A 66,049-nucleotide genomic window follows, 5' to 3' on the forward strand; every position below is an offset into this window, starting at 1 on the left:
CATAGGTATTCCCCTGTACTAAGCACAATTCAGCAGGAACAGCCCCCTAAGTTTGCTCATAGCCTGTACAGAGAGATACCATAAAACTATGGCAGCATAGGGATTCCCCTCTACTAAGCACAATTCAGCAGTAACAGACCCCTAAGTTTGCTCATAGCCTGTACAGAGAGATTCCCCTGTACTAAGCACAATTCAGCAGGAACAGCCCCCTAAGTTTGCTCATAGCCTGTACAGAGAGATACCATAAAACTATGGCAGCATAGGGATTCCCCTGTACTAAGCCCAATTCAGCAGGAACAGCCCCCCTAAGTTTGCTCATAGCCTGTACAGAGAGATACCATAAAACTATGGCAGCATAGGGATTCCCCTGTACTAAGCACAATTCTGCAGGAACAGCCCCATAAGTTAAACTTCTTGCTTAAATTCAATATCCTTTAGATATGAATTATAACTGAATAGCAGAAATGTCAGTGCAACATGCCCTCTTAATTCCCTATCCCCTAGAGTTTCTATGAAGGAGCAATAAGTGATCATATAACAAATAAAGATGGTAGTTGGGGAAAAAACATGATTTCCCTGTCTCTTATCTCGGATGTTATAAAGTGCTACCAGATGCGCATATTTGTACAACATGACATTCCCCATTAAGTCTTTTCTATATATAATCACAGGCTTTCGAATCCCTTCAACTCTTGGAAACAGAGAAATCTCAAAGCCAATCTCGGCCTTCACCCCATGTGCAGGGCTTTCCCCTCTGTGCCTTGATCTGAAACATCTTATACATTTGCTCCCAATTACATCCCCTGTGTCTCAACCCTCAGCCTTACGTAGGCAGGAGAGAATTTTTGTTTTAGGACATTTCTTTTGGAACAGGGGTGCTTTAATTATAAAGAATTGTCTGAGCTCTAAAACTTTGTAACCACTGTAATAACTGCTGTAAATATGTTTATTTTCATGTTAACCCTGTAATGTACAACTACAGACATCATTACTATACCTGCTATCCCACAGCCCCAGTCCCTTCCCAGAGGCTATTATCCCCCCACTGCTACTATAGGCACTATCTCTCCCTACTATACCTGCTATCCCACAGCCACAGTCCCTTCCCAGAGGCTATTATCCCCCCACTGCTACTATAGGCACCATCTCTCCCTACTATACCTTCTATCCCACAGCCCCAGCCCCAGTCCATTCCCAGAGGCTATTATCCCCCCACTGCTACTATAGGCACCATCTCTCCCTACTATACCTGCTATCCCACAGCCCCAGTCCCTTCCCAGAGGCTATTATCCCCCCACTGCTACTATAGGCAGCATCTCTCCCTACTATACCTGCTATCCCACAGCCCCAGTCCCTTCCCAGAGGCTATTATCCCCCCACTGCTACTATAGGCACCATCTCTCCCTACTATACCTGCTATCCCACAGCCACAGTCCCTTCCCAGAGGCTATTATCCCCCCACTGCTACTATAGGCACCATCTCTCCCTACTATACCTGCTATCCCACAGCCACAGTCCCTTCCCAGAGGCTATTTTCCCACTGCTACTATAGGCACCATCTCTCCCTACTATACCTGCTATCCCACAGCCACAGTCCCTTCCCAGAGGCTATTATCTCCCCACTGTTACTATAGGCACCATCTCTCCCTACTATACCTGCTATCCCACAGCCCCAGTCCCTTCCCAGAGGCTATTATCCCCCCACTGCTACTATAGGCACCATCTCTCCCTACTATACCTGCTATCCCACAGCCCCAGTCCCTTCCCAGAGGCTATTATCCCCCCACTGCTACTATAGGCGCCATGAAAAAAATGCATTGGTTTTATAGTTTTTTGCCCATGTAAATGCAGTATTTGTTTAACCCCCTACTGCCCTCTGTACATTGTTTCAGTAGCCTGGGCCAGCTGTGCTATATTTTGAAGTTTTTAGAATATCTAGTTAAAAGGATTTCATTTCAGTCCAATCAGTTTGCAATCAGAGCAGCTCTGGCATATTGCATTTATTATAAGTGTCCCTAATTTCTCAGTGGATCCAATAACCTCATTGCCGATTACACTATTGGCTCGTAGGGTGTTGTGGGCAGCAAACCCGCCGCATTCTTTCGGGGATGGTTTACCAAGCGCTGAGGAGGAATTGCACAGGCAGCAGTTATGAACCCAGTACTGTGTAACAGTTTATAATGATCTCTATTTATTTCTGAGAAAAAACCTTGGGGACTTCTACCCCCCCCATCCCCACAGGTTCCACTTCTAATTCCCCCCCCCCCCTTTGAATGCTCCAATTTCAATACCGTATAGTGCACAATTAAAATAATTTGTCTGCGTGTGTGTTTATACATAGCTGCAAATAGTGATTTCACTTGCTCGCAGCCCCTCGCCGGCCCACCCCACTGCCCCCCCCCCCTTGTTCTAAATGATCTGCTAACACAAATAATCACATAGTGTAGGACCAAGGTTCTCTGGCGCCAGTGAGCAGAGCGGGGAGACGTGTGTGAGGAACTGAGACTAGCAGGTGGTCAGCCATGACTGACCCAAGCAGGATATCCAAAGCTCAATGCATAAAACATGGATACTCTCCGAGGAAACTCACATTGCACAGAGGATCGTGGGAAGTTTTTAATGATTTGCTCGGGGTGGGGGGAGACCCCCAGATATGTTTAGATTATTGCTTTAAACACCCAGCGCACTGCTTTTCGGTGGGTTTCAGCTGGATGAGGGTCAGGCAGCTGAGAAACATCTGGTTGCAAATCTTACACAGAAGTTGAAGCCAAGGGGCTAGGGGATTCTTCTTTTTTTTCCCAATTTCAAAGATCCCACAGAGAGATGCAGTATAGCGAGGGTCTTATCTCCATCTGTCAACGTTCCAGCTCTCTAGAGCCCGCCGCCACTTCTCCATGGAACAGCCATTTGTGCTGAGATTGAAAGTGTAAAGATGAAATCCCGTCCCCATTTTTTCCTAAATATCATATTTCATTATTTTGACCCTTTCTACATTGCGTTGGGTAGTTCATAAATAGTTATAGTTATCTAGCTAGAATCTCAGCCATAAAGCAGGGCAGGCCTGCTGCTTACAATGGGTATCAGATAGGATCTGTGCCACTGTGACAGAATGCTCTGTTATACAGATAGCTAGAATCTCAGCCATAAAGCAGGGCAGGACTGCTGCTTACAATGGGTATCAGATAGGATCTGCGCCACTGTGACAGAATGCTCTGTTATACAGATAGCTAGAATCTCAGCCATAAAGCAGGGCAGGACTGCTGCTTACAATGGGAATCAGATAGGATCTGTGCCACTGTGACAGAATGCTCTGTTATACAGATAGCTAGAATCTCAGCCATAAAGCAGGGCAGGACTGCTGCTTACAATGGGTATCAGATAGGATCTGTGCCACTGTGACAGAATGCTCTGTTATACAGATAGCTAGAATCTCAGCCATAAAGCAGGGCAGGACTGCTGCTTACAATGGGGATCAGATAGGATCTGTGCCACTGTGACAGAATGCTCTGTTATACAGATAGCTAGAATCTCAGCCATAAAGCAGGGCAGGACTGCTGCTTACAATGGGGATCAGATAGGATCTGTGCCACTGTGACAGAATGCTCTGTTATACAGATAGCTAGAATCTCAGCCATAAAGCAGGGCAGGACTGCTGCTTACAATGGGGATCAGATAGGATCTGTGCCACTGTGACAGAATGCTCTGTTATACAGATAGCTAGAATCTCAGCCATAAAGCAGGGCAGGACTGCTGCTTACAATGGGGATCAGATAGGATCTGTGCCACTGTGACAGAATGCTCTGTTATACAGATAGCTAGAATCTCAGCCATAAAGCAGGGCAGGACTGCTGCTTACAATGGGTATCAGATAGGATCTGTGCCACTGTGACAGAATGCTCTGTTATACAGATAGCTAGAATCTCAGCCATAAAGCAGGGCAGGACTGCTGCTTACAATGGGAATCAGATAGGATCTGTGCCACTGTGACAGAATGCTCTGTTATACAGATAGCTAGAATCTCAGCCATAAAGCAGGGCAGGACTGATGCTTTTTTAAAGAATGGAATTACACTTCACCAAGCAAGCACAAAAATTACCATATTTCAAACACAAAAGCAAACGTTATCTTTTTGATGAGTGTATTTTGATTAACCCGGTTCAAACATCTGCCTGAATATACCTGCTATACCTTCCCCAACAGTAGGTGGCGCTACACACTGACACATCCACATCAATTATTGGTTCCCTAAAATGTGACTCCCTATACAATCCCTATGTGAGCCTCACATTCTCACTCTTATCAGTTATGAGTTTTATATAGAGAGAGGAATGTTTTCTGATCCACAGACACAGGCTCCACAGAAACTGCTAATAATTAAAGGGGCAGTTCACCTTTTTGGGATAGATATAATGTCAATGTTGATCCAGGGACTGGTCCGATTGCCATCTTGGAGTCAGGAAGGAATTTTTTCCCCTCTGCGGCAAATTAGAGAGGCTTCAGATGGGGTTTTTGCCTTCCTCTGTATCAACTAGCAGTTAGGCAGGTTATATATAGGCATTATGGTTGAACGTGATGGACACACGTCTTTTTTCAACCTAACTTACTATGTTACTATGAAGAACTCTGTTTATTCTACATTTTGTCCCAGGCACAGAAAAGGAAAAAATAAGAAGGCCATAGAATCATAAAGTTTTGTAAGGCTTAGAAAAGTGCCTGCAACTTATGAAGCATAGGCCTTCCACTGATAAAAAAAGAGCATGTTATATTCAAGAAACTCCATATAACTCTCTAGTATGATTTGTCTTCCCCTTTAGTAGTTTTATATAAGATACTTATTCTAGACTTAAACTAGAAAATTTAGCAGGTGCAGTGAGCAGCAACCCTAGGGCGACACAGAAGCAATTGACACAAGGAATGTGTAGTCCTCTAGCACCCTCTAGTGTCCAGTAGATGCAATAATCTCATTAAAGCGGTCACAGCTCAGGAAATCATCTTGTAATGAATTTTAAACACAGGCAACTCCAAATGATATAGTACTTATCTCAGTAATCATAAAAATAATCACATTTCTGTACAGGCTATGAGCTTGCTTTGGGGTGCCCCTGCAAAACAGTGCCGGGGGCTGTTCATGCTGAATTGTACTTAGTACAGGGATGGAAACGTTTCTAGGAAAGCTTAGTGGCCTGCTCCTGGTTACGCCAGAGCCTGTTGTTTCTGCTGATAGTTGGATATTTCCCTTAATAACCACTGCTGGCTTATTACATGGGGAATAAAGCACTGAATATGAGACTATGGCCAAACATCAAACAACAAATTAGCAAAAACATACACTAGCTCTTTAAATAAAGTGTTAGCACTGTGCTGGAATGGGTGCAAACATTGCTATAGCACAAACCGCTGGCTGCCTCCAAAAAAAGATGTGGTGTCAAGAAATAGTTTTAAAGACACCGCAACAAAGGGAACAGAGCCTGGTGTTTCAACCCTTTGGACTTTTTCACAATTTGTCATGTTACAAGCCTAAGTATTCATCCCCAAAGTAAATGCTTGGTTTAATACCAAGAACTTGGCCCAGCCAAAACTGAACTTTAATCTAACCCAAAGTGAACACTTGGTAGTACCACGTGAGGTCTGGGCTGCTTTAATTAAAGCCAAACATGTTAATAGAAAGTAATTTAGACCACTGCTATCGACTTCGTATTGACTTTGGGAGGTGAATTGAAGACTAGGCAGCTGTAACTGCAGCCAAGTTTTTGGTATTAAACCACTTATGTAACTGTGTGTGCAACATTGTTGTCCTGCTCAAGGGTCACAATAAAAGGCTTTGACACACAATGATGCCCCCATCACTAGGCTTCACTGTAAGGAGCAAATGGTGGTTTTCCAACACATGTTGCAATAAGGCAAATGTGTTACATTTTGGTCTCATCATACCAATAAACCTTTATTTACGTTTGGTGTGACTACTTCATTGGGACTTCCAGTTGAGCTTTGGCATGGGTTCTTTCATCAATGGCTTTCTTATCGCCATTCTTGCCAGTTACGGTCGGGCCTATTGGTTGCTTCTCCAATCTCCTCCTACAACAGTTGCCGAGTGTTCTGGTGAGTGGCCTTTTCTAAGAGTTACGGCTGAACCATATTCTTTGCATTTTTATAACATTCTTCCAGGGGATGCACAACCCATCCATCCCTGATCAGTGCTTCTCCAGAGCTTTATCCTGGCCTTGTTTTCATAGCTCTTTTGTCTTCATATGTTGCGGTTTGTTTAGACACATTCTGTAACGACCTCGGGGGCCTTTAACAAACAGTTGTACAATATTTATTTCACGTAGCAGTAATTGTACCCAACTCTGTATTCATTCCAATTCTGTGACTGCTGACAGGTTACACTACAGCTTATTTATAAGGTGTGAATGGAAAGGGGCCGAAGGCTTTTCCATTTTTTATTAGTAAATAATGTTTTTCAACAATATTCCAATTAAACCCATTTTTAGTGGAGGTTGCAGCACAACCAAATATGGAAGGGGAGGTCACTGGAATAAACTGCCAACTACTTGGCTCAGTTGAACAAACCCAAGTCAGCTGGCAGTACAGATATGAAGATATCCCTCTCTCCATCACTACTACTGCCTTTGCTTTGTCTCCCAACTACATTAAAGGCAAAAAAAATATAGCTGTTTTTTGAAGTGGTTAATGCTGCTGCCATTCCACTGGAGTGCAATGTTCATTTCTAGCAAGGGCACTATCTACATGGGGTTCCTCCCACTCCCAATAACACTGACCACAGTCAGTAGTTTTAAAAGTTTTCTCCAGACTTTTTATGCCCCGTGCTGTTCTGAATACGTCGTTAGGATCTCACTCCTCCCATGGGAACTGCTGGGCGGATCTATAACAGAAATTAAAATCTTTATCTTCCACATTGGCAATTGAAATCATGGGACCTTGATTGGCATGCCTCGGCCTTGTTATCGCTTATATTGCGGCTTATTGTATCATTACTATTAATAACAAAAATGTTGCTAAAAAACTAGTAGCACATATGACTTTTACTATTACTTTCTCTTCCCACCAAATACATTGGCCACTACATCTCTCTTCCCACAAGAAATCATTCTCTGTAGATCAAAACCCACCTAATACATCAGAACCATTACCTTTCTGCCCACCAACTGCACCGGCCTCTGCGCCCCTCTTCCCACCAACTGCACCGGCCGCTGCGCCCCTCTTCCCACCAACTGCACCGGCCGCTGCGCCCCTCTTCCCACCAACTGCACCGGCCGCTGCGCCCCTCTTCCCACCAACTGCACCGGCCTCTGCGCCCCTCTTCCCACCAACTGCACCGGCCTCTGCGCCCCTCTGCCCACCAACTGCACCTGCCTCTGCGCCCCTCTTCCCACCAACTGCACCGGCCGCTGCGCCCCTCTGCCCACCAACTGCACCGGCCGCTGCGCCCCTCTGCCCACCAACTGCACCGGCCTCCGCGCCCCTCTTCCCACCAACTGCACCGGCCTCCGCGCCCCTCTTCCCACCAACTGCACCGGCCTCCGCGCCCCTCTTCCCACCAACTGCACCGGCCTCCGCGCCCCTCTTCCCACCAACTGCACCGGCCTCCGCGCCCCTCTTCCCACCAACTGCACCGGCCTCCGCGCCCCTCTTCCCACCAAATGCACCGGCCTCCGCGCCCCTCTTCCCACCAAATGCACCGGCCTCCGCGCCCCTCTTCCCACCAACTGCACCGGCCTCCGCGTCCCTCTTCCCACCAAATGCACCGGCCTCCGCGTCCCTCTTCCCACCAAATGCATTGGCCTCCGCGTCCCTCCTCCCACCAAATGCATTGGCCTCCGCGTCCCTCCTCCCACCAAATGCATTGGCCTCCGCGTCCCTCCTCCCACCAAATGCATTGGCCTCTGCGTCCCTCATCCCACCAAATGCATTGGCCTCTGCATCTCTCGCCCCACCAAATGCACAGTCCTTTTGCCTCTTACAAACACTTTAAAAACAATTGATGGTGTATATCTGTTAAAGGATCCCACCAAAGATGTTGACAAAGTGTTGAATACTTAAATTCAAAGGGACATCAGCAGAGAATACTACAGATTTAGGGAGTCTTAGCCTCTCCAAAGAGAAAGCAGCTGCTATATATTCATGTATAAGTTCTAAAGTGGAATGCTTTCTATTGGTAGCCTCTCCAGACAAACAATTTACCCATCTCTAATGCACAGGGCAAATAATGCAACATCTGAGCTGGGATCTGAGTCTCAACTATATTTGTGATGTGCAGGGCACTCATACCCCTTTCCCACCATGTTCTGCCAGCTTCTAATCATCTGACTAGCAATTCCAGGCTCAGCATGGACTCCTACACAACTGATTCTCCTTAAGAGAACTTTTGTTAACTAAACCTGATTCGACATGAACATTGTGCTAGCTGGTTGCTCAAAAGTGGGTGCGATTCAGCCCACAGACAGGAAGCAGCACAAAGACGGCTAAATATTCAGAATTAGGATTATTAAACCAAACAAACTCATGGGCAAACATAGGTTTATATTCAGTTAAAAAAAAGTTAAACAAGCAAAAAAAAAAAAACCTAAACAAAAAAAAAAAAAACCAGCCCACAATATGCCACATTCAGCATTTATTAAAGAGAACACAAAGGGAGGGATGACCCATGTTAGCACGCATTCTCATTAGTAGTCCATGAAGCCCAGTTTATAGCCGGGCACACATAAAAATAAGGGGAGGGGGGAGGCAGGTGAGGGGAGCAGGGATGGGGACATTTGTGGGACTCATGATTAGCTCATTAACTACAAGTCGAAAGCAAGAAAATAAAACCAGGCCCAAAAAAAAAAAAGAAAAAAAAAAAAAAAGATATTCTGCAGCAATGTGATTGTGTGATACACGTTTTCACAGTCGAGTTAATGTGCCACACTCCTCTCGTACAGTAATAAATTTAAATAGATTTTTCTTGACACCAGAAGTCAAACTATTTAGACAGTGGTTAGACCTGACAGGATTGTTATAGCACAACTCAGATTTCGGATTGGGAACGGAGAGAAAAAAAAAATATATATTAGTATAGTTTTATAGTCTTAAGTTAAACTGATTTTTATCTCAGGAAATGGGTTTTTCTGCGGTACTTTGAGGCCTACAAGATGTATCTAGAAAATTTACTACTGTGGAAAATGAAGAAAGCTTAATTTTTTTTACATTGGGCATGAATGTTTCCTTTCAGTTTCTTTTTTTTCCATTTATTTTTGTGAATTTTTTTTTTTTGTAACTTTTTTTTCGTTTTTGTTTTTTCAATTACTGTAGCATTGTCCTTCGGGAGGTTGTGGTAATTTCATATTTTCTTTGGACATCATTAGACGCCGCATTTCTTGGAGTATAACTTTGATGCTATAGGAATTCTGCCATTTTGCTAGAACGGATATGGTCCTGGGGTCCACCTAAACGGAAGGAAACAAGAAAAGTGAGAGCTTGAAAAATAAAGTGTGGGATATTCGGATGTTTAAACGTACAGACTTCAGGTGCAATTAATGACTTCATGTGCTTAGAATCAGAAATGATCACGGAGAGCTACAGTGCTGGCAGCCTATGGAATTCATTTCATGTGCAGGTGGTTTCTCCAATCAAATGCCTTTTTGCATCTATTCCCCTGTATATTCTTTTGAATGCCAATAGATACTAAAAGGATACACAGCCCTGTATGTGTGAATGATACAGCCTCCCTGTTAAACTGTTGATCTGCCAAATGACCAACTACGCTCATAATTCTGCCTTCTCTTATTGGGACCCTGGCTGTAAGCCAACAGCAAAAAAATCCATTCCGGAGGGGCCCGAAACATTGCTCTTGTTTTCTGTATGTACTTGGGCAAATAAAACACTTTTTTTTTTTTTTTTTTTTTACACGGCTTGCAACTTCAGTGGACTACTGGATTTTTTTCCTGTTGGATACTGACCCCCATGCAAGGTGAGGTTCTTCCAGTATTTGCACCTGATACCCTTTTGGGTATGTTAACAGAGAGTTGAGCTCCCCAATACTGCTCCTGGCTGTAAGCCAGGCCTGATCCCCAACATCAGTGCCCAACCTCACTAATGTTCTTGGGGCTGAATGGAAGCAACTCCCAGCAACAATGTTCCAACATCTAGTGAGAACCCTTTCAGTAAGAGTAGGGGCTGTTATAGCAGCAAAGGGAGGGGCAACTTCATATTAATCACCCTGGTTTGGGAACAAGATGTTGGAAAGGCCCAGGGTCCATATACTTTTGGCCATGTGCATATGTCAATTCCACAGGGCTGACAGTCAGGCCCCTGATATGCATCTGGTTAATGCTTATAAGTAAAGGTGGCCATACACATAGTAATATCAGCCCCGAACGTAGATTTTGCTTGGGCGCCATTTTAACCTGGCCGGTCGACAAGTCGACTGATATCCGCAGCCTTTTGCCTCTTCGAGCAACCTTGTTTCGTATGATATTATCGGTTTGTGTATGGGCGGCTTAACCGTTGTTAACAATGTTTCTGACATACAATTGCCAAATCAAATCAGATGGCACTGGCAATCAATGAAACTTGGTCCACTCATGGGGCTCTGCAGGAACCCAAGGTGGCTCAGGTGTTCCATGATTACACAAGTATGGTCACTCTTAAATTAAATATAAAAAAAAAACCATGGGAAGCGGAACTTGCAAGGCAATAAGTATGTAAGTGTTACATTAGACTAAGTAGCTTTAAAAAATATAACAAATACTCCTTATAGGGGTTGTTCACCTTTGAGTACGATGTAGAGAGTGATATTCTTTTTTAATTATTTTACTTTTTTGTTCAGCAACTCTCCAGTTTGGAATTTCAGTAGCTATCTGGTTGCTAAGTTCCAACCAGGGAGTTGCTAAGGTAAAGTTGCAATGAGAGACTGGAATATGAATAGGAGAGGGTCTAAATAGAAAGATAAGTTATAAAAAGTAACGATAACAATAACATTGTAGCCTCACAGAGAAATAGTTTTTTGGCTGCCTGGGTCAGTGAAATGTTGGAAAGAGTCAGAACAAGAGGGCAAATAATTCAGAAGCTATACAAAGTAATGATGATGCCATTCTATAACATTATAAAAGGTAATAAAGATGAACCACCCCTTTAACGAAGCTTTGCAGAGGGGCAATTGCACCTCATAAGTGATATTACCCCTTAGGATATTGCAGGCATCTACACAGGCCACTGTAAGCTATGAAAGCAAATTCATATGCTTACACCGAGGCAATGGCAGAGATTCTAATGGCAAGCAGCCAATCACAGCCTGCCTAAGGTAGACAGCATTCTAGCTGCCTTCTGGCAACAGGTTCTGCAAGAAAATGCTGTAATATCTGCTCACCCATAAGCAAATACTCTTGAAATATTTTAGTGATATACGTGATAACAGTGATAGGTGAATAGGACATTTAGTAACCCAATATTGGAGTAGATGATAAGGGTACAAGAAAGTTATACTTACCACTCCATTAGAATTATTGACTCCATTCATATTAATTTTTGTTACAAATCTAATAAACGGAGGTGCTTCTGGGTATTTGGGACCACACTCTACTTTAAGGCTGTATATTCGGTTTTCATAAATTGTCTGAAAGAGAGGAAAAACAAATTGGGATTAAATAAATCAGCCTTTGGGTTTTACAGTGTGTGATGCTAAATATATATATGCTATGGCTAGGTGGCCTTATACTAAGGGCCTTGCACAGTGCAAAATAATACTAGTGCCACACATGCCTGCAATGTGATGTTAATTTCAACAGCAGCTCAGATAGAAGAAATTTTATTACAAAAATGACAACCCACTGCTTCCCGTTAGTTTTCCTCTTACAAGATCTTTAAATAGGTAGAGTTTGCCTTTAAATGAACTTGTATAGATACGATGTGTTTTTTAATTATTTAGCCTTTTTGGCTCAACAGCTGTCCAGATTGGAATTTCAGCATCTACCCTAGCAACCAGACAGTGGTTTACATAGGAGACTGGCATATTCATAGAAACACAAGTACTCAAAATTAACATAGCATTCTAGCGCTACAGAGTGTTATTGTTTTAGTTGCTGTGGTCAGTGACCCTTATTTAAAAGCTACAAAGAGGCAGCAATATATATTATATATATATTATATATTATATATATTATATATTATTATATATATTATATTATATATTATGTTTTCTCTTCTGGTATTAGAACTAAAATCTATACTTTTAGATATAAAGGGATATGCCCCAAGACAACATCCAGCATTCCAATGTGCTACTAGTATTACCAGGGTGGAATATCACATCTTGCTAGAGCACATTGTAACATTTCATTGTAGAACAGAAAGAAAAAAGCCTGTGGGGCTCCAGGAACCTACACAATACCTCATTTCCTTAGGGACATGAAGATAATACAAACCTTTTATATATCTCGACTTTACTCTCTTCTTTTACTTCTTTCCTTACATGTAGTATGGGCCACATGTACATTGCAGTACAGTGCAGCCCCTATCACATATCACACACACCGCGTATATATATATATATTTAGCGTATGGGAGGAAGTGAAGGTACCCAGAGGAAAGCCAACCCAGAGACGGGGGGGAATATACAAATTTCTTGCAGGTAGTGCCCTGGCTGAAATCAAACCTAGGATCCCAGCAAAAGGAGGCAGCAATGCTATCCACTCGATTGTACATTTATTGCTGTATGGTACACTGAGGTTAGTGGTCATTCGGAGAGACCACAGGATCTAATTTATCCTCAATGTAATAAATCTTTATAAGCTATCAAGAGACAACAGTGGTTAAAACCCTGGTTTTACAGAGTTCTGCCAGAGCACAGCAAGACACCTGCAGCCACAGCGTTAAATAAGTGATACATAAATCATCTCTCGCCACCAGGGGAGACAGAAGCAAAACTACAGGCTACAGTCAGCCCAATTGCAGCTATTTAGGGTACACTGTAAGGTGGTCTTTACAGCCCTTGCCTCATAGGCTGGTTGACTCTTTAAGAAGCTGGCATGGTGGCATTTTTTGTTTCCTTACAAACTGCGTTCCCTATTAGCTGCTTGTATTGTGTTAGTGTGGCAGAAAGTGAAAGTATCCAAAGGAAACCCAAGCAGACCCTGAAAATTCTTATTTCATCCTCCTTCCAATACTTACTCTAGGAGGTCCAATAATCATGCCAGTCCATCTTGTGAGTGTCATGTCTTCATCATCTTCAAGTCCCCAGCTTACTGTACCATCGCCCACTCCTTTCTGACCTTCTTCGAGTTCTTCCAAAAGTCGAAAATTACGAGGAACTTTAACGCCTACAAATTAAAGATAAGGAGGTAATCAGTTCACAACTGACAATCTGCTGCCGCAGCCTCAGCGAGACCAGGGGATCATGAGAAGTTTTTGACTGCAGTTACAATATCTGGATTTATAAAAACAAATGGTATAAGCAGCAGTAATCAAAACTCATAGCATGAAACATGGTTAAAGAGACAAGAGTCACAAAATTAGTAAAACTAGATTTAAAACACTGGGTTAAGAGTCACCCAGGGGTACCCAGGGCACAAATAATCGTGCACCCCAAATCTCCCCCTAACTGGCCTTCAGGCTGGGCCCCCTTAGCTCATAACAAGGTTACAGATATATAGAAACATTGGGGTAACAGTCACCCTGCTATAGTTCCAGGGGTACCCAGGGAACAAATAAGCACTCACCCCAAATCTCCCCCTAACTGGCCTTCAGGCTGGGCCCCCTTAGCCCATAACAAGGTTACAGATATATAGAAACATTGGGGTAACAGTCACCCTGCTATAGTTCCAGGGGTACCCAGGGCACAAATAAGCACTCACCCTAAATCTCCCCCTAACTGGCCTTCAGGCTGACCCCCCCCCCTTAGCTCATAACAAGGTTACAGATGCTCACAAATCATACAATACTGCAGCTCTTACCTGTAAGCATAGATACAAAGAAAGTGACTAGGTTTGATCCTTTGTACCTCTTAGGGAGAATTAATTTCACCTAGCAAAGAGATTTCTGCACACTATACAAATACACAGTCATTTCTGTCACTATATGTCACTTGTGTGATTGCGCCGTCTAATGCAGGAAACTCATAGAGCGAGTGAGAGAAAAGCAGAAAGGAAATTGCCCAGGGGATATCTCTTTATTCTAAAAAACTGGGAATAGAAAAGCTTTAGCTATGTTGGGGGATATATAACACCCATATAGGCTGTAAAGCACCTTCATTAGGACACATGTAGGTTCCCCTGTAAGTGCTGACATGGTATTATTTCCACGAATGTGTTGCCTTGTTGTCACTGTAAATAACTTGATTCAGGTTTAAATACTGGAAGTGGCCATAGAGAAAAGCAGCAGTGTGATGCTCAAGGGTATGAGAGGGAATGTCACAAAGCAGGCTCACGCACAGGAAAACCTGCTCATTGCCCAAATACTTGGCTAAACCAGTCCCATTTGGCTAGAGGAGTCCAGGCAGGCCAGCTGAACACTGCCAGGTTCCAGGGCTATAACTAAAAGGCTACTGTGTGCAATGGCAAGATCATTTAGGGCCAGCCAAAATTTGGAAATAAGATTTTTTTTTTCTTTAATGAAGCTGCTTATCAGTCAGTGTCCCATTGTGCCCCTCGTGCTTTCTATATATATTCATGGATGTGGATGCCAAATAGACAGGGCAGTTGTGATACACACAAAAGGCTGATTATTGTAAAGCACTCAGGTTCAGTACACAGGTTGTGCTCCTCCAGGGGGCTGTTCCACGAGACTCCCCTGATTGGCCAGTTTATAAGAGGAACATTCCCTCCCACCATGTAGGGATTTTCTGAGCAGTCACTTGGTTTCCCATGTGGTTCACTGCTTGGTAAGTGAACATAACACACATTGTTGGCTGTACCAATCCATATATTTAAGATATTTTCTCTCCATCCCAGCCCCATTAGCCAATATGGCCGTATAAAAGCACAAGGCTGCAGGCTGAGTTATACAGGGAACTCTTGAGTATCACTCATGTATTATAAGGGATAATGTACCCCCTACTGTAAATGATAAGGATATTAGCAGTCACTGAGGGGTTCTGTGCCCATATAAAGGCACAAGGCTGCAGGCTGAGTTATACAGGGAACTCTGAGTATCACTCATGTATTATAAGGGATAATGTACCCCCTACTGTAAATGATAAGAATATTAGAAGTCACTGAGGGGTTCTGTGACCATATAAAGGCACAAGGCTGCAGGCTGAGTTATACAGGGAACTCTGAGTATCACTCATGTATTATAAGGGATAATGTACCCCCTACTGTAAATGATAAGGATATTAGATGTCACTGAGGGGTTCTGTGACCATATAAAGGCACAAGGCTGCAGACTGAGTTATACAGGGAACTCTGAGTATCACTCATGTATTATAAGGGATAATGTACCCCCTACTGTAAATGATAAGGATATTAGAAGTCACTGAGAAGTTATGTGACCATATAAAGGCACAAAGTTGCAGGCTAAGTTGTTTTATTCAGGAAACTTCAAATTTTCATCTATTACATATTTAGAAAAGGTAATACAAAGTGGAACCCTGATTTTACGTTTCCCAGGGGGCGCCATCAAAACAACGTATATTCCAGGAAAACTGGCAATCTGGGAAAAAAAACACAGCTTGTCTGTATGGGACCACGAAAAAAACAGCATCAATTCTGGGAAAACTTGAAACTTGGGTACATAAAATCAGGTTCTACTGTATATTATTTCTTGCAGCACACACGTTTCAATGAGTCTTTAGACATCTCTTACCTTTTCAAAGTGTGTGTGCATCATGTACCCCTAAAATATAAGGATATTAGAAACCACCTCACAATTCTGACTATAAAGCAGGTTTCTCTCTTATAGCTTTATTCGGCCATGGGACTTCTCTATGACTTCTTAAATTCTTTTATTTTATAGGGGGGAAGGAACACATACTTTCTGCTGGAATACACCAAGTCCCAGCTAGTGATGTCCAGGTCAGGAAAAACTCAACCCGCACCCTAACCCGCAACACCTCAACCTGCACCCAACCCTAACTCACAAACAGTTGCAACTGAAGGGCCCAGACCCAAGCCATACCCCATTGTCTTTCTTTCTTTCCAAGACACGGAAACTTTGGGAGTAAAGGAATAGTTTACATTACCAGTTTTACCCACCCAGGTGACCGATGGAGCTGGGGGTGGAATATATGAAGCCTATAGGAAGCCTAAAGGCCTGATTTATAGTAGCTAAAGGTTTCACAGCACTAGGCCTTGAATGTAGAAAGCTGGGAGATTTTATATGCAGGCCTTTTTCTACTCAACGTATCTGAAATTCAAACCATTGCCAGGAAGCTAGGGTAAGAAAACCTTTACCACCAAAAAATTGCAATTCTCAATTCCAAACTAGAGGGGAAAAAAGCTGAATAAAGAAAAAGGTAAAGCAATAAAAAATGCAGACCAATTGCTGCCTATATCACACTGAACGTTTACAGCCCCTTTAAAGCAATCTCCAACTAGTCCCAATCTCCGTGTGGTGGTTTAAGGTTAAATTAGACCTAGAAAACTCATTAATGGAAGAAAGAAGACAACACCAGTGATGCAGTATGGCTTGTACTGTCCACTTCTGCTGAAATAATGACTAGAGTTTTAGAAACACCTTTAAAGGTGAGGTTAGTGGTACCAAAAAGCAAGGGCATTATGCGGCAATTTGCAGCTATGCACAGCTGAGAATACTTCTGCCTTGCATTAGAAATAAAAGTAGAAACAGAATTATGTGTTACTGATGTGGAAAGGAAATGAATCTAGAAAGGAAATGAGAGTGTAATGTGAGGAAGAGATAGAGGGCATGCAACGTAATAATATTATTTATGCCCAAGATAAATAAAACTCATAGGACTCACATAAAGCATGTCCAAACAGGTTAAGGTTGATGGGTGATGTAGTTCACCAAAAGCTGAGAGGTGCAAACAGCCCTCACCTGGTGGATCTGGCAGCCACAAAAAGCAATACAAGTCTATTGCAGTGACAGGCAGCTTGCAGGCCAACAGATTTTCCTAAACTACAAATATCACAATCCCCAACGATCCTTCAGTGCAGCCACACTTGGGGGGGGGGGGGGGGGGGGGGAGGGCTTCCCCAATTCAAATATATCCTGTGTGCTAGCCAATCAAATAACAGCACCAACATTCTAAGTAGAATCATATTAGAATGAAAAAGTGGCCCACAATATACTAATTAAGCAGGGGAAAACTGACAGTTGTCTGTATAATTCCCACCATTCCAGGATACTGGGAGTCCCTTGTGGGCCACAAGGCTGACAACACCTGTGAAATACCAGCAGCTGCACTTACAGGCTCAGAGGTAAAGCGAAACTCAAAAATGAGGTTACGGTATGTTATTTTTGAGAATGGCCTCCAAGTTATTGAAGGAGTGCCCTAAAGGGGGGCTTAAGGCAGAAGATACAGTGAGGAGTGGTTAATTGCGTTGATTTTTATAAGACAAGCGGTTACTGGAACAGAGCGCTCTCACCTGGAGATTCTTTCTGAAATGCTACAAAGAAAAAGAACTGATAGCTTTGTTAGCTCAGGCTGGACATGGTAGCAAATGGTAAAATCAAGTGTTTTTCCCATTTCCCAAACTCCTCATGATAAGAAATGCACAAAAGAGATTTTAGTAATCACGGGCTATGGCTGTATAGTAATCAATGGAATTTGTCCACAGGAAGATGTGCAGCAGACACCCATGGCATCAGAACTTTCATTTAACATATTCGGCACATGTATATTTCAGTTTCTAGTGCAACCATTTCTGTGCTGCATAAATATATCAGTAACTTGCTAAAGTACTCAAACATTAGTTACCTACACACCTTCTTCCTGGATACCCAAACACATTGCTACACCTATCAACTGACTCACAAGCACTCCCTGTCATATCTATAGCTAATTTTAGAACATCACAACTACATCTTCCCTGCCCAAAAGCACAGTTTTCATTGTCCTGTCCTACCACGACACAATTAATTCTCTGTCAGCGGCACAACCTACTTTTTCCAATAAAGATGGCACTTGCCCTGCCCCCAAATGCTAATGGGCACAGATTTCATTGTCCAGACCTAGCAGGGCACAATTAATTCTCTGTCGGAGGAACAACCTGCTCTTTTAAGATGGCACTTGCCCTGCCCACAAATACTAATGGGCACAGTTCTCATTGTCCAGACCTAGCTGGGCACAATTAATTCTCTGTCAGTGGCACAACCTGCTCTTTTAAGATGGCACTTGCCCTGCCCACAAATACTAATGGGCACAGTTTTCATTGTCCTGTCCTACCACGACACAATTAATTCTGTCAGTGGCACAACCTGCTTTTTCAAAAAAGACTGCCCTGCCCTTGGCCATCGGCTGCCAAAAAGACAGGTGCTAGCACAGCAAGACCCCTTTGTTACCTTAATTCAGGAACGGTCGGTGCGATACAGAAACGCTCGACCATGCACTCCCCCCCCCCCCTTTGGCATTACCCTAGCCGAGAAACTGCATTTGTCTTTAAATAAACGAAAGCAAAAGAGAAAGGATTGCATTATTAAAGAAAAAGGAACCAACAACCTGCAACTTGCAGTATCTACATTACAATCCCGAGCATGTATGGATAGCCTGGAGGTCTTTTAGTATCACAAACTATATATTAAAAAAAAAAAAACTGCTAAACCTCAAGGGAAAAGCTGTGAAAGTTACAACACTTCCTATTCGGAAAGGGGGAGGGTGAAACCTGTTGAAGAGGTAAATTCCCTGTTAAATTAAATTACCATGGCATATAGCAATGAAAGCATACATATTAGGAATTAGTTTTTATCCATAAGGAGACATCTAGGCTTGTTGAAATGGCAAATCAAGTTAGTTGCTAGTAATATTTAGAGTGAAGACACACAGAGCTACTAGTAGCAGCTACTTGTCACGGCTACTAAAATAGACAATGCTGATCATTTACTGATAATTGTCTCTATGTGTGTTTTAGCAGAGGCAATTCTCAGTATTGTCTATGGCAGGGGATTTTCTGGAGTTTAATAGCCATGAGAAAGTAGCTGCTACTAGTAGCTTAGTGTGTCTTCACCCTTATACAGGACCCAAACAGTTCTGTTTAACCTGTCCAAACTGAGGCTGAGATTCATGTTGAGACCAGACAGAATGGTCACTTATCTACCAGCTAACTGTACTGCCCAGACTTCAATCTACCTAGAAGGAAGTATTCAAGGGATTCCAGGGCACCTGAAAATAATGCCCTGGGGGTGCAGGACATTGCACGGGCACAGACTGGATGTCTAACATGACAGAATATTAATATGAAGTTATGTATTGTGCTTCCTATAGTGCCCCAGGGAACTAGGGAAGGTGCCAGTTTGTGGCCATAGGATACAGTGCATTAGCTTGATGGAGGCAGCTCCCAGTGCGGGCAGCCATGTTGTTTCCCACGTATGCGATTCACCCTCCTATGTCACAAGCATGCGCATAATGAGCGAGTTGTGGCAGGTACTTGGGGAGCTCGCTCCTGGTGAGGGCAGTCTAGTGCTGCCGGGGGCTTAAAAAAAAAAAAAAAAAAAAAAAAAAAAAAACTACTGTTTCCCCTAAACTGAGTAAAGATGGCCATACGCTGGCTGATTTCAGCTGCCAATATATCAGTCCTTTAGATCCAATGTGCCTGTGTATGGGCACCAACAATCTCCCTGTTTATCTGCCTGTGTATGGGCACCAACAATCTCCCTGTTTATCTGCCTGTGTATGGGCACCAACAATCTCCCTGTTTATCTGACTGTGTATGGGCACCAACAATCTCCCTGTTTATCTGCCTGTGTATGGGCACCAACAATCTCCCTGTTTATCTGACTGTGTATGGGCACCAACAATCTCCCTGTTTATCTGACTGTGTATGGGCACCAACAATCTCCCTGTTTATCTGCCTGTGTATGGGCACCAACAATCTCCCTGTTTATCTGCCTGTGTATGGGCGCTAACAATCTCCCTGTTTAGCTGCCTGTGTATGGGCGCTAACAATCTCCCTGTTTATCTGCCTGTGTATGGGCGCCAACAATCTCCCTGTTTATCTGCCTGTGTATGGGCGCCAACAATCTCCCTGTTTATCTGCCTGTGTATGGGCGCCAACAATCTACCTGTTTATCTGCCTGTGTATGGGCGCCAACAATCTCCCTGTTTATCTGCCTGTGTATGGGCACCGACAATCTCCCTGTTTATCTGCCCGTGTATGGGCGCTAACAATCTCCCTGTTTATCTGCCTGTGTATGGGCGCTAACAATCTCCCTTTTTATCTGCCTGTGTATGGGCACCAACAATCTCCCTGTTTATCTGCCTGTGTATGGGCACCAACAATCTCCCTGTTTATCTGCCTGTGTATGGGCGCCAACAATCTCCCTGTTTATCTGCCTGTGTATGGGCACCAGATCTTGATCGGGCAGGTTTGATTCTTCTGTCGGACCGGGGACCTCATTGATGCAGTCACTGCACTAACGGTGCCTATGCCCACTGTTTTAATTTGATAATTTGGCCCTAGGGTGGGCATATCGGGAGGAGATCCACTCTATGGGCGCCCTCGCCAAGCAAGCGTTTCTTACAGTGTAAGGCCACCTTTAGGCCACACTACTGATGGGGAAACAATTAGAAACTGAATGTAGTGCCTTTTTCTCTAGTCCTGACTGCACTATTAATCCCCTGGTTTCTGCTACATTGCTTCAGGAGTCAGTACCAGCAGAGCACATAGAATTTTCATTTGCCTATGTGGCAAAACCCAGTGGAAGTCAGTGACTATTGGGACGTTGCTGAGTAATTCTTCTGCAATAAATCCTGTTTGTGGGCGGTGTTCCCCTTTAAACGTGTGGCCCTGCAGCTGTCAAACATGTCTGATTGCCCGGCATTAGTAAGGGAGAGCCCAGGCAGCCCTCTGCAGCCGCCCAGCCCGGGGGAACAGCAGTGCAGGCAGGGCCGAGTCTTGTCACTGGCGGATTGGGAGCTGTAACACCTAGTGCTTCCCTCCCAGGCCTCCGGGGGCAGCTGATTCCGCGCTACCGGCACAAGCAGGAACCCGGGGCTCCTGACAGGGCAGAGCCGTGCGGAGAGGTGCGAAGGCCCCGCAGCAGCGCTACCCGGGCCAAGGCACCGCCCCACAGTACAGCAGGAACCCCAGAGAAGCCAGTTCCTGGCCGGCGGTGCAACCTGCCCTCAGCAAGCCCTCCCCCCGCTTCCCTGTCCCGCAGCGCCCCGTCACCCAGCTCACCCGAGACCGTGGTGGCCGCCATCTTGCCTTCGCAGTGCTCCTGAGCCGGCCTCCCAGTGACGCCACACAGGGCGGGGAGCTTCAGCCGGCTGTCAGGCAGGGAGTGGGCGGGGAGAAAGGGCTGACTCACACGCACCATAGAGACGGGAAGAGGCGGCGTCAATACGTCATTACGTGCTGCGTCTTGCGTCATAAACGAGACTGACATGCTTCATAAGGGAAATGTATGAATAGGAAAAGTGTAAATGTGTCAAAAATGAGATAGATATAAAAAAAATAAACTAAATGGGCAAATATATGGCCCAGGTATGTACCTATAGCTAGCTTCTGGGAGCAAAATGTTTTTTTAATCTCTAGGCCTTGTCTTCTTATATTGTATAAATATGTTTGTATTTTACACATTACAGTATGATGGTACAGCTTATTGTGTGATTCTAAATATGTCCAACAACTCACTGCAGAGAAAGAGAGGCTCAGGTGCACTGCCCAAGCCTTTAGCTAAGGGAGTGGATATCATGTTTTTTTTGAAAAAAACTCACTGAGCATATCGTGAGGCAGAATTCTTGATTAAAAAGTAACTTCATTGGAGCTGCCATATTGTTTCCTTTAGTACAGTACAGTATGAGGGTACAGCTTATTGTGTGCCCAGAACATTCCTTCTCTGTATATTTGTATTTATACATATGGGAGGGAGGTGCCATAATGTTTCCCTTAGACAGTACAGTATGGGGGTACAGCTTATTGTGTGCCCAGAACATTCCTTCTCTGTATATTTGTATTTATACATATGGGAGGGAGGTGCCATATTGTTTCCCTTAGACAGTACAGTATGAGCGTACAGCTTATTGTGTGCCCAGAACATTCCTTCTCTGTATATTTGTATTTATACATATGGGAGGGAGGTGCCATATTGTTTCCCTTAGACAGTACAGTATGAGGGTACAGCTTATTGTGTGCCCAGAACATTCCTTCTCTGTATATTTGTATTTATACATATGGGAGGGAGGTGCCATATTGTTTCCCTTAGACAGTACAGTATGAGGGTAGAGCTTATTGTGTGCCCAGAACATTCCTTCTCTGTATATTTGTATTTATTCATATGGGAGGGAGGTGCCATATTGTTTCCCTTAGACAGTACAGTATGAGGGTACAGCTTATTGTGTGCCCAGAACATTCCTTCCCTGTATATTTGTATTTATACATATGGGAGGGAGGTGCCATATTGTTTCCCTTAGACAGTACAGTATGAGCGTACAGCTTATTGTGTGCCCAGAACATTCCTTCTCTGTATATTTGTATTTATACATATGGGAGGGAGGTGCCATATTGTTTCCCTTAGACAGTACAGTATGAGGGTACAGCTTATTGTGTGCCCAGAACATTCCTTCTCTGTATATTTGTATTTATACATATGGGAGGGAGGTGCCATATTGTTTCCCTTAGACAGTGCAGTATGGGGGTACAGCTTATTGTGTGCCCAGAACATTCCTTCTCTGTATATTTGTATTTATACATATGGGAGGGAGGTGCCATATTGTTTCCCTTAGACAGTGCAGTATGGGGGTACAGCTTATTGTGTGCCCAGAGCACAATATTTTATATTAAGATTTGTCGTATACATATGAGGAGGTACCATATTGCTTCCCTTAGCACATAATAATCTATACCCTTATACACTGCTGTTTAAGGGAAACAATATGGCAGCTCCAGTCCAAATATATAAATATGAGAGAGAAGGTTCAATGCGCATTATATCATATTCTCTAATCTTACTCTCCATTTGTAGTAGAATAAGCAAGGTTTGCACTATATTTATTTTTTCCAGCAGGGGGCACCAAATTTGCTTGTATCTTCAGCCCTAACAAGCTTTTTCTTCTTCTAATCCCCTTGCACCATAGCTCACTAAAAATAACCACGTTTGAGCACTAAGATCAAGCTGCTGCTGCTATTCACTCCAGAGAAGATGATTTATTGTATTGGTTCTGTGATCTTCCCTTCATTCCTTGATCCAGTGCGGGAAAGCAAAGCTCTTTGGCACCAGCAGTGGAATAAAACCAAGTGAGCAACAGAGGCTGCTTAAATATTGTAGGGAAGGCCTTGAGATCCAAGGGCCTCAGGACAAAATGTGGACCTAGGCCTTATTAAGTCACATTCACAGACCTGTCTTGAGATATATATATATATACACACACACAGTATATATATATATATATATATATATATATATATATATATATATATATATATAATATGTATAAATACCGCACTCACAGGACTTATGAAAACAAAAAAGTATTTATTGGCAAGGACTAACGTTTCGGCTGACACAGCAGCCTTGAGAAAGGCTGCTGTGTCAGCCGAAACGTTAGTCCTTGCCAATAAATACTTTTTTGTTTTCATAAGTCCTGTGAGTGCGGTATTTATACATATTATACTTATACTTTGCTATCCTGCACCCAGGCATTATTTATCTCTACCTTTACGCGAGTGCCTGATTCCTACACTTATATATATATAATCCTGCTTGACGGCACTCACCACTTCCAAAGGACACGCTGGGTGCTCACCCAAATAAGTCCATATACTGCCAATAGAAAGCACTCACGGTTCCATGTAGGGACCGTCAGCAGGATCCTGAAACAACTGTAACGCATGGATGTGAGTGTGGAGCAATAAAATATCTCTATTTTTTTTTAATTACACGGAGCCATGAGTGCTTTCTATTGGCAGGATATATATATATTAGTGACTTGTTTTCTAACCAGCCTAGCTTGTGTCCCTGTGCTCCAGCCTGTGCCACAGGCTCTTACCCATCATACCCACCCACCCACCATACCACTAGCAAACTGCACAGCCTACCCCCTCACTAAACCATCAGCTCAAACCTCATATTTCACAGCTTCTCTCACCCCCACAATACTAAATTGCACTTCCTCCCAACCACAAACATTTATTTTTCTATAAATGTCCAGTCATCTAATTCAGCCAGTAGTGGTTTCCTCTTTTCTTTAAATTGAAATTGTTGCTTACATCTGACTCATTGCCCTTTAAGTGAAACACATGCTTAAGTGAGCAACTCCCTGGATCCTTTAATGCCTTTATAGTGAGTTTGGCCTGATGCTTTAGTTACAGGCTTTCTGCACATTTCTCTTTAAAATGACATCAGTGTTCTAGCCCCACCCACTGCATAAATTACAGAATTCCTGCCCCACCCCCTGTCAGCTACCATCAGAGTCTCTAGTCCAACCCTTGCATGAATGAGCAACTCCCTGGTCCTACCCCTCCAAAATGACATTATTGCTTTTTGTCCAACCTACTGCTTGCATTACAGCCCCCTGCTCTTCCCGCCCAATAAGCTTACATCACTGTGATGAATAAACAAGACTAATGTACATAGGATAAAACTTGCTCTTCTCTTGCCACCAAATTCAGATGGTCATCAATAGTGTGACGGTAGCCTACAGGGATAAATCATTATCCTACTGCAGTGGTTAGATTAAAAAAAACCCTTCCTTCCTCTTCCAGTTGCAGCATTGCTTAGGTTTACAGATAAGGGCGAGTTAACTGCAAAGATTCAAAGTTTTGGGATCAAGTGTAAAAAGAAATTGCTCCTGGTTTCAGTGTTCTGTTCTTCTGCCATTCTGCTATTAGATCTGTTTGATTGGGAGACAAGACAACGATTTAATGATATAAGTGAGTGGATCTCTTTGGCCGGACACTTCTCAGTTAGCCCATGATATCAGTCTGTGCAGCACTGACTTATTCGTTTTGAACCTCAGGGAAAGCTTTTAACATCAGGCTGAATGTGCTGGGCAAGCAGTTTAATCTTTAATGGGCAGCTGACCCTGCGTTAACTGCCATCATGCAGGAGAGCCTATAAAACTTTCAGAGGAGAGATCGATGTACCGTGGGACAAGCTGAAAACATTTTTAAGGGAACAGTTCAGCGTAGAAATGAAAATGTTTTCAATATAGTAAGGCAAAAAAATGTAATCTGTAAATGCTGGATTAAATAGATGTCTAACATAATTGCCAGAACACTACTTCCAGCTCTGTAAGCTGTTAGCAGTTAGTTGCCAATCAGAGACTTGACGAGGGCCATATGGGACATAACTGTTCAGTTAGTTTGCATCTGAATCTGACCTGCATGCTCACAAACTAACTGAGCAGTTATGTCTGATGTGCCCCCCCCCCCCCCCCACCAAACTCACTAACTAAGAGGTTAGAAAGCTGAAAGCAGGAAGTAATGTTCTGGCTATTATGTTAGACATCTGTCCACACCAGCCTTTATCAAACTGGATAGGAGTTGACAAAACCATATCGAGGTGAGGGCATTCCTTATTGGGAGCACCGCTGCCATATTCTTCCAGTGCCCCAGCATTGGCCAAGAATTTTTTGTACCCCCACTTATACTTGCTCAGGTGGCGGGGGCACCAGAAGAGTGAGGGGGAAAAAAGAAGTACTCTGGGCTGGTACATTTTTGAAAGAAGAGGAGCACTAGCCTCTGGTCTAAAGTAAACAACTAGAATAACACCCCTTTTCTTGTTAGCACTGAAGAACTAACACTCTATATGGGCAACAATGCAAAAAAGGAATACCCTGTAAACAAAAAAAAAAAAAACAATGCCCTGGTACCTAAGAAATAACTAATAAAGCCAACTTCTAAAAGGGTATATTGTCCCTTTAAACATATTATCCCAAGTTCTAGAAACAACTTGACAACTAAGATATAATTACCCCTTATTGGGGCAGAACAGCCCTATTGGGTTTATTTAATGGTTAAATGATTCCCTTTTCTCTGTAATAATAAAACAGTACCTGTACTTGATCCCAACTAAGATATAATTACCCCTTATTGGGGCAGAACAATCCTATTGGGTTTATTTAATGGTTAAATGATTCCCTTTTCTCTGTAATAATAAAACAGTACCTGTACTTGATCCCAACTAAGATATAATTACCCCTTATTGGGGGCAGAACAGCCCTATTGGGTTTATTTAATGGTTAAATGATTCCCTTTTCTCTGTAATAATAAAACAGTACCTGTACTTGATCCCAACTAAGATATAATTACCCCTTATTGGGGGCAGAACAGCCCTATTGGGTTTATTGAATGGTTACTAGGAACAGGGAATTTCTTTTCTAAACACGTAATGAGACTCCAGCAAGGAGGATGATCAATATGCAGGCTAAAGTACTGATGCCAACAGGTTACTAAGGGTACAAAGATGACATTCTTTGAAAGATACTCCCCACACCACATTCACTTCTACACGAGTATAAATGCTCTCGCCACTTGATAAATATGCCCCTTGGACTCAACTGCGAGTGCAACTGAACAGACCGGTCGAGCAAGCTTGCAGGAATGACACAACTAAGAAATGCCACTGGCCACTGCTGCTATATAAATTATTTATTAGAGAAACTCCCGGTTTAAAAAAAAAAAAAAAATTACGGTTTTAAATGTAAAATAGCAGTAAAAATGTAAAAGAGCAGTAACAACACAATGAGGTCCAAAAAAGTCATTAAAGATGGGGGGATTTCTTTTATAGTGATATTATTTTGACCACAATGTGAGCATTTACAAGATGGGCGTCCATGTATTAATGGCCAGTTGAGATCTAATATGGCGGCCATTGCATACTGCAGGCCAGTCAGTCAGTTATGGTGCAAGGGGTGCTTTGTCCATACAGCTCCATAAAGTAGTTCTCCTATGCTGGGAGCTCCTAATTGTTTATAATTCTGTCCCTTTATGGGCCAGAGTAGAAGTTAACATTATTCTTACCATAGGCACTGGAATTATACATATATTTATGTAGAAATAAAAAAAACCAGGAAGACAAAAAAAAAATCCATTCACCATTATGTTTTGTTTTTAATTATGAATAGTGCAGCCCTGCTAGCAACACTGCAGTCCAAGCCTGACCCATCCGGTGTAATGAAGGCCATGTTACCAACCATGCTGCTGCAACAGTCAGTGGCAGACGTTTTGGACCAAGAACAAATTAGATTTATTTTAAAGAGCCACAGCAGTGGGCATTGGGAACTGCAGCCAAAAAACAACTATGCAATTTGTGATGAACCAACCCTCATATGTAATAAAAGGCACTAAGTTTGCCCAGGATCAGTAACCCATAGCAACCTAACAGCAGGTAGCATTTAATAGTCACCTGTTTGAACGCAAACATCTTATTGGTTGCTATAGATTACTGCTTCTGGGCAAACTTAGTGCCTTTTATTACATATGGGGTTATATATGTTATACAAGAGGCTGGATCCTTCAGTCAGTTCCACAGGGAGGAGCCATACAATCCTGTACCCATATTATTTGATATATTTTATTTTAAACATGTACAAATATAAATGTATTTTAGTCATTGCATTTTCTGCCTCCTTTTTACATAACATGCTCAAATAAGATTTAAATACCTTTTTTTTTCTCTATTAAAAAAAGAAAACCTTTCGCCATCTCAGTGTCTGTTAAAGCAAACACGGCTGCACATACTAGCAAACTGCAGCATACGGGGAAACTAAATCCATGGGTTAGATCATTACAAACTAGGAAATATTACATTCCAGGATTTTAGATTTTTTAATGCAATTTACAAGTCCCAGGACCCCCCCCCCACCCCACCTATTTTTCCTGAAAAACACATTTTCCCTGGGTCCCCAAGAAACACACAATAGTGGTTCTACATTATTGGATCACCTTCAGTGCAACCTCCCTCCTAACGTTTTCATTCTTAAAAATGGAGTGCTTTATGCCAAGCCCAACCTGCCCTAAATTCTGACCAATTCCTAGAGTTGCCACCTCACTGCTTTAATAACAGCCACATATACAATCCACATCCTGCATGGCTAGTTTGCATGCTGCAGACTGAACTGATTTATGTGCGAACTAGCCATGCAGTATGTGGATTGAATATGTGGCCGGTATTAAAGGGTTGAGGTTGCAACACTACTACTTCCTAATAGGGATGTACCGAACCCAATTTTTCGGGTTTTGCCGAACCCCCGAATCCATCCCAAGGGATTCGGCCGAATACCGAACCAAATCCTAATTAGTGAATTTTTCACTTCCATGTTCGCTCGGACATTTAACCCTTCCAAATCCTAACTGGCATATGCTAATTCATATTCGGTTCGGCCAGGACCGTGTATTCGGCCGAATCTGAACCCCGCCGAAAAAGGCAGAATACCGAACCGAATCCTGGATTTGGTGCATCCCTACTTCCTAATAAGCTACAAACCACTGGAGGGTCGGACTGCCCCATCTAAATATGGATAACTAGGAGAAATTGTACATAGGCTAGAGGCAAATGACTGCTTGGCTATGACTGCACAAACACGTGCAAAGTGCTAGAATTTCAAGTTGCTACAGTAGATCTCTAAGAACCGTCTATACCTTAACAATAACAATTCTATAACAACACAGGCCCCCAATCCCTTGTGTTTACTAGGGATGCCTTAGTACTTGCTTTGGAGTGATTCAGTAGCTGACTAATCACATGCACCAGGAAACAATATCACAATTTGTCCTCGTGGTTTTTAGAGGATCACGAGTGACTTTGGTGAACAAGGTCAAAGCTGCTTGTGCGTCTGTGCCTGGGACCTAAATGGGTGACATGGTGTGAAAACAAAAAATGCCAATCCCTAGCCATATGAACGATATCCCTCTATAAATATAAGGCAAAGGAGTGAACAGAATGGCCTTTAAAATGGACATTAACCTTTTGTTTTTATAATTCTTACAATCTGTGTCATGGAAATGATAAAAGATAGATGTATAATGAAATTCCAGGGGAAGGCTGTTCCCTAGCTTGCCAAGTTGTTTGCATGCTGTACCTTGCCCTCAACAACTATTATTGCTCTCTGTGTCACAAAATTCTTCATATCTCCTACTAGTTGTAAGGTGGCCACATACCTTACAATTACGTTCCCACCCTCCACTGACGTTTAGGGCTGAATTGTCAGATATGGAGGTAGAAACAATGGGGATTCTACCCCTATCTGACGATTCAGCCCTAAACACAGATTTTGCTCCGTCGCCTTTAACGGCGCCCAAGCAAAATCTTTTGTCCCATTCAACCAATGAGACGACCGATATCCAAGGCTTTTGCGATATCGGTCGTCTCGTCAATCCACCGTACACGCACCAAATATCGTATGAAACCTCATTTCGTACGATAGTGCGTATATGGCCAGCTTTAGTATCCAACTGATCAGACCTCAGACCAAGCGGACAGATAATGTACAAGTGGGTTAACACGGTGAGCCATGGGTGTGGCCTGTGAGCCAGTCATATCTGACACTATTGGAGGTAGATGTAACACCCTATATTTACTCCAAGACCGCACTAAGAACATACAGGGTCATTTATGAATACCCCAAGCAAAAGTGCAATAGCGCAACCCTTAGTGCTCTAATCCAAGAGTGCAGAACAGCCGTCTATACCACCTCCCATAAGGGTAGGGTCCCATTGGAGAAAAGTGGCACTCCTACTTGTCTGCCTCCCTTGAACCCACCACTGCTGAATGTAAATAGCACTCTATTTGTGGTGGAAGCCAAAAAAATGTGCACACTGCCCAGGAGGTTGTATCCTGGTATTCCCAGGATGTCAGCCACAGCTATGGTACCTACATATTAAAGGGGAAGTGCACCTAGAAATACCTTTTCTGTGTAATGTACAGTAGATACATAATCTAACTTTTTTTTTAGATTGTTTTGGGGGTTTTGTGTGTACTATAAATTATTTCCTGCCTCTCTCAAATGCAATCTTGTTGTCTGGGTCAATGTCTCCAACACCCAGAATGCAGACTGATTAGGTTAGGTTTTAATTCTTATTTGCTCCTGGTCACCATTTCAGCAACAGGGAAGGTGCCCCAGAAATATAATGCACAATGCTACTAAGAGAGCTCACACCGACTGCTGTTCTGTTGCTTTCATACCAGTAATGGAATGATGAGAGGTTGTGGGGCTCATTTTACAGACATTTTAAGATGGTTTCTGCAAGTTAATTGGGATATGCAAACAAAAATTTGTGAAAATTATAAAACTTGCACACTGTCGATGGTGTGGGCGAATTTTAAAACTTTGGCTAATTTTGGTTTGCACGAGAGCTTGAACATGCAGAAGCCACAGAAAAAAATGTCGCTGAACCAAACTGGTTAAACTGTATTCCTAAACTGGCATTAAGGGAGGAGGAATGGGGACGGGTACAAGCCAACTCTAGACCACAATGAAAACTGCAATTGGTCTTGCCAGGCCAGCACTAGTGCCATGCATTTATCTCACCATTAAGCTGATATGACGTTCATCGTTAGCCCTTCTAGCAGACTAGGGTGACAACTAAAAATAGAAAAGAACAATAAAAAGGCGACTATACTAAGTTTTAAATGATTCGTTCAATTTCAGCGTTTCCGAGGGCAGCAAATTCATGTTGATACAACAAAATGCTCATTCATTTTCACTGATGAGACAGGTTTCTACAATAGTGCAAGTTAGTATTCAATCTTCCTCATTCCTGACTCAAGCCATAGTCTTGCGAGACTCGGTAAAAAGGTGAAATGTCATCTAAACATCAGCAAAAAAAAGAGAGAGAAACCCAAAACATTAAAAAATAAAAAAAATAATAAAAAAAAAAAACGGAATCTGTCAGCTGATATAGCTCATTGTAACAGAGATGGGGCACTCCGTGCCCGGGGTTTCCAGTGATCCTTTGAGAGACCGTGACAGTTCGTTTTCTTGCAGTCTGTACATTGTTAAAACAGTTAGTGCTCAAACATCAGTTATTTGCTGTAAGTCTGCTTACGTATTTGGCTAATGGCTTTAGTTTTCACGTTTGACTTTTACTTTTTTTTTTAAAAAGGTTGGCAACTCATTCAAGGATTCGTGCAGGGTGGCGCAAAGGCTACTTCACTTTCTGCGCCCACTTAAGGTCGTCGGACCGCGGCTTTTCTCCCGTGACACCTTGGATGAAGTCTTCAAGACGTCTCCAGAATCCAATCATCTCCAGTGGGTAATTCAACCAACCTTATAGTGGGAAAACACAAAGCTCAGAATACAAAAGATAATGCTTAGAGCATGTTGATTATTAAGGGCCAGGTACAATTATATCGACTGTATGGTACAAGGCCACAAGCACAGATACACAGGTCATGCAATTCACAAGTGATTTCAAATATTGTGTACAGTAGGGGGTACATTATCCCTTATAATACATGAGTGATACTCAGAGTTCCCTGTATAATTCAGCCTGCAGCCTTGTGCCTTTATATGGGGGGCACAGAACCCCTCAGTGACTTCTAATATCCTTATCATTTACAGTAGGGGGTACATTATCCCTTATAATACATGAGTGATACTCAGAGTTCCCTGTATAATTCAGCCTGCAGCCTTGTGCCTTTATATGGGGGGCACAGAACCCCTCAGTGACTTCTAATATCCTTATCATTTACAGTAGGGGGTACATTATCCCTTATAATACATGAGTGATACTCAGAGTTCCCTGTATAACTCAGCCTGCAGCTTTGTTCCTTTATATTATCACATATTATAGTAGGGGGCTACATTGTCCCTTAAAGGAAAACTATACCCCCAGAATGAACACTTAACCAACAGATAGTTTATATTATGTTAAGTGACCTATTAAAGAATCTCGCCAAACTGGAATATATATATATCAGTAAATATTGCCCTTTTACATCATTTCCCTTGATCCACCATTTAGTGATGGGCTGTGTGCTCCCTCAGAGATCAGCTGACAGGAAATAAAGCAGCTCTAACTGTAACAGGAAATAGTGTGGGAGCAAAAGGCAGAACTCTGCCCATTCATTGGCTGATGGGGCCTAGCATGTATGTGTGCCTTGGCTTGTTTGTGTGCACTGTGACTCCTATGATCCCAGGAGGTGGCCCTTAATTCTTAAAATTGCAATTTTTTTTATTTAGGATTACCCAATAGTACATATACAGGTATAGGACCTGTTATCCAGAATGCTTGGGACCAAGGGTATTCCGGATAAGGGGTCTTTCCATAATTTGGATCTCCATACCTTAAGTCTACTAAAAAATTAATAAAACATTAATTAAACCCAATAGGATTGTTTTGCATCCAATAAGGATTATTTATATCTTAGTTGGGATCAATTACAAGGTTCTGTTTTATTTCTACATAAAAAAAGGAAATCAGTTTTAAAATTCTGAATTATTTGCTTATAATGGAGTCTATGGGAGACGGGCTTTCCGTAATTCGGAGCTTTCTGGATAACGAGTTTCCAGATAAGGGGTCCGATACCTGTACTAAAAAAGTTTTATGAAAATAGTTTATTTAGATATGGTATAGTTTTCCTTTGATATAAAAGTGATAATCAGAGTTCCCTGTATAACACAGCCTGCAGCCTTGAGTCTTTATTCTTATTTGCTTTTTATTCTACTACTGTTTTATATTTACTTTATTTGCCTATCATTGACTGTACAAATACATAGAGCAGCAAACATATTGTCTCCTAGCTACTGTAACTTTATTCCAACACCACAGACTAGATTTTCCAGTTTGGGTCTCTGGAATCTCCTATGGGAGAGTGTAAGGAGATCCACTGTTGCTTAGGTAAATTAGCCTGAGCCTTGTGCCTTTATATGGCCACAGAACCCCTCAGTGACTTCCAATATCCTTATCATTTACAGTAGGGGGTACATTATCCCTTATAATACATGAGTGATACTCAGAGTTCCCTGTATAACTCAGCCTGCAGCCTTGTGCCTTTATATGGTCACAGAACCCCTCAGTGACTTCTAATATCCTTATCATTTACAGTATGAGGTACAATATCCTCTGAGTGATGCCCAGAGTTCTCTTCTTTTTCTCCCCTTTAAGATTTTACAAGTGTTTCTGACTTACAGTCTATCTTGTCACTAAACTGATATTGTTTCTATGGCACGCCAAAAACTTCTATATCACCTCCCATACCATAAACCTATGGCAGCATAGGTATTCCCCTGTACTAAGCACAATTCAGCAGGAACAGCCCCTTAAGTTTGCTCATAGCGTGTACAGAGAGATACCATAAAACTATGGCAGCATAGGGATTCCCCTGTACTAAGCACAATTCAGCAGGAACAGCCCCCTAAGTTTGCTCATAGCCTGTACAGAGAGATACCATAAAACTATGGCAGCATAGGGATTCCCCTGTACTAAGCACAATTCAGCAGGAACAGCCCCTTAAGTTTGCTCATAGCGTGTACAGAGAGATACCATAAAACTATGGCAGCATAGGGATTCCCCTGTACTAAGCACAATTCAGCAGGAACAGCCCCCTAAGTTTGCTCATAGCCTGTACAGAGAGATACCATAAAACTATGGCAGCATAGGGATTCCCCTGTACTAAGCACACTTCAGCAGGAACAGCCTCCTAAGTTTGCTCATAGTCTGTACAGAGAGATACCATAACAATAGGGGCAGCAGGAATATCTGAGGGTTTAGTTGTGCTGTGGGGTAAAACACCATTTATTTATAATAACAGTTGCCACATTTTGCCTTCCAGTGTTCCATGCTAAATGTTTTGACTCATGGCCAAGGTAACGTGTTACATTAGCAGCTCATTAGCACAAGTAAGAGTGCATCTAATGAACGACATTGCTACTGTTCCCAGCAGCAGGCCTGCTATCGGAGAAATCATAGTCACAACTCGGGCCTGGCTGCTTTGAGAAAGTTATACAAATTGCGTAAGCTACGTATAAAGTTGCTGAAAAACGTATGCAATTTCTGCAAAATCTGCCTAGGAACTTGTGTAAATTGCCTAGAAACTCAGGTAACTTGCGTATGAAGCTAAAGACAATGCAGAGAAGCTTGGGGCAGAAAGGGGCAACCGCCACTAATAAATTCAAAAACTTTATGTAAATTCCACTGCCCCCAATGAACTAACTGACTTATTAGCACATTAACTGAATGAACTTCTTATTAATAAATTAACTGCTTATTATAGAGTATGCTGTTCATATTGTGAAATATTAACTAAATTATTTGAGCATCTTCTACATACATTTTTTTTTTACGAATGACTGGTTATCAGGCCCCTACGATAATGCAATTTATGTATCTTGTGCAAAAACTTATGTTACTTTCAAAGAACTTACATATAAACTCCACTACCCCCCCCCCCCAATTTAAGACTCATTAGCACATTATTTTTTACTATTTTTATGAACTGCTAACCCTAGTCATTGCAGCCCTGGGCCCCTAAACCTACACAGTTTATGTAACATATTCAGAAACTTACATAACTTCCATATCAAGCTATGGCAGCGCAGAGCAGGGGCAGGTAGGTGGGTAGGGTTTAAACTTAGGGCAAACTCCACTAACCCTTAATTAACGGACTGTTAATTAGTGCATTAATTAATGGCATTGAACTGCTTATGAACAGTATAGAGTAACATCAGCTGATTATATTGTGCAGAAAAGGGGTGTGGCCAAAATTTCGGTACTGGGGGGCAGCCCTGCCTAGAAGCACTGCACAAAACTGGCAATTTAGGAACACACAGCAGCACTCTTACCTGTTGTGATACAAAAGTAAGTCTCATGGGGAGACACGTGGTGGATACGGTGGTGTTTGCGGGGCAGTATGATGTGCCAGTCTTGAAGGAAGACCACCCAGACAGGAAGACCAAAATACGTGTGAGACCACTTGTGAATCTGGTTTGTAAGGGTCACAAACATGGCGAGGGCAAAGATGAAGCACTCGAGCTGGTAGGTTTTGTAAATGAGATCTGCAGCGGTGGGGAGAGAGAGAAACACATGAATCATATATATGGCTCCTAGAAAGAGTACTCAGTCCTAATCCAGCCCCAGATTGACAATAGACTTCAATAGACTTCTTCAAATGTAAGTTCTGTAAATGTTCTGCAAGAGTAATGCGGAAACTTAGTAAGAGAATCTGTGCAATGTCCCATATGTTGCCTGTAATCAGAAGGTTCTCTCTGACTTTCTGACTATTCCCATCCAATTTAATTTTAGAATTAGGTTTGCCAATAAAGCTCTGGGGGTTCCCTGGGGAGAAGCTGCTGAGAGAGTTTACCAGCAGGTGTTCTAACTGATTCCTATACCCTGCTGCTCCCATAGATAAATACTGACATTTCTTTGCCCTTAATTACGCAGGCTCAAGCCATGTACATACCTGGAGTGTAGAACAGAAATTTGTAAGCCATGCAGGCCAAGGGAATAAGCGTTGCCATGCAGTTATCACCATTGGTTTCAATGAAATCATGTCTTGTAATTGCAGTAGGATCAATGTGATGTTCTCTAAATGGTCGGATGAAGGCCTAGAAAAAGGACAAAGGATGTGAGTTCTGCTTTATTGCAAGTTCTGCTGACCTGAAGATCAGATACAGCCCCACACAGACCCAGGTCCATGTTAGAAAACAACTAGACTACTTATTCCTAGCCAGCAGGGGGCAGCGTGAGATGATTCCTCTACCGAGTCCCATAATTATCTTAGAAAGAAAAGCACAAATCTAGTTTCCTTACCTCACTGATATAATCTCCACTAAATACTGCAGATGATTTTCTGGCACAAATAAATTTATATACAGGCACAATAAACAATGGCCCTTTCCATTACTCTATTTGCTGTTATTTCTAGCCACACTATGCCATGCTATGCCACCATCACTTACCTCATCCACTAGTAAGAGCTAATCTACATTTACTTATTACTTTATTGCTTTTCCTCCAGACTACACTAACCTATTCTGAAACAGTGGCTCCCCTCCACAGCTCCACCTGAGTCTGTCCCTTCCCCAATACCTGGGGGCTGCCATATTTTGCTGTGCCCAGGCCCTTGCCATAAAAGCACTGAAAGCCAGGTCAAAGTGGTAGGGAGGATTCTGTTGCCCTTTAACAGATATGATTTACCTAAGCAACAGTGGATCTCCTTACACTCTCCCATAGGAGATTCCAGAGACCCAAACTGGAAAATCTAGTCTGTGGTGTTGGAATAAAGTTACAGTAGCTAGGAGACAATATGTTTGCTGCTCTATATATCTGTACAGTCAATGATAGGCAAATGGCGTAAATAAGAAAATAGTAGAATTAAGGCTCAAGCTTGCAGGCTGTGTTATAAAGGGAAATCTAATTATCACTCGTATATTAAGAGATAATGTACCCCCTACTGCAAATGATAAGGATATTAAAAGTCACCGGGTTGTTCTGTGACCATATTAAGCCGAGCAAGAAATATACATTATGTTATAAATCATGTTACTAAGAAGAGATTATGACTCAGGTCATCAAAAAGCAGAATTTATAAAGATATAATTTACAGATTATTAATGGCCTGTGCATATAATAAAGGTATAAGAACAAATATAACCTATAGGAAAGTGGGGCAATAGCAATACGCAAGGCTATTTGTGGCTATAAATGGCTTTTAGCAGCTCTCACGGTGCATTGACAAAACCTACTTTTCCAACAATCGGCAGATCCACGGATCCCCACGTGTCGGCTCCCCAGTGGACTAATCCAGAGGCGAAATCAGCAGTAATGATCCCTGCAACTATAGAAGAAGTATTATAAGAAAAAGGATATATTTGTATCACAGATCATTTCTGATGAATTCAAAGAACCAGGCTTTAGTGCCTATAATGGCTGCATGAAATTGTATCCCATGACTCCCACGAAATGTAATTATATACTTCTTAGAAGGCTGAAGACATTAGCACTCATTAAAGGGGAAGTTAACAATAAAATGACATCTTTGCATGATGCAGACAATGTAATTTTAAGTCACTAATGGCTGCTTTTATTATTTTACATCTCTCCACAGTGAACGTTGGAGTTGCTCTGTTAGTGACCCCAGCAATCAGAAAGCAGATAGCTAGTATGGCAAAATGTTATCATCCTATAGTATCTAGTATATAGATATCTAATCAGGCCCTGTCCTATTCGTTCATCATTCTGGAACTAAAGCAAATTTCTGGTTGCTGTGGCCAGTGAGCCTAGCAACTGGATGCTGTTATGCCACGTGCCAATTTCTAGAAATTATTAAAAAAAAAAAAAAAAAGTCCACTCAGGGTCCTCCGCAAAACTGAAATACAAGACCTACTAACCTACCTCCTCTCTTCCTTTCTTCTGTTATAATTTATTCTCTTTGCTGCTGCTATCCTCTCTCCTATCCCTTTTGTTGTGCTATATTCCCCCTTTTCCATTCCCTCAAACTGTGGCCTTACCCTCCTTGAAGGAACAGTAACACCAAAAAATGAAAGTGTATTACTATATAATATAATGCTGCCCTGCACTGGTACAACTGGTGTGTTTTCCTTAGAAATACTACTATAGTTTATATAAATAAAGCTTCTGTGTAGCCATGGAGGCAGCCATTTACAGGAGAAAAGGCACAGGTTACTTAGCAGATAACGGATAAAACCCCATTATATTCTACAGAGCTTATCTGTTATCTGCTATGTGTCTGTGCCTTTTCTCCTTTTTCCCAGCTTCAATGGCTGCCCCCGTGTTGACAGAGCAGCTCATTTATATAAACTATAGTAGCATTTCTGTTGCAAACTTACCAGTTTTACCAGTGCAGGGCAACTGTACATTATATTTTAATTACTTTAAAACACTTTCATTTTTTGGTGTTACTGTTCCTTTAATCCCCCTCTTCTCTCTCCTCCTATATTTCTCATCTGCTCTTCATTTGTCTCTCTACTAACTAATCCTCTGCCTCTCCTTTCTGCTCTTTCATATCTGTCCCAGCCCATTTTATCCTGTCTCCCCGTCATTTTCTTCCTCCCTTCCCTGCACATCGCCCACAGACATAGACCATCTATATTGCCAATCACAATAAGGTCCAATTGCTCTCTGGGCTTTAGGTCCAACAGAGTTTTTGGATAATTCAGTAAAAGTTTCTGGTGACGATAATTTGGAGCCCACACACGGTCTGAAAATCGTATAATCTGCAATTATATTGGCAGACAAGCCAGCCCACTTACATCTGGGTCAACAGGAACATGTAGTATTATGCTAGGCCTGTTTGACTCTGTATTGATGTTTACCTTTGAGGCAAAATTCCACTTTAAGAAATTCAAGTTTGGAAGGCCACTTGCCAATGGCTGGGAGGGTTCAGGGTTGCTGTGTGGCTTACCCACTATAGATAATTCTTATCACATGCTGCCTGTTACTCCAAAGCCAACAGGGTCTGTGTCAAAGCCTGCCCCTCTATCCCTTTAGCCACACAAGCAACTGCAAAGAAGAACTGCAGCTAACTGGTGCAAACAACTACTCACTGTAATTGCCATATCAGCTGGCGAATCAGGCATGTGTTACTGGCAAATACTTCCCTTTCTATAATGCTTTAATATTACATGTTTATTGCCTGCCACAGAATGGGGACAAACATATCAGGATACTCAAATTTATTGCTTTATTGGGCCTCTTCATGGCTACAGCTGTACCCTAATCACTTGCTACTGTTCAAACACTACTATCAGCGCATTGGCGATATTATCAGCCCAAGAGATAAAGCTGTGTTTACTCAGGCTGGCACTGACAGATAGGAAAGTGTGCATCACACAAACTATAGATCAGCTCTCCTCCCATAAGTACTGGGAAGCCAATAACCACAAGACCCATGCTGCTCTCCATTGGCCTCCCCTGCCATTACTGCCCGAAGTTGCACCAAGGACATCTCTATAGAGCTGCACAGACACACTGTTCAGACGACCATATTTTCTAAATAATAATTTATCTGTGCAAGGGCTCCCCAGACAATGTTGCCAGTGCTGTGATCACAACAGAACCATGGCTCCTAAACTGGAGGGGGACCCAGCCTGAAGGAGCATTCTGAGGAGAATGTCTAGACTCCTAGATAACAGACTAGATACAGGTAGCAATACAGGTATGGGACCTGTTATCCAGAATGCTCGGGACCCAGGGCTTTCCGGATAAGTGATATTTCAGTAATTTGGATTTTTAAACCTTAGGGCTCTAGCACACGGGGAGATTAGTCGCCTGTGACAAATCTCCCCTGTCATGGGCGACTAATCTCCCCGAACTACCATCCCACCAGCGAAAATGTAAGTCGCCGGTGGGATGGCACACGCTGCGCAGGAGATTTTGCCAAATCGCCAAAAATGCCTCGCGAGGCATATTGGGTGCAAGGCATAAAATGTCTGGTCATTTACAACACTATAATGAACTAAGTCTGCAGAATAAAATGTAAGGAGGGTCATTTATCGACACTGAGTAAATCTGTGCCTGGGCAGTTACCAGTGGCAAGGAAAAGAATTTCTGCTTAGACAGTTCTGCTTCCAACTGGCTGAAAAAAAGCTTAGCACTAATTGGTTGCTATGGGTGACTGCCCAAGTGCAGGTGTTGCTAAATGACCCCGCTTGTGTCCTGACAAAAAAACCTAGTCTACCACCCCATTGCATACAAATCTGCCATTGGCAGACCATGAAATGATGACAGTGCCCCTCCCCTCCTGCTTCAAATGGCTGGATGATGTCTTTTGCCCATACAGTTGTGTGCCGATGCAACACCTGTAATTACAACTGCCAAAACAGCGCCTTTTAAAAGGGAAATATTACCTATCATGTAGGTCATGTAAAATTGCTCAGTGTTCTTCTGAGCACTTTAGAAAATTATGTTATATTTTTCCTTTCAGTTGTCATGATATTAGCAATTTAACACTGCCAATATCATGTCATGAATTCATGAATTCGTAACAGGAACTCCGGCTTCCGAACCAAAATTTATTAAAGAGCCCCACACAACACAGAAACCCCTAATATACCTGTCACTGTAATCTGTTCCTTCAAAAAGTATGAAAAAAATAAAATTTTTATATGCTGAAATCCAGCTGCAAAACCGTTCTTCTCTTTCTGCATTATTATATATATGCCAAAACAACTTCTCCACAACTTACAGACAGCATGCAGGAACTACATGGCCCACAATGCATTGCAATGTTCCTTCCCTTATTGACGTCACATGTGCAGGGAATTGTGGGCTTTGCAGGATGGAGGAGGCAGGCTGAAGGCAGGCTGAGGAGTCTCAAAGTAGTCAGCCAGATCAGCAGGGGAACAGGGGGCCAGGCTTTGGGAACTGTTCCAAACCATATTATTACATCACTTTTCAAAAAGCTTAAATTGAGGAAATGAGATTATGCATTCCGATTGCAAAAGTGCTCAGAAGAGCAAAGGAAAGGTTAGTAATGAGGGACAAGCACTATATTTTTACACCTCGGTTCCCCCTAGTGATAGGTTAATTTGCCAATACAAATGACATGTGTGTCTTCCAGTTTCCGATCTACAGTTAACTCGTAGAAAACAAACACAAGGGCTGCTATCAATATCTCACAGATGGCTGATAACAGAATATGCCGATACGGAGAATCTTTGTGCCGTGCCTAATATGCTCCCTGCTTTCTGCCCTTTTCATGTAGAATCTCGCAGCTGGCAGAACGCTCATATTATTGCAAATCCAAAACATTTCTCTGATCTCTGCCTGCTCCCGTGGGAGATGCGTTAATGCAGGAGAGAGACTGCACCCCACGAGAGACTTATTCTGCCGGCCAATTAATTCACTCTGTTTGTGTGCGGATACATTACGGTTATAATTAGCAGCCGAATATTTGTTTTCTGCAGAATATGCTCCTATGAGCCGACTCAGCAACACAAGGAGAGATATTGCTTGTCCCGCTGCACACAGGCACCAGTTACAGTAATTACTCTGCCGGCGGGGCTAAGGGCAGGGTCAGACCTGGCACTGACAGCCTCACTCTATATCCCTAAACATGTATAAAGCATAACAGCTATTGTGTTATAGGAACCATCATGCAAGACATTCTGCAGTATCCTCAGCACTTATTGCTTTTGTTAATTGTGCTGCTCCTCTATTTTTTTTTTCTTAAATTTTCTAGTATACTGATGCAGAAATCAGCATTGTATACTCTGGGCATAGTATAAACATCTATAGGTTTTAAGTTATAACTAGATGTTGTATAATACTGAATAATGATGAGGCTGCCATAAAGAATAATCCCAGAAAACTGTATTTGTTCTGTAGCCCTTTAAGTGGATGGTAATACTGTTGTTGAGCCACACTTGGCTCGTTTGTTGCTAATCTCGGCATACTTCAAGACATTAGCAACACAAACCCTTCTGTTTGGTGTTCCGCAGAGTGACATGTGGCCAAACAGGGAGATTTATGTGCACTACTAGGCCAGTATTTTTTGCATAGGGCTATTATAAGTGTTGCCAAGAGTCTCAAGGGAGCAGAACAAAACAGACTGTGATGGGGGACAAAGCATTGTAGGGTTGGCAGGCGCCTACATATCTACTCATAGGAGAGCAGTTTGCTTGTTCTGGCCGAACTGATCTGTGTATCTGAGCACAGCTGTCTTTAGGGTAAGGCCCGCCGAGGTCAGCCTGCATATAAGGTCAACCTGACAATCCGCCCGTACAAGTAAAAATCCTTCTTAATTGTTCCTGTACCCGGAAGCCGATATCCGCCAACTAACACAAGACTTGTTGTTTTGTCTTTTGTTTTGTTGTTGGATATTGGTTAAGGTGCCTGCACCCGGGCGGATTCATTGCTCCCAGGCACAATTAGAAGATTGTCAGCCTGCGCTTATGTGCTGGCTAAAAACACCTCTTGGGGCCTTACCATTAGGGGGCACAAACTGGGGTGCTGTGGACCCCACGCATAAAGAGGCCCTGCTGAATAAAGAGTATAGTAGCGCAAGATGGAGACATTAATAATGTGTTGCCAAACTGGTAGCTTCCGGGTGATGGGAGTTGTGGTGCAACCACGCTCAGAGGGCCACAGGTTAAACATTCTCAGTTTATATAAATAACTTTATAGTTTATATAAATAACTGGTTCAGGGCGGTGTATGTGAGCACACACCAGGGAATAGTCACAGAATGCACTGTTAATGTTTTCCCTTTATATTTGTCATATTTCATAAAGGATATCCTGTTTCTGTTGCTGGGTTTTCCCTTTCCTTTTTAATATTCCTTATCTTCTCCCAAGCCCACCAGACTAAGATTTAAAATAGGCCCTAGCATGTCAGGTATCCAGGCCTGGACTGGAAATCTGTGAATTCTGGCAAATGCCAGAGGGGCTGCTGTAAGATGCCACAGACAGTCACTATTTATTGGGCCTGTGGGGGATGATTGGGCCTCTGTGTACTTGAAATGCCAAGGACTATTTTGAATCCCAGTCTGGGCCTGATGCAGACCCTACAGACACTACTCTGCCCAAAAGGTTCTGTAGGGCAATAGCCATACATTATGGGCAAATAATGCTGCAGACTTAGTGGTCAGAGTGATGAGAAAGAAACAGCAGTATCCCTGTAAGGAGGCCTAGGCTTGGAATCTGCGCATAACCCTCCCCATGTGTATCTGGTAACACCTGTAGGTAAGACTATCCATATATTCAGCAGACCTTAAAGTCGTAGGCACAGATCACGTAGACTGATACATTACAGCTGGGATCTTAAAGGTGTGGCTCTCTACTAGCTGTTAAACTACAACTCCCAGCAGTTCCTAAAAGCTTATGAGTTAGTGGGAGATGTACTTTAAATGGATAAATGGAAATTGTCACAAGGTGAGTAATTGCATGAGAAAAGAACAAAAATGCCCAATAAGCATTTACTCGTAACGTTCCCTTACTCTGCACTTTCACATGTCCGCGTTCTAAACAGCATAATGTCTTTACAGCTTTCTGGGGATTCCAGTTATAAATGCAAAAGGCATATCAGCAAACACCCCCAACTCGTCAGCTACTGCCTCCCATTTATGTCAATGGAAACATTTCTACTAGCAGACTGACACTGCCCTAAAGCTCCACTGATAACAATGCATCTGAAAATGAACGTGTCAGAGCAGGTAAACATTATGGGAACATAAAACAGGATTTCTGCTGCAAAGAAAATGTTCTTTTGCATGACCCTGAACATAAATTATATGAAGCACAAATTACTGCTATTTTTGGTATCATTAGTTCTTTACATGGAGTTGTAACGAGTTTTAACTCCAATCTGGAATACCAAAGATTGTCATTTTATTTACACTGATGCATAATAACTTGTCACTTTTTACTTTTTTACTTGCATGCAACTTACAAGTCCTGCTGCAGAACTAGAATGATGCACACGTGGAAAATGCATTATATGCATTGTGCATGGATTTTGATGCTTACTGAAGCCTGGCTGAAGGATAACATTTGACCATAAGGCTAAGGCCACATAGGGCCGAGTCTCGACCTGCGGAAAAAATGCTAGCCAAGAATCAGCCCCTCTGCTGGCATCAGCCTCTACCTTGCCTGCACCCAGAAGCATTGTGTCCGCCCGAGTGCAAGCACACGTGGCAAATATCCACTTGAAATGTGAACTCTTGCGTTATTTAGGCCTTAAAGCAAAACAATCTCAGTACTTACAGATGCTAACAAAGATGCTGGCTGTGTGCTCGAAGCTGAAATATCGTATGAGGCAGACAAAGTTGAAGGAGAGCAGAATGAAGCACAGAATCACGCAGATCCATTCTTGAAAGCGCTTTCCTGTGAAAAGTCAGACAACAAATGATTTATTGCAGGGAACTCTGAGTATCACTCATGTATTATAAGGGATAATGTACCCCCTACTGTAAATGATAAGGATATTAGCAGTCACTGAGGGGTTCTGTGACCATATAAAGGCACAAGGCTGCAGGCTGAGTTATACAGGGAACTCTGAGTATCACTCATGTATTATAAGGGATAATGTACCCCCTACTGTAAATGATAAGGATATTAGCAGTCACTGAGGGGTTCTGTGACCATATAAAGGCACAAGGCTGCAGGCTGAGTTATACAGGGAACTCTGAGTATCACTCATGTATTATAAGGGATAATGTACCCCCTACTGTAAATGATAAGGATATTAGCAGTCACTGAGGGGTTCTGTGCCCATATAAAGGCACAAGGCTGCAGGCTGAGTTATACAGGGAACTCTGAGTATCACTCATGTATTATAAGGGATAATGTACCCCCTAATGTAAATTATACAGGATATTAGATATCACTGATATGATTGTCACTTTATGTGTTTTTTTTCTCCTTTCTGCTTGATACATCAAATAAGGCAGTGACAAGAAATCCAGAGCCCATTACTCTGTCAGACCTGTGAGCTGTCTGATGTCTCATTACTGCACTCTAAACCAAGTCATGCACTGAGGTAAGTAATCCAATAACTAGGGTAAGGGAGCAGGAATATAATCCTGCCCTTCCTTTGTTGGGTATAGCCCTACTCATATTGCTATGTCCATGGCCCCCACTATTACACCAGGGACCCCTTCACAGCTATCCCAAACTACTCTATACCTGCCATATCTAAGCATCAGTCCCTTCCCAGAGGCTATTATCCCCACTGCTACTATAGGCACCATCTCTCCCTACTATACCTGCTATCCCACAGCCCCAGTCCCTTCCCATAGGCTCTTATCCCCCCACTGCTACTATAGGCACCATCTCTCCCTACTATACCTGCTATCCCACAGCCCCAGTCCCTTCCCAGAGGCTATTATCCCCCCACTGCTACTATAGGCACCATCTCTCCCTACTATACCTGCTATCCCACAGCCCCAGTCCCTTCCCAGAGGCTATTATCCCCCCACTGCTACTATAGGCACCATCTCTCCCTGCTACTATACCTGCTATCCCACAGCCCCAGTCCCTTCCCAGAGGCTATTATCCCCCCACTGCTACTATAGGCACCATCTCTCCCTACTACTATACCTGCTATCCCACAGCCCCAGTCCCTTCCCAGAGGCTATTATCCTACTGCTACTATAGGCACCATCTCTCCCTACTATACCTGCTATCCCACAGCCACAGTCCCTTCCCAGAGGCTATTATCCCCCACTGCTACTATAGGCACTAGCTCTCCCTACTATACCTGCTATCCCACAGCCCCAGTCCCTTCCCAGAGGCTATTTTCCCCCCACTGCTACTATAGGCACCATCTCTCCCTACTATACCTGCTATCCCACAGCCCCAGTCCCCTCCCAGAGGCTATTATCCCCCCACTGCTACTATAGGCACTATCTCTCCCTACTATACCTGCTATTTCAAATTTACAGAATAAAATCAAAATGAAGCCCTCATGTGAATGTTAATATGGTGATGAATCAGAGAGATCCTGCTTTTTAAAGAAAAACCAATAAATTATTATACATTGCCTTATGGAACACTGCAGGTTTAATGTTGTAACAATAATAACTAAAGTTCCAAGAAGTTACAGGACAGAGGATTGAGTGAGTTCCCCTTTCTATAATTAAGCAATAATCCTTGTGCTGGGTGAGAGATGCTCCGGCACCACCAGCTTATTGGCGGCTAATCTGATCTCTATCAATAAGCTTACTCTCTATAAGCAGTGCAGCAGAGTGGCCCCTGGTCTGCATGTGAGTGCGGGTGGGAGTACCAGGGAGTACAAGGAGGAGGGAGTGTGTGAGGCACTAATGCAGACGGGGTGGGGGCAATGTACAGCAGCGACACAGTGCACCACTTCCTGCCTTTAATTTCAACTCAAGTTTCTCAGCTGCAACAGCCACTTTCTATATTATTTATAATGCAATTGTTCTACAGAGACTCCAAGCCAGGGCATCAGCAGCCTGGGGCTCCCCAGCTGTTACACATCTACAACTGCCAGCTGGAAGTTCCACAGGCCGAGGGGGTGACTGTTCCAGGCAAGAAAAAGATGCACTTGTCTAAAAAAAAAAAAAAAAAAAAAAATCACCTATTATATATTATTAGTAATATCTGGTTGCTAGGGTCTGTGACCCCTGTAAACACAACATAGATTAATTATAAGATTATATTATTATTACTACTACGATTAATTATTATTATTGTTGTTCAGTCCCATACCTATTAATTTTTCATTCCATACTTTCCAACATAGCAGAAAACAAAATCAAATCAATATCTCAATGCTCAGCCACAAATCTGTATTGTATTGTTGCCTTTGCAACCGATTGGAAAAACAACATACTATAAAGCATAAGTAATGTAAATAATTGTTCAACATCCCTTTCAATCTTTTTTACCTGCTATACCATCTGATTCATATTTAATTTAATGAGTTGCGTCACTGTCACTGGAATGTTATCCAACCACTTCTATCTGGTGACTGTGCAACCACAATGGTTTTACCATCTCAAAGGCCATTTTGGGGCCTACAGATACCTACCAAAATAAAGGGAACAGGGGGTTTACTGTCTTAATGCCCTGGGGCATTTCTTGCTCACTCTGCACGGAACAACAATGCCCAGGCATGGCTCAGAATATGCACCACACAGTTGTTCCAGCTAGTAATGCCTTTCCCTCAGATTTCTCCCACCCTGAGCAGAATGTAAAAACATGCTAATAACCCAAACATAAAAAATACAGTTAAACCTGAAGGTAGAACTGGGAAATTTTATGTAACTACTTTAGTAACTACTTGTAATGGGGATCAGATGGGATTTGTGCCACTGTGACAGAATGCTCTGTTATACAGATAGCTAGAATCTCAGTCATAAAGCAGGGCAGGACTGCTGCTTACAATGGGTATCAGATAGGATCTGTGCCACTGTGACAGAATGCTCTGTTATACAGATAGCTAGAATCTCAGTCATAAAGCAGGGCAGGACTGCTGCTTACAATGGGTATCAGATAGGATCTGTGCCACTGTGACAGAATGCTCTGTTATACAGATAGCTAGAATCTCAGCCATAAAGCAGGGCAGGACTGCTGCTTACAATGGGGATCAGATAGGATCTGTGTCACTGTGACAGAATGCTCTGTTATACAGATAGCTAGAATCTCAGCCATAAAGCAGGGCAGGACTGCTGCTTACAATCGGTATCAGATGGGATCTGTGCCACTGTGACAGAATGCTCTGTTATACAGATAGCTAGAATCTCAGCCATAAAGCAGGGCAGGACTGCTGCTTACAATGGGGATCAGATAGGATCTGTGCCACTGTGACAGAATGCTCTGTTATACAGATAGCTAAAATCTCAGCCATAAAGCAGGGCAGGACTGCTGCTTACAATGGATATCAGATAGGATCTGTGCCACTGTGACAGAATGCTCTGTTATACAGATAGCTAGAATCTCAGCCATAAAGCAGGGCAGGACTGCTGCTTACAATGGGTATCAGATAGGATCTGTGCCACTGTGACAGAATGCTCTGTTATACAGATAGCTAGAATCTCAGCCGTAAAGCAGGGCAGGACTGCTGCTTACAATCGGTATCAGATGGGATCTGTGCCACTGTGACAGAATGCTCTGTTATACAGATAGCTAGAATCTCAGCCGTAAAGCAGGGCAGGACTGCTGCTTACAATGGGGATCAGATAGGATCTGTGCCACTGTGACAGAATGCTCTGTTATAAGGAATCTCAGCCATAAAGCATGAAAACACTGATAAGAACAAAAGTCACTGCAACTATTTCTGAAATGTTCTGCTACACACCCACTAATAATCCCCATAAAGGGATTTTTTTTCACGTGGTGCAAGAACATGTTATGATAATGGAAAAGAGAAACTAGGAAAAAACCTACCAAAACCTCTATATATCCAGAGCGTTTCAGGCTTTTCCCATGTGACATGTGGGTTAATGTTAGCATTTAATCTAAAAAGCTATTCTAAAAGCAAGAAAAAGCCCCTGCTCTCACAGCCATTCTAGTAAGACTATTGTCTGCTTTTTGGTAACAAGGGCTGCTGGAGCACAAAGTAATGTTGTATTGGCTGGTGACTAAAAAATAGCACGGGGGGGGGGGTTGGGGGGGAGCTGCTGGTTAGTGGGTTAATTAAGCAGTAAATTAGGATAATGATCAGCTTTCTCTCCATTGACCCCACTTACTTGAGGGAACTCAAAGTATTACTCGTGTATTATAAGGGATAATGTACTCCCTACTGTAAATGATAAGGATATTAGCAGTCACTGAGGGGTTCTGTGCCCATATAAAGGCACAAGGCTGCAGGCTGAGTTATACAGGGAACTCTGAGTATCACTCATGTATTATAAGGGATAATGTACCCCCTACTGTAAATAATAAGGATATTAGCAGTCACTGAGGGGTTCTGTGCCCATATAAAGGCACAAGGCTGCAGGCTGAGTTATACAGGGAACTCTGAGTATCACTCATGTATTATAAGGGATAATGTACCCCCTACTGTAAATGATAAGGATATTAGCAGTCACTGAGGGGTTCTGTGACCATATAAAGGCACAAGGCTGCAGGCTGAGTTATACAGGGAACTCTGAGTATCACTCATGTATTATAAGGGATAATGTACCCCCTACTGTAAATGATAAGGATATTAGCAGTCACTGAGGGGTTCTGTGACCATATAAAGGCACAAGGCTGCAGGCTGAGTTATCAAAAAATAAAAAAGAAAGGAAGAGTTAACCCTGCACCTGCCAACCTATGGGTATGTCACTTCAACTGCCAATAGAAATATATTAAGCATGCTGGTCACTCTAAAAGTAACAAATAATCTCACAAGGAATTCTCTGTTCCTCTACTTTAAAGGTCCTTTGCAGGATTATTCGTTTGTGCAGGCTGAGTTATACTGGGAACTCTGAGTTTTGCTCATGTAGTTTAAGGGATAATATACCCCCTACTGTAAATTATTAGGATATCAGAAGTCTCTGAGGGAGTCCTGTGAGCACAGAAAGGCAAAGGTCATAGACATCAATGAAGGCTTCTTAATTAATAACAATTTAATAAGGGGGCATTATTTTGTTTGAATGAACCATGGCACTGCTGCAGTCACTAAAGATATATATTAAGGATATACATGTTAATTATGATAGTGATTGATGCCATACTGCACATAGCTGGGAGCTGAATGAACACCATATAATAAAAGCACACCTCTTGCAGTTGTCACTAAGCAACATGCAGATTTATGCTGTAAACCAACCAGTCCAACGAGTCAAAATTCCATTTCCACACAAGGAAAACCTAGCATGAATAGAAGTAATGAAGGGGAATGTGCAGCACAGGTATGCCTCGCTGGGGATAAAACACCTTGAACAGAGGGCACAGATTTTTTTTTTCCCAAGCAGCCAATCAGTAGACAGAGCTGTCAGATGTTTCCAACACAGAGCTCTGTGATTTGGTCAGGCCCAAAGCACTCAATTTTGTACAGGCCCACTTAAAGGGGAACTTACGCAAGCTGCTTACGTGTGATAATACAAACTCACTCAAGATATCAACTTATAGAAAAAGAAACAGGGTTTACTCAGTTGCTGAAATGCTTTTGGCATGGTCTGCAAATCTAGTACAGCTGCCGGAGACCCAAAGGTCTGTGTACAGTGCACCCAACCCTACTGTGCTATGTGCCATATCCACTCCGGGAATTTAGTGCGTGAAAGTAAGAGCCAAGAAGTTAGTACAGAGAAGGGGTAATAAAAAAAAAAAATAAATCATGTGTCTGGGAACTGTAGAAGAAGTTGATCTAAAAATCAATTTTTCATATAAAAAAAGCAATATTCTTTCCATGTGACGTGATAGTTTAATCGGACTGTGCCTTTAATAGGGTTACTGTGAGTCATAGCGAGGGTGTGTGTGACAGAAACATCTAACCAATCTGGGCAGTCATCCCTTCTATAGACTGCATTTGGTACGTGACTAATGCACTGTAGTCAGCCAGCGAATATACAGTGGTCATTCCTTTTAAAGGGGAAATACACCCACAGTGGGGTTTTATTTGTATTTTTGAGTAATGAAAGAAAATGTAATTCCAAGACTCTTTACAACTTTGCAAATGCAATTGCCATGTAAAGTTGGCTTCTGATGATACAACGGCCCGGAAGCACCGACATTTGCTATGTTGCTTCAAGTGTCAAAACCAAGACAGAAGCGATCAGCGTGTACAAGACTACAAGTCGTAAGCACAGAGAGGAATATCATACAGCAGAACTCACAAAGGCAGAAAACAAGAACATTTGGAGTTTCTTTACTTTAGCACCAAGCACCTGCCCCAATACAAAACTATGTGCCCAAGAATAAGACACTTGGCACAAGAATAAAACACTGCTCTATAGCAGCCCACTAATAATCTAATGTATCACTGGCATATATACCAATATACAGAGCTGCTGGCATGGGCAGTGCATGACGAAGAGGTACCAATGTATAAACAGATGGGAAAAGTAGAGAAAGTAGTGTGCCAGCTCATTGGAACTGGAGAGTAAAAAGAGCTTAACTTTCAGTCTTTGCATTAAATGGGTTTTTAGTGCCAGCTGTGCCAGTCCTACATAGGGACAAGATATGATACTGGCAGCTCTTGTTGCCTAGCAGCTGCCAGGGATGGCACAGGCAGCACTCCTGGGCTGATTCCATTCATACAGAGTGCCAGTCTGTTTCAGGCACATAACAGGGTTGGTGTGGCACCATTGCTGGTCTGAAGATGCCATGGCAGTATAGTGCTTTGGCAGCAATGTTGCCTGGGCACAGAATCAGGTAATATGTACCAGGCATTTCCAAGTTGGGCATATGGCAGGAATAAGGATGGCAGTACTGCTGTCCCTGGCACACCCTAAAGCCAAAGTACCAGTCTCAGCCATTCCCAATGAGAATGCTGCCAGGGATGAGGGTGACAGCCTGACCGGCCTGGGTACTGGATACACTGTGCCAGTCTCTGCCATTCCCAATGAGAATGCTGCCAGGGATGAGGGTGACAGCCTGACCAGCCTGGGTACTGGATACACTGTGCCAGTCTCTGCCATTCCCAATGAGAATGCTGCCAGGGATGAGGGTGACAGCCTGACCGGCCTGGGCACTGGATACCCTGTGCCAGTCTCTGCCATTCCCAATGAGAATGCTGCCAGGGATGAGGGTGACAGCCTGACCGGCCTGGGTACTGGATACACTGTGCCAGTCTCTGCCATTCCCAATGTGAATGCTGCCAGGGATGAGAGTGACAGCCTGACCGGCCTGGGTACTGGATACACTGTGCCAGTCTCTGCCATTCCCAATGAGAATGCTGCCAGGGATGAGGGTGCCAGCCTGACCGGCCTGGGTACTGGATACACTGTGCCAGTCTCTGCCATTCCCAATGAGAATGCTGCCAGGGATGAGGGTGCCAGCCTGACCGGCCTGGGTACTGGATACACTGTGCCAGTCTCTGCCATTCCCAATGAGAATGCTGCCAGGGATGAGGGTGACAGCCTGACCGGCCTTGGCAGTCCATGGATACACTGTGCCAGTCTCTGCCATTCCTAAGGGGGTACAGCACTGCTGCCTGGGCATGGCATAGGCACATCATTTATTAAGACTACTCGCTCTAGCATCTCCTCACGGTATGCTGGGATATGGAGTCTCATATCTGCAGCTGCTGCCCATGCCTGCTGGATAGAAACCAGTCATGCCCAGCCTTTCCGACCAAGCGGAGTCGCCCGATCCCAGCTCTTACCTGAAGAGTAAAGTTCCGCCAACTCTCTGGCCCCTGCGTGCTGGGGGCCCCACCTCGGGCTGCCCTCCTTACAAGGGTCGGTCTTCCCCTCCCCGCACCGTTCGACGCTCACACCTTCCTCGGCCATCGGGCAGAGCCGGCTCTCACTCTCGGCTCCTCCGTGCGCCTTCCTCGCCATGTTCCCCCCCACCAGCCAATCCCACAGCACGGTGTCGCCTGTTCAGCCGTTGATTGGGAGGAGCGGGATGAGGGGCGGGAATAGGAAACCAATAGTGGCTGAGAAGCTTTGGACCTCGACCAATCATCTGTCCCGCACGCAAGACATCTCAGTGACAGCGGACCAATAGGGTGGCAGCAATGGGATGAGACTGGGTGGTGGCGCAGAGTGCTGGTCAGTGGGCGGCTGCCAGTGTTAGAGAAGGGTGGGTGCTGGTATTCTGAGGTGATTGTGAGGCAGAGGCCCTGCCTTTCTCTCAGTTTGTGCAAAGGCACTTGTATATATGCGGTGGTATACCCGAAAATGACATTCTTATGAAATTGAGCCGCTAAAGTTGATATGGAGCAAGGGTAGTGTCTGGACCCCATTGCCCTTTAGTGGTGTCCTCCTCCCGTCGGTATCCCACTGCAGCAAATAGTGAGGTAAACTATGGAGCGTATGGAGATAATTGTGTGTAACCGAGGAAAATGTCTCCTTCCCAAAATTCATGGAGACACGAAATGATTTGTTGTGGGGCCCAGTGCCTTCGGGTTATGCCAGTGACTAGCATTCCTGCTGTGAGTGTCACTATCTCTCCCAGGCAGGGTATAATTGCTGCAATAAATCCCTTATCAGTCAGTGCTACTATATAAACACAAGGCCTGGTACTGGCTGCAGCGCCTGCGGGACTAGAGACTCAGCCCTGAGGCACACACAGTGTTAATGCTCCAGTGCAGCCCTGAGGCACACACGGTGTTAATGCTCCGGTGCAGCCCTGAGGCACAGACGGTGTTAATGCTCCAGTGCAGCCCTGTGGCACACACGGTGTTAATGCTCCGGTGCAGCCCTGAGGCACACACGGTGTTAATGCTCCAGTGCAGCCCTGTGGCACACACGGTGTTAATGCTCCAGTGCAGCCCTGAGGCACACACTGTGTTAATGCTCCGGTGCAGCCCTGAGGCACACACTGTGTTAATGCTCCGGTGCAGCCCTGTGGCACACACTGTGTTAATGCTCCGGTGCAGCCCTGTGGCACACACTGTGTTAATGCTCCGGTGCAGCCCTGTGGCACACACGGTGTTAATGCTCCGGTGCAGCCCTGAGGCACACACGGTGTTAATGCTCCGGTGCAGCCCTGAGGCACACACGGTGTTAATGCTCCGGTGCAGCCCTGAGGCACACACGGTGTTAATGCTCCAGTGCAGCCCTGTGGCACACACGGTGTTAATGCTCCAGTGCAGCCCTGAGGCACACACGGTGTTAATGCTCCGGTGCAGCCCTGAGGCACACACGGTGTTAATGCTCCGGTGCAGCCCTGAGGCACACACTGTGTTAATGCTCCGGTGCAGCCCTATGGCACACACTGTGTTAATGCTCCGGTGCAGCCCTGTGGCACACACGGTGTTAATGCTCCGGTGCAGCCCTGAGGCACACACGGTGTTCATGCTCCGGTGCAGCCCTGAGGCACACACGGTGTTAATGCTCCGGTGCAGCCCTGAGGCACACACGGTGTTAATGCTCTGGTGCAGCCCTGAGGCACACACTGTGTTAATGCTCCGGTGCAGCCCTGTGGCACACACTGTGTTAATGCTCCGGTGCAGCCCTGTGGCACACACGGTGTTAATGCTCCAGTGCAGCCCTGAGGCACACATGGTGTTAATGCTCCAGTGCAGCCCTGTGGCACACACGGTGTTAATGCTCCAGTGCAGCCCTGAGGCACACACGGTGTTAATGCTCCGGTGCAGCCCTGAGGCACAGACGGTGTTAATGCTCCGGTGCAGCCCTGTGGCACACACTGTGTTAATGCTCCGGTGCAGCCCTGTGGCACACACGGTGTTAATGCTCCGGTGCAGCCCTGAGGCACACACGGTGTTAATGCTCCGGTGCAGCCCTGTGGCACACACGGTGTTAATGCTCCGGTGCAGCCCTGTGGCACACACGGTGTTAATGCTCCGGTGCAGCCCTGTGGCACACACGGTGTTAATGCTCCGGTGCAGCCCTGAGGCACACACGGTGTTAATGCTCCGGTGCAGCCCTGAGGCACACACTGTGTTAATGCTCCGGTGCAGCCCTGAGACACACACGGTGTTAATGCTCCGGTGCAGCCCTGAGGCACACACTGTGTTAATGCTCCGGTGCAGCCCTGTGGCACACACTGTGTTAATGCTCCGGTGCAGCCCTGTGGCACACACGGTGTTAATGCTCCGGTGCAGCCCTGAGGCACACACGGTGTTAATGCTCCAGTGCAGCCCTGTGGCACACACGGTGTTAATGCTCCAGTGCAGCCCTGAGGCACACACGGTGTTAATGCTCTGGTGCAGCCCTGAGGCACAGACGGTGTTAATGCTCCGGTGCAGCCCTGTGGCACACACTGTGTTAATGCTCCGGTGCAGCCCTGTGGCACACACGGTGTTAATGCTCCGGTGCAGCCCTGTGGCACACACGGTGTTAATGCTCCAGTGCAGCCCTGTGGCACACACGGTGTTAATGCTCCAGTGCAGCCCTGAGGCACACACGGTGTTAATGCTCCGGTGCAGCCCTGAGGCACACACGGTGTTAATGCTCCGGTGCAGCCCTGAGGCACACACTGTGTTAATGCTCCGGTGCAGCCCTGTGGCACACACTGTGTTAATGCTCCAGTGCAGCCCTGTGGCACACACTGTGTTAATGCTCCAGTGCAGCCCTGAGGCACACACGGTGTTAATGCTCCAGTGCAGCCCTGTGGCACACACGGTGTTAATGCTCCAGTGCAGCCCTGAGGCACACACGGTGTCAATGCTCCGGTGCAGCCCTGAGGCACACACTGTGTTAATGCTCCAGTGCAGCCCTGAGGCACACACGGTGTTAATGCTCCAGTGCAGCCCTGTGGCACACACGGTGTTAATGCTCCAGTGCAGCCCTGTGGCACACACTGTGTTAATGCTCCGGTGCAGCCCTGAGGCACACACGGTGTTAATGCTCTGGTGCAGCCCTGAGGCACACACGGTGTTAATGCTCCGGTGCAGCCCTGAGGCACACACGGTGTTAATGCTCCGGTGCAGCCCTGAGGCACACACGGTTTTAATGCTCCGGTGCAGCCCTGAGGCACACACGGTGTTAATGCTCCAGTACAGCCCTGAGGCACACACGGTTTTAATGCTCCGGTGCAGCCCTGAGGCACACACGGTGTTAATGCTCCAGTGCAGCCCTGAGGCACACACTGTGTTAATGCTCCGGTGCAGCCCTGTGGCACACACTGTGTTAATGCTCCGGTGCAGCCCTGTGGCACACACTGTGTTAATGCTCCAGTGCAGCCCTGAGGCACACACGGTGTTAATGCTCCAGTGCAGCCCTGAGGCACACACGGTGTTAATGCTCAGGTGCAGCCCTGAGGCACACACGGTGTTAATGCTCCGGTGCAGCCCTGAGGCACACACGGTGTTAATGCTCCGGTGCAGCCCTGTGGCACACACGGTGTTAATGCTCCGGTGCAGCCCTGTGGCACACACTGTGTTAATGCTCCAGTGCAGCCCTGAGGCACACACGGTGTTAATGCTCCAGTGCAAGCCCTGTGGCACACACGGTGTTAATGCTCCAGTGCAGCCCTGAGGCACACACGGTGTTAATGCTCCGGTGCAGCCCTGAGGCACACACTGTGTTAATGCTCCGGTGGCAGCCCTGTGGCACACACTGTGTTAATGCTCCGGTGCAGCCCTGTGGCACACACTGTGTTAATGCTCCGGTGCAGCCCTGAGGCACACACGGTGTTAATGCTCCAGTGCAGCCCTGAGGCACACACGGTGTTAATGCTCAGGTGCAGCCCTGAGGCACACACGGTGTTAATGCTCCGGTGCAGCCCTGAGGCACACACGGTGTTAATGCTCCAGTGCAGCCCTGAGGCACACACGGTGTTAATGCTCAGGTGCAGCCCTGAGGCACACACGGTGTTAATGCTCCGGTGCAGCCCTGAGGCACACACGGTGTTAATGCTCCGGTGCAGCCCTGAGGCACACACGGTGTTAATGCTCCGGTGCAGCCCTGAGGCACACACGGTGTTAATGCTCCGGTGCAGCCCTGAGGCACACACGGTGTTAATGCTCCGGTGCAGCCCTGAGGCACACACGGTTTTAATGCTCCGGTGCAGCCCTGAGGCACACACGGTGTTAATGCTCCGGTGCAGCCCTGAGGCACACACGGTGTTAATGCTCCGGTGCAGCCCTGAGGCACACACGGTTTTAATGCTCCGGTGCAGCCCTGAGGCACACACGGTGTTAATGCTCCAGTACAGCCCTGAGGCACACACGGTTTTAATGCTCCGGTGCAGCCCTGAGGCACAGACGGTGTTAATGCTCCAGTGCAGCCCTGAGGCACACACTGTGTTTATGCTCCGGTGCAGCCCTGAGGCACACACGGTGTTAATGCTCCAGTGCAGCCCTGTGGCACACACTGTGTTAATGCTCCAGTGCAGCCCTGTGGCACACACTGTGTTAATGCTCCAGTGCAGCCCTGTGGCACACACTGTATCAATGCTCCAGTGCAGCCCTGTGGCACACACGGTGTTAATGCTCCGGTGCAGCCCTGAGGCACACACGGTGTTAATGCTCCGGTGCAGCCCTGAGGCACACACTGTGTTAATGCTCCGGTGCAGCCCTGAGGCACACACTGTGTTAATGCTCCGGTGCAGCCCTGAGGCACACACGGTGTTAATGCTCCAGTGCAGCCCTGAGGCACACACGGTGTTAATGCTCCAGTGCAGCCCTGAGGCACACACTGTGTTAATGCTCCGGTGCAGCCCTGAGGTAGATGAAACACCCCTATCTGCCTGGTGTATTTCCCAATGATAAAAGTTCCTTGGTACCAATAAACCAGAGAACATATTGGTGCTATTGAGAGCATTTTGGTGCCACCTTACACCCATCTGAGGGGGCAGAAGGATACGGAGCAATGTCAGGAGAAGATGGCTGCTGTTCTCTGCTGAGGGAACCATAGTACCAATTATTGGTTACCAATCATGGGCAATTTGTTTGCCCTCCTGACAGCCTCATGTTGGTGAGCCATGCGCCATTACATAGATAGTTACATAGGGTTGAAAAAAGACCAGAGTCCATCAAGTTCAACCCATCCAAGTAAACCCAGCACACCTAACCCACACCTACCAATCTATACACTCACATACATAAACTATATATACAACCACTAATACTAACTGTAGATATTAGTATCACAATAGCCTTGGATATTCTGCTTGTTCAAGAACTCATCCAGGCCCCTCTTATAGGCACTAACAGAATCTGCCATTACCCCATCACTAGGAAGGGCATTCCCCAACCCCCTCACTGCCCTCACCGTGAGGAACCCCCTACGCTGCTTCAAATGGAAGCTCCGTTCCTCTAATCTAAACGGGGGCCTCTGGTGCGCTGATTGTTTTTATGGGAAAAAGAACACCCCCATCTGCCTATAATCCCCTCTAATGTACTTGTACAGAGTAATCATGTCCCCTCGCAAGCGCCTCTTTTCCAGAGAAAACAACCCCAACCCTGACAGTCTAACCTCATAGTTTAACCCTTCCATCCCTTTTACCAGTTTAGTTGCAGTCTCTGCACTCTCTCCAGCTCATTAATATCCCTCTTAAGGACTGGAGCCCAAAACTGCCCCCCATACTCACGGTGAGGCCTTACCCGGGACCAAATTATGTTCTCATCTCTTGAGTCAATGCCCTTTTTATACAAGACAGCACTTTATTTGCTTTAGTAGCCACAGAATGACACTGCCTGGAATTAGAAAACTTGTGATCTACAAATATCCCCAAATCCTTCTCCATTAAGGATCCCCCCAACTCACTACCATTCAGGAGATAGTTTGTGTTTATATTATTTCTACCAAAATGCATAACTTTGCACTTGTCAACATTGAACCTCATTTTCCAGTTTGCTGCCATTAAATGATATTACGAGGGGAGATGGACAAACGGGTGTCTCTGCTCCTTTCCACTGCAACGACATAGGGGCAAACCCCACGGGTGCCATTAGCCTTGGGGTAAAGGCAGTGTTTCTCTGCCAGTAGAGCAATGGCTGATACCCCCCTGGGCATTGCCATGAGCTGTGAGAGGCAACAGACAGGAGGCTTTGGGCAGTTAGAGAAATCCTTCATGTTCCATAAGCCGTCAGGTTGGCACGTAGTGGCCAAATGTTGGAGAGGGTAATCTGCTGGTGCTTCTTTTGGATAATGGCACCCTGGGCAGGGAAAGAGGCAGTAGAGAAATGACAAAGCTGCTTGGCACTGCTTGACCAAAAATATGGTCAACAGATTTGGTAGAATTTCCAGTGGAACTGAAACGATTCCATTTAAGTGTACTCAGTAATAGAAAAAAGCAACAGAGATTCTCAGGGTAGCCAGACGCCCATAGAATACCCACGCTGTAATGCTCATTGGCAGTTCCACACACTGAGAGGCAGCACAGCAATCAGTGCCCTCGGCACCTACTTCTATACGAATAAGCCATGCAGCATGTAGCTTCTGTGTTAGCTGCCCTTATAGGAAAGATTATACATGGGCAGGCAGAACGTGTGGCCCAGGGGCCTGAGAGTCATGATATGGGAGTATGGGTATAGACTTTTCATAGGCAAAGTGTACCGAAAACACCCCATGTTCATAGCCTGTACAGAGAGATATAATAAAACTATTACAGGACAGGTATCCCTCTATACTAGGCACAATTCAGCAGGAACAGCCCCCTGAGTTTGCTCATAGCCTGTACAGAGAGATACCATAAAACTATGGCAGTATAGGTATTCCCCTGTACTAAGCACAATTCAGCAGGAACAGACCCCCTAAGTTTGCTCATAGCCTGTACAGAGAGATACCATAAAACTATGGCAGCATAGGGATTCCCCTGTACTAAGCACAATTCAGCAGGAACAGCCCCCTAAGTTTGCTCAAAGCCTGTACAGAGAGATACCATAAAACTATGGCAGCATAGGGATTCCCCTGTACTAAGCACAATTCAGCAGGAACAGCCCCCTAAGTTTGCTCATAGCCTGTACAGAGAGATACCATAAAACTATGGCAGCATAGGGATTCCCCTGTACTAAGCACACTTCAGCAGGAACAGCCCCTAAGTTTGCTCATAGCCTGTACAGAGAGATACCATAAAACTATGGCAGCATAGGGATTCCCCTGTACTAAGCACAATTCAGCAGGAACAGCCCCCTAAGTTTGCCCATAGCCTGTACAGAGAGATACCATAAAACTATGGCAGCATAGGGATTCCCCTGTACTAAGCACAATTCAGCAGGAACAGCCCCCTAAGTTTGCTCATAGCCTGTACAGAGAGATACCATAAAACTATGGCAGCATAGGGATTCCCCTGTATGGCAAACAGATAGGGAGTGGCATGTTTTGTTCTCAGTAATGATTCTGGCTTTGGTGCTGAAAGCCAATTCATTAGATGTTTAATTAGTCAGTCCCTACAGAATGTGCTGAACATTTGTTATTAATCACTGAATCAATGCCACTCAAGTGATGAGATCCATAGCAATAGCCAACATCACAAACATTATGCTGTAATAGAACTTATTGAGGTTGCCCTGCGCCACCTTGTGGTTAGTTATCATACTCCACACCATGGCCTGCTAAACATAAGGTTTCTACCTCAGCCAATAGCATGCTTTAAATTCAGATTGAATGGACCTTACTTTATACTGACCAGTTAAAGATTCAGGAAATCAATTATTGCTTGACAAACCAAGAAGGCATTTGGGCATTTTGTTTTGATACATTTGGCACTGTAGGGGAACTATAACTACCATGTACTGTTGTGCACATATTATTCCCAAGGTAGTTGTAAATCAGTAACAGCTAAAGGACCCCAGGTTAGACAACCAGGACCTATAAAGTCTGTTATGGCCTTTCCTTAAAGGTGGCCCTGGATAGTGAAATGTGAATGAAGCATAACAGGGCTATAATATGTGATGGTGCTGCGCCATCTAGTGGTAATTGTTGATAATGCTCTGAAACTGTGATTCTCAGCCAGTTTTGCTCTCAATGCCACAGATTTACAGCTGGGTTTAGGCTAAGCCTGGATTCAAACAGACCAAGGGCCAGAGTGATAGGCTGACTATTCCAAGTGTAGCCAATCATATGTCCGGCCATTCTGTAGCTTTAGCTGTATCAAAGGCATAATGGCAATGGAGATGGAAATGATAGAGTATAGTCATTGTATGATTTGGAAAAGACTGTTAGTGCAGTTTGAATCTCAGCGCTCAAAAGAAGGGGGGGGGTGCATGGGCAGGATTTGGGTTATGGATAGATTAGGGAAATGCTTTTAAATTGGGGACCCATTGTACTTAGTCGTGCATGAACTGCGCCATCGCACATATATTAACGTGAGGAAAAAAGTTCTTATTTTGCCACAAGGTGTCATTGTGGAACAAGTGAAATCCATGCAAAGGAGATCCATAGGCTCACTAACATGTATACTTTTGTTTCCAGGAGCAGCAGGTACATATGCTTTTCCCTAAAATGTAAGTACAAAGCCAGTCTTGTATAAATGTCACAATTAATAACATTTCTTTATTGATCCTTAGTCCTTGATAAAGGCCCTAATGTGGGCCGAAACATTGGATATACAAGTATGATCATTAAGGAATATAATTTATTTGATATGGAGTGTGGGTCATTTTGAATTGTTCACACAAAATAACAGAGGGCAGGTTTGTGTGCAGACGCATAGCAACATTTATATACACAAACACATATACATATTACTGTATCTATAACTGTATGTATCTAGGGATGCGCCGAATCTGCTGTTTTAGGGTATGGCTGAACCTGAACCCTGGATTCGGTGCATCTCTATCTCCTGTTAAATCAGAGCAGCAGGGTAACTAATGTATAAAGCCTTTATTGGTTAATTTTTTACCCTTCTCTGAATATTTTCTCACTGAATGAGACAAAGTTCAGAAGAGTCAAGTCAGGTGCCTCAAAAGTGCCAGCTAGGAAGTGCCCGTAGGGATATCACCCATCACTCATATGTGAAATTTGTTATTATGTCATATTAAGACATGCTCTTACATTGATATGCCTCCTCCTCCCCTGTGGGTAGAACAGCAACTTACAGCACATTATGAAACAATTTAGGGACCCTTTCCAGAAACACCCAGAACAAGCCCAGGCCAAGCTTACCTCCCATAGGCAGCATAGGGCAGGCAGAGTGTGGCACACACAGGCAGCATAGGGCAGGCAAAGTATGGAACACACAGGCAGCATAGGGCAGGCAGAGTGTGGTACACACAGGCAGCATAGGGCAGGCAGAGTATGGAATACACAGGCAGCATAGGGCAGGCAGAGTATGGAACACACAGGCAGCATAGGACAGGCAGAGTATGGAACACACAGGCAGCATAGGACAGGCAGATTATGGAACACAGGCAGAAAAGGGCAGGGAAAGTATGGCACACACAGGCAGCATAGGGCAGGCAGAGTGTGGAACACACAGGCAGCATAGGGCAGGCAGAGTATGGAACACACAGGCAGCATAGGGCAGGCAGAGTATGGCACACACAGGCAGCATAGGGCAGGCAGAGTATGGAACACACAGGCAGCATAGGGCAGGCAGAGTATGGCACACACAGGCAGCATAGGGCAGGCAGAGTATGGAACACACAGGCAGCATAGGGCAGGCAGAGTATGGAACACACAGGCAGCATAGGACAGGCAGAGTATGGAACACACAGGCAGCATAGTACAGGCAGATTATGGAACACAGGCAGAAAAGGGCAGGGAAAGTATGGCACACACAGGCAGCATAGGGCAGGCAGAGTGTGGAACACACAGGCAGCATAGGGCAGGCAGAGTATGGAACACACAGGCAGCATAGGGCAGGCAGAGTATGGCACACACAGGCAGCATAGCGCAGGCAGAGTATGGAACACACAGGCAGCATAGGGCAGGCAGAGTATGGCACACACAGGCAGCACAGGGCAGGCAGAGTATGGTACACACAGGCAGCATAGGGCAGGCAGAGTATGGAACACACAGGCAGCATAGGGCAGGCAGAGTATGGAACACACAGGCAGCATAGGGCAGGCAGAGTATGGAACACACAGGCAGCATAGGGCAGGCAGAGTATGGCACACACAGGCAGCACAGAGCAGGCAGAGTATGGCACACACAGACAGCGCATAGGGCAGGCAGAGTTTGGCACACACAGGCAGCATAGGGCAAGCACAGTATGGAACACACAGGCAGCATAGCGCAGGCAGAGTATGGAACACACAGGCAGCATAGGGCAGGCAGAGTATGGCACACACAGGCAGCACAGGGCAGGCAGAGTATGGTACACACAGGCAGCATAGGGCAGGCAGAGTATGGAACACACAGGCAGCATAGGGCAGGCAGAGTATGGAACACACAGGCAGCATAGGGCAGGCAGAGTATGGAACACACAGGCAGCATAGGGCAGGCAGAGTATGGCACACACAGGCAGCACAGAGCAGGCAGAGTATGGCACACACAGACAGCGCATAGGGCAGGCAGAGTTTGGCACACACAGGCAGCATAGGGCAAGCACAGTATGGAACACACAGGCAGAATAGGGCAGGCAGAGTATGGCACACACAGGCACCATAGGGCAGGCAGAGTATGGGACACACAGGCAGCATAGGGCAGGCAGAATATGGCACACACAGGCAGCATAGGGCAGGCAGAGTATGGAACACACAGGCAGCATAGGGCAGGCAGAGTATGGAACACACAGGCAGCATAGGACAGGCAGAGTATGGAACACACAGGCAGCATAGGACAGGCAGATTATGGAACACAGGCAGAAAAGGGCAGGGAAAGTATGGCACACACAGGCAGCATAGGGCAGGCAGAGTGTGGAACACACAGGCAGCATAGGGCAGGCAGAGTATGGAACACACAGGCAGCATAGGGCAGGCAGAGTATGGCACACACAGGCAGCATAGGGCAGGCAGAGTATGGAACACACAGGCAGCATAGGGCAGGCAGAGTATGGCACACACAGGCAGCATAGGGCAGGCAGAGTATGGAACACACAGGCAGCATAGGGCAGGCAGAGTATGGAACACACAGGCAGCATAGGACAGGCAGAGTATGGAACACACAGGCAGCATAGTACAGGCAGATTATGGAACACAGGCAGAAAAGGGCAGGGAAAGTATGGCACACACAGGCAGCATAGGGCAGGCAGAGTGTGGAACACACAGGCAGCATAGGGCAGGCAGAGTATGGAACACACAGGCAGCATAGGGCAGGCAGAGTATGGCACACACAGGCAGCATAGCGCAGGCAGAGTATGGAACACACAGGCAGCATAGGGCAGGCAGAGTATGGCACACACAGGCAGCACAGGGCAGGCAGAGTATGGTACACACAGGCAGCATAGGGCAGGCAGAGTATGGAACACACAGGCAGCATAGGGCAGGCAGAGTATGGAACACACAGGCAGCATAGGGCAGGCAGAGTATGGAACACACAGGCAGCATAGGGCAGGCAGAGTATGGCACACACAGGCAGCACAGAGCAGGCAGAGTATGGCACACACAGACAGCGCATAGGGCAGGCAGAGTTTGGCACACACAGGCAGCATAGGGCAAGCACAGTATGGAACACACAGGCAGCATAGCGCAGGCAGAGTATGGAACACACAGGCAGCATAGGGCAGGCAGAGTATGGCACACACAGGCAGCACAGGGCAGGCAGAGTATGGTACACACAGGCAGCATAGGGCAGGCAGAGTATGGAACACACAGGCAGCATAGGGCAGGCAGAGTATGGAACACACAGGCAGCATAGGGCAGGCAGAGTATGGAACACACAGGCAGCATAGGGCAGGCAGAGTATGGCACACACAGGCAGCACAGAGCAGGCAGAGTATGGCACACACAGACAGCGCATAGGGCAGGCAGAGTTTGGCACACACAGGCAGCATAGGGCAAGCACAGTATGGAACACACAGGCAGAATAGGGCAGGCAGAGTATGGCACACACAGGCACCATAGGGCAGGCAGAGTATGGGACACACAGGCAGCATAGGGCAGGCAGAATATGGCACACACATGCAGCATAGGGCAGGCAGAGTATGGCACACACAGGCAGCATAGGACAGGCAGAGTATGGCACACACAGGCAGCATAGGGCAGGCAGAGTATGGAACACACAGGCAGCATAGGACAGGCAGAGTATGGCACACACGGGCAGCATAGGGCAGGCAGAGTATGGGACACACATGCAGCATAGGACAGGCAGAGTATGGCACACACAGGCAGCATAGGGCAGGCAGAGTATGGAACACACAGGCAGCATAGGGCAGGCAGAGTATGGAACACACAGGCAGCATAGGGCAGGCAGAGTATGGCACACACAGGCACCATAGGGCAGGCAGAGTATGGGACACACAGGCAGCATAGGGCAGGCAGAATATGGCACACACATGCAGCATAGGGCAGGCAGAGTATGGCACACACAGGCAGCATAGGACAGGCAGAGTATGGCACACACAGGCAGCATAGGGCAGGCAGAGTATGGAACACACAGGCAGCATAGGGCAGGCAGAGTATGGCACACACGGGCACCATAGGGCAGGCAGAGTATGGGACACACATGCAGCATAGGACAGGCAGAGTATGGCACACACAGGCAGCATAGGGCAGGCAGAGTATGGAACACACAGGCAGCATAGGGCAGGCAGAGTATGGCACACACAGGCACCATAGGGCAGGCAGAGTATGGGACACACATGCAGCATAGGGCAGGCAGAGTATGGCACACAGGCAGCATAGGGCACCAAATTTCAGTTTAGGGCACCCATAGGCTGCCCCCATTCTCTGCCCCCCACAGGATCCCCCGTCCCCAGTGCTCCTTATATTAGCAAAATTTATGTCACCGAGGCCTCACCACAAATCCAGGCCTGTAGGTTTTATTATTACTGTACATAAGTGGGGGGGGGGGGTCCTTCTTTGTTATTCAGGGGCATGAATGGGCTCCCTTTATCCCCCACATATGTTGGAGATGCAACCTGTGACCCACACTAGGCCCCCTTTTGCCCAGTCCCTCTACTATGGGGTCTCCCCCCCCCCCCCCCGTAGTTACCCCACTGTTGTAGCTGTATGAAATATATGAACAACCAGTAATAATGGAATAATTGAAAACACATGAGCTCCTCTGCAATAAATTAATGTATTGAATGAATGTTCTGCATCAGTGAGTATATATGATATTTATTGTGCTAACATATTAACATATGACTATTAATTCAACCCTCTTTTTCCTCTACTTTACTTTTGTCAGAGGCCCATGGGATGGTTTGATTGTCCCAACGCCCCCAGGGAGACTTACAGGAATAAAGGATCTCGAATTCCCAGGAGCAGCTTCCCGTTACAGCCAGAGAAAATTGCTGCTATGTCACACTGAAGCCACAGGTATCTATATTATCCCTTATAATACATGAGTGATACTCAGAGTTCCCTGTATAACTCAGCCTGCAGCCTTGTGCCTTTATATGGGCACAGAACCCCTCAGTGACTTCTAATATCCTTATCATTTACAGTAGGGGGTACATTATCCCTTATAATACATGAGTGATACTCAGAGTTCCCTGTATAACTCAGCCTGCAGCCTTGTGCCTTTATATGGGCACAGAACCCCTCAGTGACTGCTAATATCCTTATCATTTACAGTAGGGGGTATATTATCCCTTATAATACATGAGTGATACTCTGAGTTCCCTGTATAACTCAGCCTGCAGCCTTGATTTTAATTGCTAGGAGGGAGCGTTACTGAAGGTAAGAGAGTAATAGCCATAGTGTGACGGTGCAGAGGGATAATCCGGGGCCTGGGGCGCACCTATTATTAAGCTCTGTGGTTACCGGAGCCCATGGATCACTGACTCGGGTAATAACTGATTGCTCAGCACCTGCTCCTTCCCCGCAACCTTCACAGCTGGGAGGAATTGGGCACACAGGCCTGGAAACTGCTTATCAGTGCCGGTGCCCACTATGCTATCACAGGACTGTGCCACTTCCATGAAGTGAAATTACAACTCCCAGCATCCCCTTACACCCACAGGCATTTCACACACAAACATCAGCTATTTATAATACTGGATAAGGCTGTGGTGCTGGAG

At 44.9% G+C, this 66,049-nt stretch overlaps 3 protein-coding genes across 3 annotated transcripts; all 3 read right to left on the reverse strand.

The window, feature by feature from the left end:
- Window positions 1–6,815: 6,815 nt before the first annotated feature.
- On the reverse strand, window positions 6,816–7,917 carry LOC105945200 (glycine-rich cell wall structural protein-like). Its single transcript, XM_012952626.2, has 2 exons — window positions 7,152–7,917; window positions 6,816–6,883 (listed from the first exon to the last, which is right to left on the reverse strand). Exons 1-2 carry the CDS (start codon window positions 7,915–7,917, stop codon window positions 6,816–6,818), a joined length of 834 nt encoding a protein of 277 aa, XP_012808080.2.
- A 700-nt stretch (window positions 7,918–8,617) lies between these two features.
- On the reverse strand, window positions 8,618–21,407 carry ube2v1 (ubiquitin conjugating enzyme E2 variant 1). The gene is made up of 4 exons (NM_001205106.1): window positions 21,288–21,407; window positions 13,165–13,313; window positions 11,486–11,611; window positions 8,618–9,443 (listed from the first exon to the last, which is right to left on the reverse strand). The coding sequence occupies exons 1-4, from the start codon at window positions 21,307–21,309 to the stop codon at window positions 9,297–9,299; spliced, it is 444 nt and encodes a 147-aa protein (NP_001192035.1). The 5' UTR covers window positions 21,310–21,407; the 3' UTR covers window positions 8,618–9,296.
- Window positions 21,408–27,603: 6,196 nt separating this feature from the next.
- tmem189 (transmembrane protein 189) lies at window positions 27,604–51,926 on the reverse strand. The gene is given in 7 exon segments (NM_001205105.2): window positions 27,604–29,600; window positions 29,635–31,318; window positions 34,835–35,047; window positions 35,455–35,599; window positions 36,740–36,831; window positions 43,718–43,837; window positions 51,729–51,926. Coding segments are annotated over 6 exon segments (870 nt in total). The 5' UTR covers window positions 51,907–51,926; the 3' UTR covers window positions 27,604–29,600; window positions 29,635–31,196.
- Window positions 51,927–66,049: the final 14,123 nt, after the last annotated feature.

Source organism: Xenopus tropicalis, chromosome 10, assembly GCF_000004195.4.
Source record: "Xenopus tropicalis strain Nigerian chromosome 10, UCB_Xtro_10.0, whole genome shotgun sequence".
Taxonomy (NCBI): Eukaryota; Metazoa; Chordata; class Amphibia; order Anura; family Pipidae; genus Xenopus; species Xenopus tropicalis.

Coding starts and splice junctions, on each gene's coding strand:
- ube2v1 (NM_001205106.1), bottom strand. CDS start 21,309: ATGGCGGCCACCACGGTCTCGG. Junction 11,612..13,164: donor TGATTATTGGACCTCCTAGA/GTAAGTATTGGA, acceptor CCTCTCTTTCAG/ACAATTTATGAAAACCGAAT. Junction 9,444..11,485: donor TCAATAATTCTAATGGAGTG/GTAAGTATAACT, acceptor CCTTCCGTTTAG/GTGGACCCCAGGACCATATC.
- LOC105945200 (XM_012952626.2), bottom strand. CDS start 7,917: ATGAGGGACGCAGAGGCCAATGCATTTGGTGGGAGGAGGGACGCGGAG. Junction 6,884..7,151: donor TGCAGTTGGTGGGCAGAAAG/GTAATGGTTCTG, acceptor TTTCTGTTATAG/ATCCGCCCAGCAGTTCCCAT.